Source organism: Heterodontus francisci, chromosome 34 (genome assembly GCF_036365525.1).
Source record: "Heterodontus francisci isolate sHetFra1 chromosome 34, sHetFra1.hap1, whole genome shotgun sequence".
Taxonomy (NCBI): domain Eukaryota; kingdom Metazoa; phylum Chordata; class Chondrichthyes; order Heterodontiformes; family Heterodontidae; genus Heterodontus; species Heterodontus francisci.
In genome coordinates, this window is record NC_090404.1 from 34,949,537 (window position 1) to 35,021,625 (window position 72,089).

General features: G+C 45.0%; 1 protein-coding gene and 1 long non-coding RNA gene across 4 annotated transcripts; both read left to right on the forward strand.

Annotated features, from left to right (window-relative positions):
* The first annotated feature begins 4,711 nt into the window (after positions 1–4,711).
* LOC137349367 (uncharacterized) lies at positions 4,712–26,400 on the forward strand. The gene is made up of 3 exons (XR_010969355.1): positions 4,712–4,942; positions 16,919–17,042; positions 25,002–26,400. It is a non-coding gene; the product is annotated as an uncharacterized lncRNA (long non-coding RNA).
* A 2,685-nt stretch (positions 26,401–29,085) lies between these two features.
* On the forward strand, positions 29,086–37,519 carry LOC137349354 (zinc finger protein 235-like). 3 transcript variants are annotated; one of them, XM_068014873.1, is made up of 3 exons: positions 29,086–29,253; positions 29,872–30,601; positions 35,842–37,519. In XM_068014873.1, exon 3 carries the CDS (start codon positions 35,944–35,946, stop codon positions 36,967–36,969), a length of 1,026 nt encoding a protein of 341 aa, XP_067870974.1. In that variant the 5' UTR covers positions 29,086–29,253; positions 29,872–30,601; positions 35,842–35,943; the 3' UTR covers positions 36,970–37,519. The 3 variants fall into 3 exon arrangements, with proteins under 3 accessions (XP_067870974.1, XP_067870975.1, XP_067870976.1); XM_068014874.1 differs by having other exon boundaries at positions 29,872–29,985; XM_068014875.1 differs by lacking the exon at positions 29,872–30,601.
* Positions 37,520–72,089: the final 34,570 nt, after the last annotated feature.

The window sequence follows — 72,089 nt, forward strand, 5'->3', positions numbered from 1 at the left end:
AGGTGTTCCACATAGCAGTCACGCAGTCTGTATTTAGCCTCCTCAGTGTAGAGGAGACCACAATTATCTACCACTGTGTGGTGTGAGGACACCTGGTGATAAAACTGTCTCTGCTCAAGAAATTTCTCAAAGAGAACATGCCCTCTTCTAATTTTTTCTGTGGTATTTTAAGATGAAACTATACCATATAACATTTTGATGTCTTAAAAATATACAATCACCCCCATCACAGAATATAACCCCAGTTTCTCACATGGTAGACAGGGGCACGCAACATGATACTAACAGGAACTAATAGGTTCACCACTTGTGCATTACCTACAGTAGCATCAGACCAGGAATCAGACACTGTTATCAGACCTGGACTCATCCAATTGCCCCAGGAGGAGGATTTTTATTCCAGTGTTTGATCTGGGTGAATGGCACAGCAGCTCGAAGGGCCAAATGGACTCCTCCAGCTCCTATTTCTTATGTTCATTAAACCTCAGTCTGGTTCCTCTCAAGCTGCTGAGTGAATGAATTAAATCTTTCTTGACAAATCACCAAGATACCAGACTACAATTCATGCCCGAAACATCATTTATTGGTTACAAATCACATTTCAGTTAAATCTGAGTAGACACATTGTGGGCATGCATTAAATGTACCATCTACAAGGTGCACTCCAGCAACGCACCAAGGCTCCTTAGACAGTACCTTCCAAACACACAACCCCTACCATCTAGAAGGACAAAGGCAGCAAATGCATGGGAACACCACCATCTGCAAGTTCCCCTCCAAGTCACACACCATCCTGACTTGGAACTATACCGCCATTCCTTCACTGTCGCTGGGTCAAAATACTGGAACTTCCTTCCTCACAGCACTGTGGGTGTACCTACCTCACATGGACTGCAGCGGTTCAAGAAGGCAGCTCACCACCACCTTCGTAAGGGCAATTAGGGATTGGCAGTAAATGCTGGCCTGGCCAGCGACGCCCACACTCCATGAATAAATGAAAAAAACACATATAAATGTAATCAGAGTTAACCAGCAGTTGAGCGAATATAGGGAGAGTATTTCACAAAAACAAGTAACAAATGCAAGGGTGAGTGGCCAAAGATCAAAAAGTCTGAAAATTAGTGGCTGAAGACAAAAAGTCAGAATTTTTTTCTGACAAGGAATCATGTAATTATAGCACTTTTAATGAAGCAAACTAGTTGTGTCATGGTAATTGTGTACAATTTTGCATATGTAATGAATAAAATTACACTGTACTCAGAATACAATTTCATGAGACTTACCTGACAGCTGATAATTGGTTTTACGTAGCTTCATGTTCTCAATGTCCGGCTTCTGTCTATTCATAGATTTTTCATGTAAAAGGTGTTCTGTGAAGATGTGTCAACTTCACTGGAAAGCAACATTTAGAAGCATACTAGACTGCACATTCTGGCACCTTGGTAAGTGATGTGTTAAAATCAGTAGGTATATAAATTAATAAAAACTAAACATTTAACAGACATTGACAATCCAGACACTTGACGATAAGTGGGGTCATTTTTCTTACTTTGTGCTGTGTTAATCACCTGAACGAAGCAGAAAGCAAAACCAGGTGCACGACAGCTTTTCCAGATAATCTTAAACAATGTCAAACCACACATTGAAAAAAGATGGCCAGAGTTATACTCCTTGCTTTGCATCACTAAGGTGCAAAAACCAGCTTCACAGTGACTCAAGGTTTACAGTGTGACTGGGACAGTAGACAGTGAAAGTGGAGATGAACAATGAATGGAATTCAGCCACACACCTGAGCAAACCGATAAGTGGAAATTCCAGATCACTTCAGTTGCTGCAATGCACAGGACATATGAAGTTTATACAACTCATGCTCACTGCAGGATATTCACATTCAGTAACCAGTTTGTACAGTGTTTTCAGAAATTACTTTGTATGGACACAGCAGTGTGTGTCTAAACATACAACTTAGGAGCAGGAGTCGGCCACTCAGCCCTTCAAGCCTGCTCTGTCATTCAATAAGTTCATGTCTGAACTGATTACTCTACATTTCCAACTACCCCCAATAACCTTCCACCTCCTAGCTTATCAAGAATCTATCTACCTCTGACTTAAAAATATTCAAATGTAAATGGAAGCAAGTTTCAAATTCCTATTGACAGACCAATGTTTTTGCTGCAGACCAGCGACTTGCCAGCTACTGATCCTGCACCATTAATTTTAAGCCATGTCAAATGAGCTGTGTCAGGTCTCAGGTGGTCTCTGCTAAGATATCCCATGAAGGCAAAAACAAACATTGGGAATTGGTCTGTGTATCAACACGCCTTCTTTTTGGAAATTTACAGAACACTAACACACAGATGTTGTGGAGGAGTATGCAGATCCACCCACTTACTATCCTGCTTCAAGTTCCTTTCCACCGACTATAAAAAATAAACACAACTTAAAAACAGGTAAAAAGACCACCGAGCAGTTTTGTATTTGGTCAACTATTAAAAAAGAACATCAGAACTGATTGCTTTAATTTTTGTCAAAGCCGGGCACGGCTGGAAAGGGAGAACCTATTGGTGGATTTCCAAAATCCCAATGTTGGAAATCTGCTGTTTCATGGACATTTCTCAGGCCTGAGTTACTTGTGAACTCGCTGGTGTGTCAGCAGGTTGGATGAAGTAGTAAATCCCTTCTCACACTCTGAGCAGGTGAATGGCCTCTCCAGAGTGTGGCTGCATGGATGGGTTTCCAGCTCAAATGGATAATTCAATCCTTTCCACAGTTCCCATATTTACATGGTTTGTTCCCAGTGTGACTGCACTTGTGTTTCAACAGGCCCGATGATCGGCTGAAACCTCTTCCACACACAGAACACGTGTACAGTTTCTCCCCACTGTGATCAGTGCTTTTTCCTTCCATGTTCAAAATCCAGTGATATTTGGGTTATGATAAATTGGGCAAGTCCTTCAGAACCCGATCAAATGTTTGCTTTGCATTTCACAACTGCAAATCCTCCTCTTCTAAAACCCTGTGAAATTGCTTGAAAATGGAAAAAATGTCTGTGAGAGAAGCCACAAAAACACAAAGGCAGGTCGTGAAATGGAGCTGAATGAATCTGGTAATTCATGGGACTGGCACTGGGAAAAAGTGACCATGAAAGCTGCTGGATTGATGTACAACCCCATTTGGTTCAATAATGTCCTTCAGGGAAGGGAACCTGCCAACTCGTCTGGTCCTACACAAGACTCTGCCCTCTATAGGAGGAAGGAGGGAGAGGAAAAAAAAGAGAGGAGGGTGATTTTTTGTATGTACAATTGGACCAGAACTTTGAACAGAACCTCCCAAACCCTCAACTTCCATCATCTAGAAGGACCAGGGTAGCAGGTGTATGTGAACACCATCACCTCAAAGTTCCCCTCCAAGTCACACACCATCCTGACTGTCTGACATCCAGTACTGGATGAACAGAAATTTCCTCCAATTAAGTATTGGGAAGTCTTCACTTCCTGCCACGAACTTCACTCCCTCGGCACCAACTTTATCCTTCTCCCTGGCAACTGTCTGAGGCTAAACCAGACCATTCATAACCTTAGTATCATATCTGATCCCAAGATGAGCTTCCAACTGCATATCAGCACCATTACTCAGACTGCCTAGTTCCACCTCAGTAACATTGCCAGACTTCACCACTGTCTCAGCTCATCTGCCTCTGAAACTTACATCCATGTATTTGTTACCTCTCAAATTGACTATTCTAACACATTCCTGGCCAGCATCCCACATTCTACCCTCCATAAACTTTAGATCATCCAAAACTCTGCTGCCTGTGTTCTTACTCGAACGAAGTCCTGTTCACCCATCACAACTGTGCTCACTGACTCCAAGTTAAATAGCACCTCAATTTTAAAATCCTCATCCTTGCTTTCAAATCTCTCCATACCCTCACGCCTCACTATCTCTATAATCTCCTCCAGCTCGAGCAGACAGAGTTTCGAAACACTCAGCAACACAACTCCAGTGAAACATCCTCGGAGGAAAAGGGGGTGTAGTGTGTGATGCAACTCACAAGGACCTTGTCCGCCGCCATCACTCACACTGCTTGGCATTGCGCTTCCGCGAAAAGCAGTTCGGCACTGCGCATGCCTGGACTCCAATGCCGTGAACCGTGAACATTTTTTTTTCGCGCCGATAATGTTGGGTTGAAGCCCGCCATTGAACTTCCCAAGATAAGCGCTGGAAGGGAGTGGGAGAGCGGAGAGTCATCGAAAATGACGAGACAAAGGGCATCGGAGGGAGCGGGGAAGATAAGCTGTGATTGAGCATGAAACTGAATGCGGTGATTGAAGCGGTGATCATGGGAGGGAGCAGGGACCTGAATACGACCATTGAGGCGGTTTGGATTTAATTCGTGTTTTGTGTCAAATTCAGCAGCGCCATCTTTACTCCTCGATGAGGCTGCATTTGCGCATGTACCAGTGATGCAGGACCTATTTGGTTACGTTGCCAGCAAACGCGTCGTTAATATATGTTCGCTGTTTTATACCATTTTATTTTTCTGAGTATAAATCATTAACTTTCCGTCCATTCTCCGACTGGTAAATGGCAGCCTATACTGGCCAGAATGCACCGCGCGCAGAAATACGGCCGATCTCCACCACAAGAACCGCAACACGCAGGCGTCAGAAAACTCCGCCCCACGGAGTCCGCTTGTCTGCGCCGAGCATGCGTGGTGCGGCTCCCGGAAGTTGAGCGCAGCCACTGTAACACCGAGTTTCAACGGCTCTCAGGCCCCGAATCACAGCCGCCGGGTTCGGTGGACGTGCGGCGAGAGCCCCGGGGAGGCCAGAGGGGCCACATTAAAGTGATGGTGCAGCGACTTCTCTCTCCGAGCCGCCACTTCCCAGTTTCTTCTCCCATTTCCACCGAGTCAGGAAGCCTGTGAGTTGATTGGCTGGTAAGTTTTGGAACTTTGTTTCCCTTTCTCCAAAGTTAGGAAGTTTGTCCAAGGAGCTGGAAATTAAACATTCCAGTTTTCATCAGAATAAGGGGCAGCTTCCTGAGATTTACCTGACACCAATAGAAGGGAAGTGAGTAGCCGGTGAGCCGTCTTTAATTTTTAAGTATTGAGGTTTATTATTTATTTATTTCGAGATACAGCACTGAAACAGGCCCTTCGGTCCACCGAGTCTGTGCTGACCATTAACCAGCCATTTATATTAATCCTACATTAATCCCATATTCCTATCACATCCCCTCAATTCCCCGACCACCTACCAACACTAGGGGCAATTTACAATCGCCAATTTACCTATCAACCTGCAAATCTTTGGCTGTGGGAGGAAACCGGAGCACCCAGCAGAAACCCACGCCGTCACAGGGAGAACTTGCAAACTCCATACAGGCAGTACCCAGAATCACTGGAGCTGTGAGGCTGTGCTGCTAACCACTTGGAGTAGCAAGTTTATTATCTAATAGCCAGAGGAATTGCAGGGCTGATCCAACCTCTGCAGTGCACATCCTCTGCGATAGTAAACAGAAAACATGGCAGGCTATAAGCTAGCCAGGAAGGATCTAAAGGGAGAGCGAAGAAGAGCAAGGAGAGGACACGAGAAGTCATTGGCGGATAGGATCAGGGAAAACCCTAAGGCTTTCTGTAGGTATATCAGGAATAAAAGAATGACCAGAGTTAGATTAGGGCCAATCAAGGATAGTAGTGGTAAGTTGTGTGTGGAACCAGAGGAGGTAGGGGAAGTGTTAAATGAATATTTTGCGTCAGTATTTACAGTGGAGAAAGAAAATGTTGTCGAGGAGAAGACTGAGATTCAGGCGACTAGGCTAAATGGGATTGAGGTTCACAAGGAGGAGGTGTTATCAATTTTGGAAAGTGTGAAAATAGATAAGTCCCCTGGGCCAGATGGGATTTATCCTAGGATTCTCTGGGAAGCTAGGGAGGAGATTGCAGAGCCTTTGTCCTTGATCTTTATGTCGTCATTGTCGACAGGAATAGTGCCGGAAGACTGGAGGATAGCAAATGTTGTCCCCTTGTTCAAGAAGGGGAGTAGAGACAGCCCTGGTAATTAGAGACCTGTGAGCCTTACTTCGGTTGTGGGTAAAATGTTGGAAAAGGTTATAAGAGACAGGATTTATAATCATCTTGAAAAGAATAAGTTCATTAGCGATAGTCAGCACGGTTTTGTGACGGGTAGGTCGTGCCTCACAAACCTTATTGAGTTTTTCGAGAAGGTGACCAGGTGGATGAGGGTAAAGCAGTGGATGTGGTGTATATGGATTTCAGTAAGGCGTTTGATAAGGTTCCCCATGGTAGGCTATTGCAGAAAATATGGAAGTATGGGGTTGAAGGTGATTTAGAGCTTTGGATCAGAAATTGGCGAGCTGAAAGAAGACAGAGGGTGATGGTTGATGGCAAATGTTCATTCTGGAGTTTCGTTACTTGTGGTGAACCGCAAGGATCTGTTTTGGGGCCACTGCTGTTTGTCATTTTTATAAATGACCTGGAAGAGGGTGTAGAAGGGTGGGTTAGTAAATTTGCGGATGACACTAAGGTCGGTGGAGTTGTGGATAGTGCCGAAGGATGTTGTAGGGTACAGAGGGACATAGATAGACTGCAGAGCTGGGCTGAGAGATGGCAAATGGAGTTTTATGTGGAAAAGTGCGAGGTGATTCACTTTGGAAGGAGTAACAGGAATGCAGAGTACTGGGCTAATGGGAAGATTCTTGGTAGTGTAGATGAACAGAGAGATCTTGGTGTCCAGGTGCATAAATCCCTGAAGGTTGCTGCCCAGGTTAATAGGGCGGTTAAGAAGGCATATGGTGTGTTAGCTTTTATTAGTAGGGGGATCGAGTTTCGGAGTCATGAGGTCATGCTGCAGCTGTACAAAACTCTGGTGAGACCGCACCTGGAGTATTGCGTGCAGTTCTGGTCACCGCATTATAGGAAGGATGTGGAAGCTTTGGAAAGGGTGCAGAGGAAATTTACTAGGATGTTGCCTGGTATGGAGGGAAGGTCTTACGAGGAAAGGCTGAGGGACTTGAGGTTGTTTTCGTTGGAGAGAAGGAGGAGGAGAGGTGACTTAATAGAGACATATAAGATAATCAGAAGGTTAGATAGGGTGGATAGTGAGAGTCTTTTTCCTCGGATGGTGATGGCAAACACGAGGGGACATAGCTTTAAGTTGAGGGGTGATAGATATAGGACAGATGTCAGTGGTAGTTTCTTTACTCAGAGAGTAGTAGGGGCGTGGAACGCCCTGCCTGCAACAGTAGTAGACTCGCCAACTTGAAGGGCATTTAAGTGGTCATTGGATAGACATATGGATGAAAATGGAATAGTGTAGGTCAGATGGTTTCACAGGTCTGCGCAACATCGAGGGCTGAAGAGCCTGTACTGCGCTGTAATGTTCTAATAAGTAAAGATCGGGGCTCGAGGCCCTTACTTACCTGGGAGCGGAGCGACGACTGGCGGACCTGTGAGGAAGCTGATCCAGAGCGGCGACAGGCTCCCTGTGTCTCTCGGCGTGCGCTGAGACTCGAAAGATGGAAAAAAAGGACTTAGAGTGATATCACGGGAAATTTTCAAGGTGACGGAAAGCGTCATAGACGGGAGTTTTAGAGAAGTGGTTACACCCAAAGTGCAGGCAGATAGATGGGTGACCGCTAGAAGGGGCAGGCAGTCAGTGCAGGAATCCACCGTGGCTATCCCCCTCTCTAACAAGTATACCGTATTGGATACTGTTGGGGGGGGTGGCCTATCAGGAGAAAACAGCAGCAGCCAGAGCAGTGGCACCATGGTTGGCACTGTTGTTCAGCAGGGAGGGACAAAGCGCAGAAGAGCAATAGTTATAGGGGACTCTATAGTCAGGGGCACAGCTAGGCGCTTCTGTGGAAGTGAAAGAGACTCCAGGATGTTATGTTGCCTCCCTGGTGCCAGGGTCAAGGATGTCTCTGAACGGACAGAGGGCATTCTGAAGGGGGAGGGTGAACAGCTAGAGGTTGTGGTACACATCGGTACCAATGACATCGGCAGGAAGAGTGATGCGGTCCTGCAGGGGGAGTTTAGGGAGTTCGGTAGTAAGTTTAAAAAAACAGGACCTCTCGGGTTGTAATCTCTGGATCACTCCCTGTGCCACGTGCCAGTGAGGCTAGAAATTGGAAGATAATGCAGCTAAACACGTTGCTGAGCAGCTGGTGTAGAAGGGAGGGTTTCAGATATCTGGACCATTGGGCTCTCTTCAGGGACAGATGGGACCTGTACAAGAAGGACGGGTTGCATCTAAACTGGAGGGGCACTAATATCCTGGCTGCAAAGTTTGCCAGTGTCATTCGGGAGGGTTTGAACTAGTGTGGCAGGGAGGTGGGAACCAGAGCAGTAGGACAGCTAGTGAAGTAAATGAGGAGGACATAGTAAATAAGGCCAGTAGGACTAAGAGGAAGAGCAGGCAGGGAGATGTTGCTGAGCACAGCGGGACTGGTGGTCTGCAGTGCATTTGTTTCAATGCGAGAAGTATAACGGGTAAGGCAGATGAACTTAGAGCTTGGATTAGTACTTGGAAATATGATGTTGCTATTACAGAGACTTGGTTGAGGGAAGGGCAGGATTGGCAGTTAAATGTTCCAGGCTTTCGAAGCTTCAGGTGGGATAGAGGGGGATGTAAAAGGGGTGGGGGAGTTGCATTACTGGTTAAGGAGAATATCACAGCTGTACTGCGGGAGGACACCTCAGAGGGGTCATGCAGCAAGGCAATATGGGTGGAGCTCAGGAATAGGAAGGGTGCAGTCATGATGTTGGGGGTTTACTACAGGCCTCCCAACAGCCAGCGGGAGGTAGAGGAGCAGATATGTAGACAGATTTTAGAAAGATGTAAAGGTAACAGGGTTGTAGTGGTGGGTGATTTTAACTTCCCCCATATTGACTGGGACTCACTTAATGCTAGGGGCTTGGATGGGGCAGAATTTGTGAGGAGCATCCCAGGAGGGCTTCTTGAAACAGTATGTAGATGGTCCAACTAGGGATGGGGCCATTCTGGACCTGGCATTGGGGAATGAGCCCGGCCAGGTGGTCGAAGTTTCAGTGGGGGAGCATTTCGGGAGCAGTGACCATAATTCCATAAGTTATCAGGTACTTGTGGATAAGGATAAGAGTAGTCCTCGGGTGAAGGTGCTAAATTGGGGGAAGGCTAATTATAACAATATTAGGCAGGAACTGACGAATTGAGATTGGGTCGGCTGTTTGAGGGTAAATCAACATCTGACATGTGGGAGTCTTTCAAACGTCAGCTGATTAGAATCCAGGACCAGCATGTTCCTGTGAGGAAGAAAGACAAGTTTGGCAAGTTTCGGGAAGGTTGGATAACACGGGATATTGTGAGCCAAATCAAAACGAAAAAAGAAGCATTTGTCAGGGCTGGAAGGCTCGAAACAGATGAAGCACTTGAGGAATATAAAGACAGTAGGAAGGAACTTGAGCAAGGAGTTAGGAGGGCTAAAAGGGGACATGAAAAGTCATTGGCAAACAGGATTAAGGAAAATCCCAAGGCTTTTTATACATATATAAAGAGCAAGAGGGTAACCAGGGAAAGGGTTGGCCCACTCAAGGACAGAGATGGGAATCGATGCGTGGAGCCAGAGGAAATGGGCGAGGTGCTAAATGAGTACTTTGCATCAGTATTCACCAAAGAGAAGGACTTGGTGGATGATGAGCCTAGGGAAGGGAGTGCCGATAGTCTCAGTCATCTCATTATCAAAAAGGAGGAGGTGTTGGGTGTCTTGCAAAACATTAAGGTAGATAAGTCCCCAGGGCCTGATGGGATATACCCTGGAATACTGAGGGAGGCAAGGGAAGAAATTGCTGGGGCCTTGACAGAAATCTTTGCATCCTCATTGGCTGCAGGTGAGGTCCCAGAGGACTGGAGAATAGCCAATGTTGTTCCTTTGTTTAAGAAGGGTGGCAAGGATAATCCAGGAAATTTTAGGCCGGTGAGCCTTACGTCAGTGGTAGGGAAGCTATTGGAGAGGATTCTTCGGGACAGGATTTACTCCCATTTGGAAACAAACACACTTATTAGCGAGAGTCAGCATGGTTTTGTGAAGGGGAGGTTGTGTCTTACTAATTTGATTGAGTTTTTTGAGGAAGTGACGAAGATGATTGATGAAGGAAGGGCGGTGGATGTTGTCTATATGGACTTTAGTAAAGCCTTTGACAAGGTCCCGCATGGCAGACTGGTGCAAAAGATGAAGTCACATGGGATCAGAGGTGAGCTGGCAAGATGGATACAGAACTGGCTCGGTCATAGAAGACAGAGGGTAACAGTGGATGGGTGTTTTTCTGAATGGAGGGATGTGACCAGTGGTGTTCCGCATGGATCAGTGCTGGGACCTTTGCTGTTTGTAGTATATATAAATGATTTGGAGGAAAATGTAGCTGGTCTGATCAGTAAGTTTGCGGACGACACAAAGGTTGGTGGAGTTGCGGATAATGATGAGGATTGTCAGAGGATACAGCAGGATATAGATCGGTTGGAGACTTGGGCGGAGAAATGGCAGATGGTGTTTAATCCGGACAAATGTGAGGTAATGCATTTTGGAAGATCTAATGCAGGTGGGAGGGATACAGTAAATGGCAGAACCCTTAGGAGTATTGACAGGCAGAGAGATCTGGGCGTACAGGTCCACAGGTCACTGAAAGTGGCAACGCAGGTGGATAAGGCAGTCAAGAAGGCATTCGGCACGCTTGCCTTCATTGGTCGGGGCATAGAGTGTAAAAATTGGCAAGTCATGCTGCAGCTGTACAGAACCTTAGTTAGGCCACACTTAGAATATTGCGTGCAATTCTGGTCACCACACTACCAGAAGGACGTGGAGGCTTTGGAGAGGGTACAGAGGAGGTTCACCAGGATGTTGCCTGGTCTGGAGGGTATTAGCTATGAGGAGAGGTTGGAAAAACTCGGATTGTTTTCACTGGAACGACGGAGGTGGAGGGGCGACATAATAGAGGTTTACAAAGTTATGAGTGGCATTGACAGAGTGGATAGTCAGAAGCTTTTTCTCAGGGTGGAAGAGTCAGTTACTAGGGGACATAGGTTTAAGGTGCAAGGGGCAAAGTTTAGAGGGGATGTGCGAGGCAAGTTTTTTACAGTGAGGGTGGTGAGTGCCTGGAACTTGCTGCCAGGGGAGGTGGTGGAAGCAGATACGATAGCGATGTCTGAGAGACATCTTGACAAATATATGAATAGGAAGGAAATAGAGGGATATGGGCCCCGGAAGTGCAGATGTTGTTAGTTTAGGCAGGCATCAAGATCGGCGCAGGCTTGGAGGGCCGAATGGCCTGTTCCTGTGCTGAACTGTTCTTTGTTCTCTTTGTGCTTTGTTCCAAACACGTGACCTGTTCCTCTTTGAAGGACAAAGACAACAGACACATTGGGACATCACCACCTGCAAGTTCCCCTCCAAGTCACTCACGATCCTGACTTGGAACGATATCACAATTCTTTGTTTGTGATTGGTTGGTTAAGTAACAACTGTTAGTCAATTTAATTAGCTTTAAAAAAATAAGGGGAAAGTTGTTTTTTGTTTGAAAAAAGACCTCGAGTGATAAAGTGAGTACTAAGAGTGTGTTTTTTTTCAATTCGAGTAATTTAGATTGTCGTGGGTAGTGTTTGGAGTAGAACAAGCCTCTCGTGTAATTAATATCTTTTAAAGGGAGTAACTAATTAATCTAAAGGTAAGTCATGGCAGGAGAGCTCAGCCCCGTGATATGCTCCTCCTGCGCGATGTGGGAAATCAGAGATGCTTCCAGTGTCCCTGACGACCATGTGTGCAGGAAGTGGATCCAGCTGCAGCTACTGACTACCCGCATTATGGAGCTGGAGCTGCAGGTGGATTCACTGTGGAGCATCCGCGATGCTGAGGACGTTGTGGATAGCACGTTTAGAGAGGTGGTCACACAGGTAATGGCTGCACAGGCAGAAATGAGATGGGTGACCACCAGATGGAGTAGTAGGCACAGGCAGGTAGTGCAGGAGTCCCCTGTGGCCATCCCCCTCTCAAACAGATATACCACTTTGGATACTGTTGGGGGGAATGACCTCCCAGCGGAAAGCAGCAACAGCCAAGTTTGTGTTACCACGCATGGCTCTGCTGCACAGCAGGGGAGGAAAAGGACTGGAAGAACTATACTGATAATGGATTCTGTCGTAAGGGAAACAGATAGGCATTTCTGTGGCGACAAACGTGACTTCAGGATGGTATGTTGCCTCCCTGGTGCTTGGGTCAAGTTAGTCACGGAGCGGCTGCAGGACATTCTGAAGGTGGGGGGGTGGGGGGTGGCGAATAGTCAGAGGTTGTGGAACACATTGGTACCAAAAACGGAGGTAAAAAGAGGATGAAGACCTGAAACAAGAATTTAGGGAGCTCGGTCGCAGATTAAAAAGCAGGACCTCAAAGGTTGTAATCTCTGGATTACTCCAGTGCCACATGCTAGTGAGTATAGGAATAGGAGGATAGAGCAGATGAATGCGTGGCTGAAGAGATGGTGCAGGAGGGAGGGCTTTAGCTTCCTGGATCACTGGGTCTGTAACTGGCAAAGGTGGGACCTGTACAAGTTGGATGAACATCCTTGCCGGGAGGTTTACGAGTGCTGTTGGGGGCAGTTTAAACACATTTGGCAGAGGAATGGGATACAGAGTGGAGGTATAGGAGCGGGTGGTGCTCAGTCAAATATAGAAGAGAAACTGAGTCAGTCTGTTAGGCAGAGCAAATATAGACCTGTTAAGGCACAAGTGACAAATGCAAGGCTGGATTGCATTTATTTTAATGCAAGACAGATGAATTGAGGGCTTTGATCAGCACATGGGATTATGATATTGTTGCTATCACAGAGACATGGTTGAGGGAAGGGCAGGACTGGCAGCTCAATATTCCAGGCTATCGAATCTTCAGGTATGACAGGAGAAGGGATAAAAGAGGAGGTCGCATTGCTCTGTTGATGAAGGAGTCAATTACTGCAGTAAGGAGGGATGATATCTGAGAAGGTTCTTCAAATGAGGCCAGATGAGTCAAACTTGAAAACAAAAAGGGGGCAATCACTTGGCTGGGTGTGTACTGCAGGCCTCCAAACAGTCAGGGAGAGATAGAGGAGCAGATATGTAGGCAAATCTCAGAGAGGTGTAAAAATAATGGAGTAATAATAGGAGAGGATTTCAACTTAGCTAATATCAGCTGGGATGGTCTCAGTGTAAAAGACTTAAAGAGGGCGGAATTCTTAAAATATATACAGGAGACTTTTTTGAGCCAGTACATAGAAAGTCCAACAAGAAAAGGCGCAGTACTGGACCTAATCCTAGGGAATGATGCTGGACAAGTTGTAGAAGTGTCAGTGGGGGTGCATTTCGGGGATAGTGACCATAACTCTGTAAGACAAAGGCGGGCTGGAAATAAAAGTACTGAATTGGGGGAAGGCCAATTTCAATATGATAAAACAGGATCTGGCCAAAGTGAACTGGGAGCAGCTACTTGTCGGAAAGTCTACATCAGACCAGTGGGAGTCAAAGAGGAAATAGTGAGGGTTCAGCGGCAACATGTACCCGTAAAGGTGAAGGGTAGGACCAACAAGTCCAGGGAACCCTGGATGTCAAGGGATATAGAGGATTGGATCAGGGAAAAAAAAAAGGAGGCTTCTGGCAGATTCAACGTGCTGAAAACAGCGGAGGTACTGGAGGAGGATAGAAAGTGTAGCGGGGGTACAAAGAAAAGTAATTAGGAGAGCAAAGAGGGGGCATGAAAAAACACTGGCGGGCAAGATCAAGGAAAATGCTGAGGCATTTTCTAAGTATATTAAGGGCAAGAGGATAACCAGTGAAAGAGTGGGGCCCATTCGGGACCAAAGTGCCAATCTGTGTGTGGAGCCAGAGGACATAGGTGAGGTTTTAAATGATTACTTTGCATCTGTTCACGATGGAGAAGGATGATGTAGGTGTAGAAATCAGGGAGGGGGATTGTGATACACTTGAACATATTAGCATTGAAAGTGAGGAAGTCTTAGCTGTTTTAACGGGCTTAAAAGTGGATAAATTCCCAGTCCCAGATGAGATGTATCCCAGGCTGTTATGTGAGGCAAGGGAGGAGAGAGCAAGTGCTCTGACATAAATTTTCAGATCCTCTCTGGTCACAGGAGAGGTACCAGAGGACTGGAGGACTACGAATGTGGTGCCATTATCAAGAAGGGTAGCAGGGATAAACCAGGTACTGACAGGCCAGTGAGTCTAACATCAGTGGTTGGGAAAATATTGGGAAAAATTCTGAGGGACAGGATTAATCTCCACATGGAGAGGCAGGGATTAATCAGGGATAGTCAACATGGCTTTGTCAGGGGGAGATCGTGTCTAACTAACTTTATTGAATTTTTCACGGCAGTGACGAGGTGTGTAGATGAGGGTAAAGCAGTTGATGTAGTCTGCATGGACTTCAGTAAGCTTTTGATAAGGTCCCACATGGGAGAGTGGTTAAGAAGGTCAGAGCCCATGGGATCCAGGGCAATTTGGCAAATTGGATCCAAATTGGCTTAGTGGCAGGAGGCAGAGGGTGATGCTCGAGGATTGTTTTTGCGAGTGGAAACCTGAGTCAGTGGTGTACCACAGGGATCGGTACTGGGACCCTTGCTGTTTGTAGTGTACAGTAATGATGTAGACGTGAATATAGGAGGCATGATAAGTAAATTCGCAGATGACACGAAAATTGGTGGTGTCGTAAATAGTGAGGAGGAAAGCCTTAGATTACAGGACAATATAGATGGGCTGGTAAGATGGGCAGAGCAGTGGCAAATGGAATTTAATCCTGAGAAGTGTGAGGTGATGCATTTTGGGAGGACTAACAAGGCAAGGGAATATGCAATGGATGGGAGGACCCCAGGAAGTACAGAGGGTCAGTGGGACCTTGGTGTACTTGTCCATAGATGACTGAAGGCAGCAGCACAGGTAGATAAGGTGGTTAGGAAGGCATATGGGATACTTGCCTTGATCAGCTGAGGCATAGAATGTAACAGCAGGAAGGTTATGATGGAGCTGTATAAAACACTAGTTCGGCCACAGCTGGAGTACTGTGTACAGTTCTGGGCACCACACTATCCGAAGGATGTGGTTGCACTGGAGAGGGTGCAGAGGAGGTTCACCAGGATGTTGCATCGGCTGGAGCATTTCAGCTATGAAGAGAGATTGAAAAGGCTGGGGTTGTTTTCATTTGAGCAGAGAAGGCTGAAGGGGGACATGATTGAGGTATTCAAATTGATGAGGGGCATTGATAGGTTAGATAGGAAGAAACTTTTTCCATTAGTGGAGGTGTCAATAACCAGGGGGCATAGATTTAAGGTAAGGGGCAGCAGGTTTAGAGAGGATTTGTGGAAAGAAAATTTCACCTAGAGGGTGGTTGGAATCTGAAAAGCACTGCCTGAAGAGGTGGTAGAGGCAGGAACCCTCACAACATTTAACAAGTATTTAGATGAGCACTTGAAACGCCATAGCAGACAAGACTATGGGCCAAGTGCTGGAAAATGGGATTCGAATAGTGAGGTGCTTGATGGCCGGCACAGACACGATGGGCCGAAGGGCCTGTTTCTGTGCTGTATAACTCTCTGACTATTTCCAGCACAGGAGGAGGCCATTCCGCCCATTGTATCTGTTCATCCCACTTTCCAGTTGTTAAGACCTCAGAGATTGTCAATATGAAAAATATGAGATATGAATCCCCAGACCACACTAATAAATTACACAAGATTTCACATTTTCAGTCTTTTGTTCTAATAACTAAACTAAAAGAAATCCCCAATTATCTGAATAGCACTTGGATTGTAAATTGTGGTGTCAGCTATTTACAAAGATATTTTCTTTACTTATTCAACACTTGACTATCTCACACCACACTGATACATTACAGTCCTTTTTGATGACAAAAGCCTTTGCAGTTACAAGTCCCAAATTCCTGCCAATGGTGGGGCTGCTCCGACCTCTGGAGTGTACATCCTGTGTAATGTGCCAACTCCAGATAACCATTTGTGTAGGAAGTATCATTGGGGGAGGTGGTGACATCGGGGTAATGTCACTGGAACATGGGTTCGAATCCCACCACGGCAGATGGTGACATTTAAATTCAATTAATAAATCTGCAATTAAAAAGCCATCTGGTTCATGAGATGGGAAATCTGCTGTCCTTACCTGGTCTGGCCGACATGTGACTCCAGATCCACAGCAATGTGGCTGACTCTGAAATGCCCTCTGAAATGGCCGAGCGAGCCTCTCAGTTGTCAAGGGCAGTTTGGGATGGACAATAAATACTGGCCGAGCCAGCAACACCCACATCACATGGATGAAGATAAAACAAGTTGCAGCAGCTCGAGCTCCGGTTTTCGGAGCATGAACTGCAGCTGGTGTCACTGCGGTGCATCCATGAGGTGAGAGATTTGTGGACAGCACGTTTATAGATATGGTCACCCTGCAGCTTAAGAGTATGCAGGGAGAGAGGCAATGGGTGGCCAACTGACAGTCAAGAAGAAACAGACAGGGAATGCAGGAGAACCCTGAGTGCATCTCACTCTCCAACCAGTATTCAGTTCTGAATACTGATGAAAGTGATGGTTCATCTAAGGAGTGCAGCCAGAGTCAAGGCCATGGCAGCACAGTTGGATCAGCTTCACAGAGGGTCACAAAGCTGACTGAATGAGCAATAGTGATAGGAGATTTGATCGGGGAACACACAGGCGTTTCTGCAGCCGCAGACGTGAATCCAGGCTGGTGTGTGGCCTCCCTCAGGACAATGTACAGCAGGGTGCGTGGACAGTCATCCTGGGCCAGGAAGCAGGAGGAGAGAATGTTGTGAATTTCTATCCTGGACTGACAGTGATGGTTTTTGTAAACTCCTTTTACAGGGGCTTAGAAGCAGGGGATGTGCAGATGGGGAATCTCGAGCCAAACATCACATCAAGATCTGACAGAGTCACTCGATACATCAGGACCTGAATATCATCGGCCTTTGAATGTGGAAGGAGAAAGGTTTGTCTGTTCTGTCTGTGGGAAAAGATTTCAGGTATCAGTGAGACTGGAAAAGCACTGAGATACACAAAGCCCTGGTTAGACCACACCTGGAGTATTGTGTTCAGTTCTGGGCACCACACCTTCGGAAGGATATAATGGCCTTGGAGGGAGTGCAGTGTAGATTTACCTGAATAATACCTGGACTCGAAGGGTTAAATTACGAGGAGACATTACACAAGTGAATCAGTCATTACAGCACAGAAGGAGGACATTGAGCTTTTTGATTCCATCCCAGCTCTCTGTAGAACAAACCGGTCAGTCCCATTCCCCCACTCTTTTTTTTTTAGAATTAGAATTAGCACATTACAGCGCAGTACAGGCCCTTCGGCCCTCGATGTTGCGCAGACCTGTGAAACCATCTGACCTACACTATTCCATTTTCATCCATATGTCTATCCAATGACCACTTAAATGCCCTTAAAGTTGGCGAGTCTACTACTGTTGCAGGCAGGGCGTTCCACGCCCCTACTCCTCTCTGAGGAAAGAAACTACCACTGACATCTGTCCTATATCTATCACCCCTCAACTTAAAGCTATGTCCCCTCGTGTTTGCCATCACCATCCGAGGAAAAAGACTCTCACTATCCACCCTATCTAACCTTCTGATTATCTTATATGTCTCTATTAAGTCACCTCTCCTCCTCCTTCTCTCCAACGAAAACAACCTCAAGTCCCTCAGCCTTTCCTCGTAAGACCTTCCCTCCATACCGGGCAACATCCTAGTAAATTTCCTCTGCACCCTTTCCAAAGCTTCCACATCCTTCCGATAATGCGGTGACCAGAACTGCACGCAATACTCCAGGTGCGGTCTCACCAGAGTTTTGTGCAGCTGCAGCATGACCTCGTGACTCCGAAACTCGATCCCCCTACTAATAAAAGCTAACACACCATATGCCTTCTTAACAGCCCTATTAACCTGGGTAGCAACCTTCAGGGATTTATGCACCTGGACACCAAGATCTCTCTGTTCATCTACACTACCAAGAATCTTCCCATTAGCCCAGTACTCTGCATTCCTGTTACTCATTCCAAAGTGAATCACCTCGCACTTTTCCGCATTAAACGCCATTTGCCATCTCTCAGCCCAGCTCTGCAGCCTATCTATGTCCCTCTGTACCCTAGCACATCCTTCAGCACTATCCACAACTCCACCGACCTTAGTGTCATCCGCAAATTTACTAACCCACCCTTCTACACCCTCTTCCAGGTCATTTATAAAAATGACAAACAGCAGTGGCCCCAAAACAGATCCTTGCGGTACACCACTAGTAACTAAACTCCAGGATGAACATTTGCCATCAACCACCACCCTCTGTCTTCTTTCAGCTAGCCAATTTCTGATCCAAAGCTCTCAATCACCTTCAACCCCATACTTCCGTATTTTCTGCAATAGCCTACCGTGGGGAACCTTATCAAACGCCTTACTGAAATCCATATACACCACATCCACTGCTTTACCCTCATCCACCTGTTTGGTCACCTTCTCGAAAAACTCAATAAGGTTTGTGAGGCACGACCTACCCTTCACAAAACCGTGCTGACTATCGCTAATGAACTTATTCTTTTCAAGATGATTATAAATCCTGTCTCTTATAACCTTTTCCAACATTTTACCCACAACCGAAGTAAGGCTCACAGGTCTATAATTACCAGGGCTGTCTCTACTCCCCTTCTTGAACAAGGGGACAACATTTGCTATCCTCCAGTCTTCCGGCACTATTCCTGTCGACAATGACGACATAAAGATCAAGGACAAAGGCTCTGCAATCTCCTCCCTAGCTTCCCAGAGAATCCTAGGATAAATCCCATCTGGCCCAGGGGACTTATCTATTTACACACTTTCCAAAATTGAAAACACCTCCTCCTTATGAACCTCAATCCCATCTAGCCTAGTAGCCTGAATCTCAGTATTCTCCTCGACAACATTTTCTTTCTCCACTGTAAATACTGACGCAAAATATTCATTTAACACTTCCCCTATCTCCTCTGATTCCACACACAACTTCCCACTACTATCCTTGATTGGCCCTAATCTAACTCTAGTCATTCTTTTATTCCTGATATACCTATAGAAAGCCTTAGGGTTTTCCCTGATCATATCCGCCAATGACTTCTCGTGTCCTCTCCTTGCTCTTCTTAGCTCTCCCTTTAGATCCTTCCTGGCTAGCTTGTACCTCTCAAGCGCCCTAACTGAGCCTTCACGTCTCATCCTAACATCAGCCGCCTTCTTCCTCTTGACAAGCGCTTCAACTTCTTTAGCAAACCACGGCTCCCTCGCTCGACAACTTCCTCCCTGCCTCACAGGTACATACTTATCAAGGACACGCAGTAGCTGCTCCTTGAATAAGCTCCACATTTCGATTGTTCCCATCCCCTGCAGTTTCCTTCCCCATCCTACGCATCCTAAATCTTGCCTAATCGCATCATAATTTCCTTTCCCCCAGCTATAATTTTTGCCCTGCGGTATATGCCTGTCCCACCCCATCGCTAAGGTAAACCTAACCGAATTGTGATCACTATCACCAAAGTGCTCACCTACATCTAAATCTAACACCTGGCCGGGTTCATTACCCAGTACCAAATCCAATGTGGCATCGCCCCTGGTTGGCCTGTCTACATACTGTGTCAGAAAATCCTCCTGCACACACTGGACAAAAACTGACCCATCTAAAGTACTCGAACTATAGTATTTCCAGTCTATATTTGGAAAGTTAAAGTCCCCCATAACAACAACCCTGTTACTCTCGCCCCTGTCGAGAATCATCTTCGCTATCCTTTCCTCTACATCTCTATTCCCGTAGTCCTGCAGGTTTATTTCCCTCAAGTGTCTATCCAATTTCCATTTGTAATCATTGATCGTCTCCACTTCCACCACCCTCGTAGGCAGTGAGTTCCAGGTCATTACCACTCACTGTGTAAAAAAAAACTGCTTCCTCACATCCCTCCTGTAGCTCAAAACCTGAATCTGTGTCCACTAATCCTTGTATCATCAGCTAATGGGAACAGCTTTTCTTGGTCTGCCTTATCTTAACCTGTCATCATTTTCAACACCTCTATCAGATCTCCCCTCAATCTCCTTTGCTCCAAGGAGAACAACACCAGCTCCTCCAACCTAACCTTGTAGTTAAATTCTCTCATCTCAGGAACCATTCTGATAAATCTCTGCACCCTCTCAAGGACCTTCACATCCTTCCGAAAGTGTGGTGACCAGAACTGGATGCAATACTCTAGTTGTGGCCTAACCAGAGCTTTATAAATGTTCAGCATCACTTCCTTCCTTTTGTGTTCAATACCTCTATTTATGAGGCCCAAGATCCCATTTGCTTTGCCAGCTGTTCCCTCAATACATCCTTCCACTTTCAGTGATCTCTGCACATGAACCCTCAGGTCTCTCTATCCCTGTAAACTCTTTAGAACTGGACCATTAAGTGTATGTTGCCTCTCCCTATTCCTTCTGCCAGAATGAATCACCTCACTGTGAGGGTTGTAGTCCCTGGAATTCAGAAGATTAAGGGGTGATTTGATTAAACTTTTCAAGATATTAATTGAAACTGATAGGGTAGAGAGAGAGAAACTCTTCTCCATCACCTGCAGTACTCGGCAGCATCGTCTAAAACATAGAGCCAGAATTTTCATTAATCCACCCCTGGGCCCAGTGAACCTGAGCATTAATCCACCCAGGCTGAATGTACACAGAATTACAGCCCAAAAACAGGCCGTTCAGCCCCACTAGTCTGTGCTGCTGTTTATAATCCACATGAGCCTCCTCCCAATCTGATTACCTTGTCCCACTCTGTCCCCATATCCCTCTATTCCCTTCTCCCTCATAAATGTATTGAGCCTCCCCTTAAACACATCATTGTTATCACCTTCAACCACTCCACATGGCAGTGAGTTCCACATTCTCACCACTCTCTGAGTAGAGAAATTCCTCCAAAGTTCTCTATTTGACCTGTTAATGTCTGTATTATATTGCTGCCCCCTTGTTCTGACTGACTGATAATTTTAAAGACCTCTATCAGATCTCCTCCTAGTCTTCTCTTTTCCAGAGAAAGGATCCCCAGCCTGCTCAATCTTGCTGGATAGTAACATCCTCTCTGGTGACATCTTTGTAAATCTATTCTGCACTTTCTTCAATATCCTTTTTTAATCTGGAGACCAGAACTGCTCACAGTCCTTCTAAGTCAGGTTCTCTATAAATTTAACATTCCCTCCCTGCTGTTACATTGTATTCCTCTAGAAAAGAACGTCAGTTCTTTCTTTGCTCTCTTATCTACTTGTGTTGCTCCTTTTGGTGATTTATGTGACTCTGTTCCCAGATCTCTTTGCTCCTCTGCTCCATTTAAGTTCTTACATTCTAACCAATAACTGGCCTCCTTATTCCTCCTCCCACAATGAACCAGTTCACATTTCACTATGTTGAATTTCATTTCCCATTTATCTGTCCAGTCTGCCAGCCTGTTTCTGTCTTCCTGGATTTCAATGCACTCCTCCTCATTATTAGTTCTATCATCCAGTTTGGTGTCAACTACAAGTTATGAAAACATCCCTCTAATTCCTGAGTCCAAATGTGGGTGAAGAACAGAATTCCCAGTGTACTTCACACTATAGTTGATGTCCCGGGCACTCGGGTTTCTGTATAATTTATTTAATAATTTTCTCCATTGTCTCTCTGACCCTGATCTCAATGGGATGACACAAAATCATCCATTCAATATTTGGAGCTTTCAGTGCAGGATTCATTACCCAGGACTCCCGTGATCAGGGTCAGTCCCTTATCAATGACCACAGGGGCTGAGTGCATTGGCGTGGGATCGAACTGTGCACTGAGCATGTCCAGCGTAGGTAATGGAGATGGACTGAGATGGACCAGGTGGATTGGGAGGCGAGAGGAGATTGTGGGTACAGGGGAGGAATTGGAGCCATGGGTGGGCTGGGAGGCTTCATATACACCTGGGGTAGGCCAAGAGGCCCCGTGTTTACCTCGCGGCGACAGGTCCGGGGGAGAGGGGTCACTGGCCGCCATCGTGGACAGGGCGGGATCAGGGTGCAAGCACAGCCATCTTGGTGAGGGCACAGTGAGCGAACAGGACCTCACAAACTCTGTTTCCTACTGGGTCCGAGTGCCCAGGAGATGGGGCATCCTGGACAATAGGGTTTTAAGCAGCTTCACCCACTCTCAGGCTGCATGTGATGTTTGCAGCCTTTAAGAGTCCATGGGCCATGTATATATTCAGTGTAAGAGGTTACAGCCCCTGTATCGTTACCTGAAGGGGCTGTTACTCAAATTAGAATCCTGGAAATTTACAGTACGGAAGGAGGCCATTTGGCCCATCGTGTCCTCGTTGGCTGACAAGGAGCCATCCAGCCTAATCCCACTTTCCAGCTCTTGGTCCATAGTGTTATGATCCTCTATTTTTTTTTTCCAAGAAGAATGCAGTGTGCCTTTAAGGCTGGAAAAGGAGCAGTGCTGCTTTAAGGCAACAAGCTCCAGAGACTGAGTCAAAGAATGTATTCTCGTTGCCCCGGGATACAGCCACTCAGACTGAAGATCGAGAGATACATTGTTTCCAATTGACATTTGAAACTAGTTGAAAAACTGGCTTTTGAGACACCGTTAACAGAGACAGACACAGATTATCATCCAGCATATACTGAAGGAAAAGAGAGCTCTCTCTTGGTTTATTTAAACCCGAATTCTGATATCAAGCCAGATTACTTTCTTAAAAGAAAATAACCAATTCCTTTCACGACTGAACTGAAATTGTTGAAATTTGTCGCTGGAAAAGAGCAGCATCAATTCAACTGCTGAACTAGACTGGACTGTTCTACTGTTGAAGAACCTTTTATTTTCTCCCCCCGCACCCCCCCCCCCCCGTTCAGATGGCTGTGAAGACTTCCAAGCAACCTTGGACTATTCCACATAGGAAGGTTTCACTTCAGCAGGAGCATAAATATGCAAAGACACTATTTTTTCTGTTTTAAATGTTTATATGTTCCTAGTGTTTAAGAATTTAGTTTTTCTAATTAAACAGTTAATTTGTTGATCTAAAGACACCTGGTTTGGTTAGCCTTATTCGGGGGTTAATAGATGGTACAATTTGGCTGGATCTTCCTTTAATTTGGAATGTTTAAAATGTCAGGCGATCTGTGAGGGACGGGACTGAATCAACAGTGTGTTTCTCCCACCACTATCAAAACTGTATATTTTGATTGTGGGGCTTTGACTTGAGCACTCGGTCGTAACAATACCCTTGTAGGTTAGGGCACTTCACGTGCATATCCAAGTACTTTTTAATTGTTTTGAAGCTTTCTGCCTCTACCACCTTCCCAGGCAGTGAGTTGCAGATCCCCACCGCCCTCTGGCTGAAAACATTTCCCCTCAAATCCCTTTTAAATTTCCTACCTCTTAACCAAAAACTGTGCCCCTGGTTATGGACCCCTCAGCCAAGGGGAATAGGTCCTTCCTATCCACTCTATCTAGACCCCTCATCATTTTCTGCACTTCAATTCGGTCTCCTTTCAGCCTCCTCTATTCCAAAGAAAACAACCCTCACCTATCCAATATTTCCTCAGAACTAAAATTCTCCAATCCAGACAACATCCTTGTAAATCTCCTCTGTACCGTCTCTAATACAACCACATCTTTCCTGCAGTGCGGTGACCAGAACTGTACACAGTCCTCCAACTGTGTCCTAACCAGTGTTTTATACATTTTCAGCAGAACCTTCATGCTCTTATATTTTCTGCTTTGGCTAATAAAGGCAAGTATCCCTTAAGCCTTATCTACCTGCCCAGCCATATTCAAGGTTCTGTGAACGTGCACTCCAAGGTCCCTCTGTTCCTTTATACTTCTCAATATCCTACCATTTATTGTGTATTCCCTTGCCTTGTTAGCTGTCTCCAAATGCATTACCTCACACTTCTCCGGATTGAATTCCATTTGTCACTATTCTGCCCACCTAACCAGTCCATTGATATCTTCCTGCAGTTTACAGCTTTCTTCTTCATTATCAACCACATGGTCAATTTTTGTATCATCTGCAAACTGTTTAATCAAACCCCTACATTCAAGTACAAACCATGGATATATAGAACAAAAAGCAAAGGACCGAGTACTGATCCCTGTAGAACCTCACTGAAAACAGCCTTCCAGTCACACAAACACTCATCAACCATTACTCTTTCCTTCCTGCCTCTGAGTCAATTTTGACTCCAACTTGCTGTTTTGCTTTTATTTTCATGACCAGTCTGCCTTGTGGGACCTTATCAATGGCCTTGGTTACAGTTTAACCCCATTCTCCTAATCTCTGGCCACTCGGTGTGGAGGTGGGGTGGGGAGTTTGGAGGATCTTTTCCGGGACCTGCTCTTGGGCCTGGTTAAAACACTACCCACACCCACAGCCCTTTCGATGACCTGCCCTTCCAAAACCCCCCAGTCCCCCCAATGCCCTCCTCTCCCTCACCTCATCCACCCCAAACCCACCCAGGTTTGTATCTATCTTGTATATTTAAACACTCAGTTCTCACCTTCTCCATCTCTCTCTCCCTCTCGCTCAGGCTGAGAAGCAATGTGTAGGTCCAGGATGTACAGGGACCATGCTCGAAGTGGGTGTGTCACTTTAGCTGCTGCCCTGTCTTCCCTGGTCCTGTCCTTGCCGGGGTGGCCTTCTGCAACCGGTGGACACCTCAGGATACAGAGTGTCTCGTGGACACTGGGAGCAATGTTCTGGTTTAGTTGGGAAGGTTCCCTTTGCTTCTGTTACAATTTGTTGCTTAATTTGGCTTCTTTTAGTTTGAATGGATCACATGTTTGGGGGAAACGAGAGGAAAGAATGTTCCATAGAAACTAGAACTGTCTGTTCTGAATTTCTATCCTGGACTGACAGTGCTGACTTTTGTAAACTCCTTTTACAGGGTATTAGAAGGGGAGGATTTACTGACGGGAAATTCAAACCAAACATCGCATCAAGATCTGACAGTCACTCGATTCATCAGGACCTGAATATCATCGGCCTTTGAATGTGGAAGGAGAAATGTTTCTGTTCTGCCTGGGAAAAGATTTCAAACATCAGTGTGACTGAAGAAGCACCGAGACACACACACACACCCGAGTGAGGGTGTTCCAGTGACTGACTGTGGAAAGAGTTTTAACCAGTTACACAGCCTGAGAAAACATCACCATTCACAGCGGGGAGAAACTGTACACATGTTCTGTGTGTGGACAAGGCTTCAACTGATCATCCAACCTGGAGAGACACAAGGACACCCTCACCACGGAGAAACCATGGAAATGTGGGGACTGTGGGAAGGGATTCGGTTCTCCATCAAAGCTGGATATTCATTAACTCAGTCACACTGGGGAGGGGCCGTTCACCTGCTCTGTGTGGGAAGGGATTCACTCAGTTATCCCACCTGCTGACACAGCAGAGAGTTCACAAGGGGAGGTTGGAGAAGTTGGGGTTGTTCTCCTTGGAGCAAAGGAGATTGAGGGAAAATTTCATCGAAATGTACCAGATTCTGACAGACTTTGATAAATTAGACAAAGAAAAACTGTTCCCATGAACTAATGGTACAAGAACTAGGGAACACAGATTGAAGGTTTTGAGGAAGAGTTGCAGCAGGAATATGAGGAAGAACTTCTTCTGCAGCAAGTGGTTCTGACCTGGAACTCGCTGCCAATGTGTGTGGTGGAAGTGGAAATAATCAATGATTTTCAAAGGAAACTGGATGGTCACTTGAAGGAAATAAACTTGCAGGGCTATGGGCTCATGTGGGGCAGTGGGACTGAGCGGATTGCTCCCTGGAGAGCTGACATGGAATTGATGGGCCAAATGGCCTTGTTCTGTGCTGTAAATGATGCTGTGTCTCTGTGACTGTGTTTTGAGACAGGATATCGCAGCTCTCCACCCTGGGATTCTCAGTGTGAACAGGAGTCGGAGTGGGGAGGACCCACTGTCGATGGTTTACTAGAAATGTTAAAGGTCATATCAAAATTAAAGGAAAAGCATATAATTGCACAAAGGTGGGTGGCAGATCAGAATTAGAATTTTTTTTTTTAGAATTAGAACATTACAGCGCAGTGCAGGCCCTTCGGCCCTCGATGTTGCGCCGACCATCTGACCTACACTATTCCATTTTCATCCATATGTCTATCCAATGACCAATGAATGTTGGACAGAATGTAGAAAAACAGCAAAGAATGACTAAAAGATTGATAAGGAGTGCAGATTGTAAACAGAGTCTGGAGGTATGTGTTTGCTGAGTGGTGAGTTCAGTGAAGGGGAGAGGAGGTGCTCCTTTTTTCTACTTTTTCTGTCCTCCAGTATTTGGTTCTTGTTTCTGTGCAGTGAAAGGAGCTGTTTGGTTGAGTAACTGGTCAGATCTTCTCCTTCTAAATAGTCGGTTAAGTTAAGGTCTGGCACGGCAGCTTGGCTGAGTGCAATGCACAGCTTGTGACATGTGGGATGTCGAGGATGCACCGTGTGTCCTGGACAAACACATCTGCAGGAAGTGTCACCGGCTGCACAAGCTTGAGCTCTAGGGTTTGGATCTCGAGCAGTGGCTGGAGTCACTGTGGTGCATCCACAATGCAGAGAACTACATGGCTAGCAGGTTTAGGGAGGTGATCACACCACAGGTTAGGAGCATGCAGGAGGATAAGGAATGGGTAACCCACAGACAGTCTAAGAGAACCAGACAGGTAGTGCAGGGGTCCCCTGATATGATCTCACTTGCTAATCAGCTTTCCATTTTCGATACTGGTGAGCGTGATGGTTCCTCAGAGGAGTGCAGACAGAGCCACGTTTGTCAGGTGGCTCAGCTGCACAGGAGGGGTGGAGGAAGAGTGGAAGAGCAGTCGTGATGGGGCATTCATTAGGCAGGGGAACACAGAAGTCTTTCTGCAGCTGTAGATCGAACTCCAGGATGGTGTGTTGCCTCCCTGGTGCCAGGATCAAGGATGTCACGGAACGGCTACAGGACATTTATCTGGGGGAAGGTGAACAGCCAGAGGTCGTGGTCCACGTTGGCACCATTAACATAGATGGAAAGGGTAAATGAGGTCCTGACAACAAATTTTAGGAAACGAGGAAGGAGATTAAAAAAGCAGGGCCTCAAAAGCAGTTATCTCAGGATTACTCCCACTCCCATGTGCAAGTGAGCATAGGAATAGGAGAATTGACTGATTAAACAGGTGATTGGAGAACTGGTGTGGGAGGGAGGGCATCAGATTTCTGAGGCACTGGGACAGGTGGGACCCATACAAGATGGACGGGTTGCATCGAAGCAGCATTGGGACTAACATCCTCACAGGGAGATTACTAGTGCTGTTGGGGAGGGTTTAAACTAGATTGGTAAGGGGATGGAAACCTGAGAGGGAGTTCCGATTGGAGGGAAGCAAAACTGGTAACTTGTCAGGGGTATGGGAACCAGGGAAAAATATCAGACCGGAACACCAAGGTGCACAGAATACTGGGAGAGATAGTTAGCACTGGAGTAGGGAATAGCAAGTTATAAGGTGGGGTCAGAGTCAGGGATAAAGTAATAAAGTCTAAATCAGGGTTAATGTGCATGTATGTGAATGCACAGAGTGTGGTTAATCAGATTGGTGAGGTACACGTGCAGATTGCCATGTGGAAATATGATGTTGTGGCAAGAACAGAGACCTGGCTCAAAGAAGGGCAGGACTGGGTGTTAAATATTCCTGGATACAAGGTGTTCAGGAAAGAAAGGGAAAGGGGCGGTGGAGTATTGATAAATGAGAACATTGCCGTGTTGGAGAAAAAGGATGTCCCATTGGTGTCGATAAAAGAATCAATTTGGCTGGAACGAAGGAACAAAAAAGATGCATTTACATTGCTCAGTGTTGTCCACAGGCCACCAGTGAGTGGGAAGAACGTGGAGGAGAAAAAATGCAAGGGAATTACAGAGAGGTGCAAAAATTATCGGTAGTTCCAATGGGGGACTTTAATTATTCAAACATATAGTGGGATAGTAGTAGTGTAAAGGGCAGTGAGGGGCCAGTGTTCCGAGAGTTGTTCAGGAAAATTATCCACAACAGTATGTTGCTAGTCCAATGAGAAAGGAGGCACTTCTGGACCTGGTTCTTGAGAATGAGGTGGGCCAGGTCGATCAATTATCAGGAGGGGAGCATGTCGGGGAGATTGATCATTGTATCATAAGATTTAGACTGACCATAGAAAAGGATAAAGAACAATCCAGAGTAAGAGTAATTAACTGGGGAAAGACAACTTCAATGGGGTAAGAATGGAGCTGGCTGAATAAATGAGATTCAAAAGTTGCCAGGAAACCTGACAGCTGAACAATGGGTTACCTTCAAAAAAGAGAGAGTTCGGGCACAGTCAACATATGTTCCCTCGAAGTGGAAACGGAGGGCAGGTAAATCCAGAGCTCCCTGGATTATAAAAGAGGTAGAGATTACGATAAAGAAAAAGGGTGCTGTTTTCCTTGAAAAGGCTGAGAGGTGATGTGATCGAGGTATTCAAAATCACGAGAGGTCTGGACAGAGAATCATACCTTAGAGACAATGTCCCAGACACTGCCATCACCATCCCCAGGTGTCCCACGAGCAGGACAGACCCAGCAGAGGTGACGGCACAGTGTATACAGTCAGGAGGGAGTTGCCCGAGACGTCCTCAGCATGGGCTCCGGACCCCATGATGTCTCATGGCATCAGGTCAAAGAGAGTAGATGGAAAGAAACTGTTCCCACTGGTGAAAGGATGGAGGACGAGAGGGAACAGATTTAAAGTAATTGGGAAGAGAAACAAAAATAACATGAGGAAAAACTTTTCCACCCAGCGAGTGGTTAATGTGTGGAATGCACTGTCTGAGAGTGTGGTGGAGGCAGGTTTAATTGAAACATTTCAAAGGGAATGAGACAGTTTTATGAAAAGGAACTAATGGAGCTGCGGGCTGACAGGTCCCGGATGCTGATGGATTCATCCTCGGGCTTTCAAAGAGAAGCAAATGAGGGAGGAACTGCGCAGAATCTGTCCTCCTGTCCCGCCCCTTTTCCTATTGGTCCGGAGTTGCAGTCAATCAACTGGATATTGTGAGCTCAGAGGTTAAGTCCCGGGTGCGCAGGCGCATTGCGGATCACTGTTCGAAGGCGGCGGAGAGACGCTTGTGAGTCGCTTCTGCAGCCGGTAAGTGGCGGCTGGTGGGCGGGGAGGCTTCAGAAACACCCGGTGTAGGCCTCAACACCCCCGATAACAAACTCCCGGTCCTGTGTTTGCACCGAGCGGGCGGCAGCTGCGGGAAACTGAGCTCAGTTATAAAGGGGCCTGGGGGAGGGAGGAACCATTTGGGACACAGCACAGGGCAGGAGGTCCCCCCTCCCCCACTCCCTGGTTCCACAAAGACTCCCCTTGGACTGGGCCACACCTGGGCAGGGCTGGCTCAAGGTGCAGGAAGCTGCTAGGCTGAGCTGTGGACTGGGAGGAGTGGGGGGTTTGACTGACAGGCCTGGGGAGGGGGATATCAGGGCAGGTACACACACTGCTCCCCCTTTTCCTCCTGGGATCTTTTACTGGAGTCGTGTTGCTGAATGTTTCTAAACTCTGTCTCCCTATCCCGGTAATGTCGGTGGATTGTAGGTTGCTGTGAGTGTTGGACTATATTGTCTCTCCTCATTCTTCCTCCCTCTCCCACTCCGAGTTCCAGGCTGCAGGCACCGGCTGTTTGATGTGCCTGAAACATTAAATATGTTTCTCTCTTCACTGAGACCTGCTGAGTATTTCCAGCATTTTCTCCTTTTATTTCAGATTTCCAGCATCTGCAGGACTTTGCTTTGGTTTCATTGCACGAGTTGCTCACAAAATCAAAGGCAGTGAAGGTGCTCGAGCTGGACGGAAGCAGTCGTGTCAGATCCTCAGTGGGTGAGCAATCGCTGAGTGCAGGGGAGGAATGAAGCTGGTGGATGTGCAGGGAGGCTTCAGAAACAGCCGGTGTCGGCCTCAACACCCCCAATAAGAAGCTCCCAGTCCCGCGTTCCAAGGAGAACAATCCCAGCTTCTCCAACCTAACCTTGTAGCTAAATTCCCTCATCCCTGGAAACATTCTGGTAAATCTCCTCTACACCCTCTCAAGGACCTTCCCATCCTTCCTAAAGTGTGGTGATCAGAACTGGATGTAATACTCTAGTTGTGGCTGAACCAGAGTTTTATAAAAGTTTCCCTTAACTTCCCTGCTTTTGCACTCAATACCTCTATTTATCAAGCCCAAGATCCCATATTCTTTGCTAACTGTTCTCAATATGTCCTGCCACCTTCAATGATCTATACATATGAACCCCCAGGTCTCTCTGTCCCTGCACACTCTGGATCTGTGCCATTAAGCATATATTGCCTCTCTCTTTCCCCTCTGACAACCTGGAAATTTTCAGGATGTTAGAACTGATAGTATAGATCAGGAGTGTCCAGTCTTTTTGCATGAGGGGCTACATTCAAAATGTTGTCCTGCATAGGGGGCCAGAGGTGAGCAACGTTCAGAAAGGTAAAGGTGTTAGAAATTTATTTGACTGTTCATCAAAATAACAAAAATGTGCATTTTTGTGAATAAGCTTTAAATGAGGAAACTAATGTATTAACTTACTTTCCCAACGTTACGTTGAACACTGATTTAGTGAGTAACCTGGCATGGTTTTTGCTTGCAGTCGTAGACATTGTCTACCTGCACACTTGATGTAGCGATGCAGAGAATTCCATATAGATTCCATTTGTGAGGAGAGATGTTGATCTCACACTCTCCCTGTCTCCTGCTCTCTCTATTTATTTTATTTAGAGATACAGCACTGAAACAGGCCCTTTGGCCCACCGAGTCTGTGCCGACCAACAACCACCCATTTATACTAACCCTGTAGTAACCCCATATTCCCTACCACCTACCTACACGAGGGGCAATTTACAATGGCCAACTTACCTATCAACCTGCAAATCTTTGGCTGTGGGAGGAAACCGGAGCACCCAGCGAAACGCCACGCGGTCACAGGGAGAACTTGCAAACTGCGCACAGGCAGTACCCAGAATCGCTCTCTCCCCCGCTCTCTCGCTCTCTCCCCCGCTCTCTCGCTCTCTCCCCCGCTCTCTCCCCCGCTCTCTCGCTCTCTCCCCCGCTCTCTCGCTCTCTCCCCCGCTCTCTCGCTCTCTCCCCCGCTCTCTCGCTCTCTCCCCCGCTCTCTCCCCCGCTCTCTCCCCCGCTCTCTCCCCCGCTCTCTCGCACTCCCCCCCCCCCCCCCCCTGCTCTCTCGCACTCCCCCCCCCTGCTCTCTCGCACTCCCCCCCCCTGCTCTCTCGCCCTCTCCCCCGCCCTCTCTGTCTCTCTGCCTGCCTCTGTCGGCCTCTGTCTCTCTGCTCCGCTCCCAGGGCCCGGTCATCCCGGCAGCCTGCTCCCGGGGCCCGGTCACCACGGCAGCCTGCTCCCGGGGCCCGGTCACCATGGCAGCCTGCTCCCGGGGCACGGTTACCACTGCATCTTGCTGCTGGGCCTGCACCTCATCAGACGGTGATGAAGAGCCTGAGGCCCAGGCCGAGTCTGTACGCAGGCAGAGCCAGTGCTTGGCCTGGGTCCTGAGCTCACGGCCGGGAAGGCTGCACTGGATATGGAGTTTGGGCGGGAAGCGCCGGCAGAGAAGCAGCTCAGCCCGGGCACCGCCATCTTAGTAAAGGAGCCAAAATATCAGGTACTGAAGCTTGTCTGTCATCTTGGTAAAGGAGGACATGTGCAGTGAGGCGTCTCCGCCATGTTGGTAAAGGAGCTGTAATCATTGTCAGTCACTGAATGTTTTGGCAGGTCCGATGGATACTATTGGCAGGCTGGATTCTGGCCCATGGGCTGGATGTTCTGGAGTGTCGAACTCGGAGATGTAGAGTAAAGGTTAGAGCCAGACCTTTCAGGAGTGAAGTTAGGAAACATTTCTACACACAAAAGGTGGTACAAATTTGAAACTCTCTTCCACAAACAGCAGTTGATGCGAGATCAATGTTCATGTTAAATCTGACATTGATAGATCTTTGTTAACCAAAGGTATTAATGGAAATGGGACAAAGTCGGGTATATAGAGTTAGATCACAGATCAGCCATGATCTCATTGCCTGGTGGAACAGGCTCGAGGGTCTAAATGGCCAACTCCTAGAATCATAGAAACTTACAGCACAGAAGGAGGCCATTTAACCCTTTGTGCTTGTGCTGGTCCTTTGAAAGAGCAGTTGTGTTTAGTCCCACACACCCACTTGGTGTTTGTAAGCCTGTAAGTCCCTCATTCTCAAATACCTGTCAACTCCCTTTTAAAATGACTGATAGAATCAGGTTCAACCACCTTTTTCAGGTGGGGCGTTCCAGATCCCGACAACTCTCTGTTACAGAAACTGCGGAACTCAATGTTGAGTCCGGAAGGTTGTCAAGTCCTGTTCCTCGAGCTCCCATTGGAACAGGGCAGGAGGCCGAGGACAGAGAGATCAGAGTGGGAGTGGGACGGAGAATTAAAATGGGAAGTGACTGGAAACTCAGGAACATGCTTGCAGACTGAATGGAGATGGTTCTCAAAGTGATCACCCTATCTGTGTTTGCTCTTCCCAATGTAGAACAGATCTCATTGTGAGCAGTGAATATAATATACAAAATTGCCAAAAGTACAAGTAAATCACTGTTTGGTTTCATCCCACAAAACCCTGCGAATAGCCCAAAGGGATTTGAAGAGTAAAAGTTACAAAGTTACAAAGACGAGAGTGGTCCTAAAGGAAGAGTGCTAAATTGGGGGAAGGCCAACTATACCAAAATTCGACAGGAGCTGGGGAATGTAGATTGGGAGCAACTGTTTGAAGGTAAATCCACTTTTGATATGTGGGAGGCTTTTAAAGAGAGGTTGATTAGCGTGCAGGAGAGACATGTTCCTGTGAAAATGAGGGGTCGAAATGGCAAGATTAGGGAACCATGGATGATAGGCGAAATTGTGAGACTAGCTAAGAGGAAAAAGGAAGCACACATAAGGTCTAGGCAGCTGAAGAAAGACGAAGCTTTGAAAGAATATCGGGATTGTAGGCGCAATCTGAAATGAGGAATTGAGAGGGCTAAAAGGGGTCATGAAATATCTTTAGCAAACAGGGTAAAGGAAAATCCCAAAGCCTTTTATTCATATACAAGGAGCAAGAGGGTAACTAGAGAAAGGATTGGCCCACTCAAGGACAAAGGAGGAAAGTTATGCGTGGAGTCAGAGAAAATGGGTGAGATTCTAAACGAGTACTTTGCATCGGTATTCACCGAGGAGAGGGACATGACGGATGTTGAGGTTAGGGACAGATGTTTGATTACTCTAGGTCAAGTCGGCATAAGGAGGGAGGAAGTGTTGGGTATTCTAAAAGGCATTAAGGTGTCCAAGTCCCCAGGTCCGGATGGGATCTATCCCAGGTTACTGTGGGAAGCGAGAGAGGAAATAGTTGGGGCCTTAACAGATATATTTGCAACATCCTTAAACACGGGTGAGGTCCCGGAGGACTGGAGAATTGCTAATGTTGTCCCCTTGTTTAAGAAGGGTAGCAGGGAAAATCCAGGTAATTATAGACCGGTGAGCTTGACGTCAGTGGTAGGGAAGCTGCTGGAGAAGATACTGAGGGATTTGTGGTTTTGTGCAGGGAAGGTCATGTCTTACCAACTTAATAGAATTCTTTGAGGAAGTGACAAAGTTGATTGATGAGGGAAGGGCTGTAGATGTCAGATACATGGACTTCAGTAAGGCGTTTGATAAGGTTCCCCATGGTAGGCTGATGGAGAAAGTGAAGGCGCATGGGGTCCAAGGTGTACTAGCTAGATGGATAAAGAACTGGCTGGGCAACAGGAGACAGAGAGTAGCAGTGGAAGGGAGTTTCTCAAAATGGAGACGTGTGACCAGTGGTGTTCCACAGGGATCCGTGCTGGGACCACTGTTGTTTGTGATATACATAAATTATTTGGAGGAAAGTATAGGTGGTCTGATTAGCAGGTTTGCAGACGACACTAAGATTGGTGGAGCAGCAGATAGTGAAGGGGACTGTCAGAGAATACAGCAGAATATAGATAGACTGGAGAGTTGGGCAGAGAAATGGCAGATGGAGTTCAATCAGGGCAAATGCGAGGTGTTGCATTTTGGAAGATCCAATTCAAGAGTGAACTATACAGTGAATGGAAAAGTCCTGGGGAAAATTGATGTACAGAGAGATTTGGGTGTTCAGGTCCATTGTTCCCTGAAGGTGGCAACGCAGGTCAATAGAGTGGTCAAGAAGGCAGACGGCATGCTTTCCTTCATCGGACGGGGTATTGGGTACAAGAGTTGGCAGGTCATGTTACAGTTGTATAGGACTTTGGTTCGGCCACATTTGGAATACTGCGTGCAGTTCTGGTCGCCACATTACCAAAAGGATGTGGATGCTTTGGAGAGGGTGCAGAGGAGGTTCACCAGGATGTTGCCTGGCATGGAGGGCGCTAGCTATGAAGAGAGGTTGAGTAGATTAGGATTATTTTCATTAGAAAGACGGAGGTTGAGGGGGGACCTGATTGAGGTGTACAAAATCATGAGAGGTATAGACAGGGTGGAGAGCAAGAAGCTTTTTCCCCAGAGTGGGGGATTCTATTACAAGGGGACACGAGTTCAAAGTGAAAGGGGAAAAGTTTAGGGGGGATATGCGTGGAAAGTTCTTTACGCAGAGGGTGGTGGGTGCCTGGAACGCATTACCAGCGGAGGTGGTAGATGCGGGCACGATAGCGTCTTTTAAGATGTATCTGGACAGATACATGAATGGGCTGGAAGTCAAGAGATACAGACCCTTAGAAAATAGGCGACAGGTTTAGATAGAGGATTTGGATCGGCGTAGGCTTGGAGGGCCGAAGGGCCTGTCCCTATGCTGTAATTTTCTTTGTTCTTTGTTCAAACCAATTGCTGGAATATTAAACTCCACCCCAGCTATAAAGAATATTAACACAGCAGATATAAACCCCACTGTCAGAATGAATATGGTTCAGTCCTGGATGTGATTAACAGCAGCAATAATTACAGAATGCAACAGCTACAGTCACTTGTGAACTCACTGGTGTCTCAGCATTTTGGATATCGATTAAATTCCTTCCAACAGATGGAGCAGGTGAACGGCCTCTCATTATAATATTATAATATAATACCATCTTTAATATCATCTAATAAGATATTCTTTCTTACAGTTCAGTGGGATGTAAACAGTGACCCCAGCACCTTCAGGAGAGATGGTGCGAAAGCCCCTGTGTGCAGAGTGAGCATCAAATCAATGTGTGTAAATCCTCTCCTAATCCCCTGTAAAAGGAGGTAATAAAAGTCATCACTGTCAGTACAGGATAGAAATTCAGAACAGACAATTCGAGATCCGATGGAACATTTTATTCCTCTCTTGTTTCCCCAAAGCTGTAAATCGCAGTCCCACACACTCTCCCTCCTCCCTGTGCTGAAATCCAAACCCATGACACCATCTGCACCATTTCTTTCCTCCTCTGCCAGTTTTCTCCCTCCCTCTACTGTGCCTGGGTTCAGTTCTCCAGCCCCTGTGTGCAGAGTGAGAATAAAATTAATGAGTCAATGATTTTCTGTCCTGGTCACTGGGACCTTGAAGCCCCGCCCACTCTCTGTTCTGGTCCCACAAATTACCAGATTCATTCAGCTCAATTTCACAACTTGTCTTTGTGTTTTTGTGGGTTCTCTCTCACTCCCTTTTTCCTGTTGAAACTTCATGTTACAGGGTATTAGAAAGGGAGGATTTGCGGACAGGAAAATCAAACATCACCTCAAGATGTGACAGTCACTCGATTCATCAGGATCTGAATATCATCGGCCTTTGATCATGGAAGCAAAAAGTGTGGAGAAACCGTACACGTGTTCTGTGTGTGGACGGGGCTTCAGCCGATCAGCTGGCCTGTCGGTACACAAGTGTAGTAACGCTGGGGAAAAGCTGTGGAAATGTGGGGACCGTGAGAAAGAATTAAATTACACGTCTGAGCTGGAAACTCATCGACACAGTCAAACTGAGGAGAGGCCGTTCATCTGCACTGAGTGTGGGAAGGGATTTACTCAGTCATCCTCCCTACTCGCACACCAACGAGTTCACACTGGGGAGAGGCCATTCACCTGCACTGAGTGTGGGAAGGGATTCACTCATTCATCCTCCCTACTCGTACACCAACGAGTTCACACTGGGGAGAGGCCATTCACCTGCACTGAGTGTGGGAAGGGATTCACTCAGTCATCCTCCCTACTTGCACACCAGCGAATTCACACTGGGGAGAGGCCATTCACCTGCACTGAGTGTGGGAAGGGATACATTAATTTATGCGCCCTGCGAACACACCAACGAGTTCACACTGGGGAGGGGCCATTCACCTGCACTGAGTGTGGGAAGGGATTCACTCAGTTATCCTCCCTACACGCACACCAACGAGTTCACACTGGGGAGAGGCCGTTCACCTGCTCTGAGTGTGGGAAGAGATTCTCTCAGTCATGGAACCTGTTGACACACCAGCGAATTCACACTGGGGAGAGGCCATTCACCTGCTCTCATTGTGGGAAGGGATTCACTACTACATCCAAGCTGGTGAAACACAAGCGAGTACACACTGGTGAGAGGCCATTCACCTGCTCTGAGTGTGGGAAGGGATTTGCTGATTCAACTACTCGGCTGATACACCAGCGAGTTCACACTGGGGAGCGGCCATTCACCTGCTCCATATGTGGGAAGAGATTTACTCAGTCATCCCACCTGGTGTCGCACCAGTTCATTCACATTGGGGAGAGGTCATACATCTGCTCCGTGTGCAGGAAGGGATTCACTCGGCCATCCTATCTACTGAGACACCAGCGAGTTCACAGATAATTACAGGGGTTGGATTCTGCTGTTGCTGCTGTTAATCATATCCAGACTGAACCATGTTCATTCTGACAGTTGGGGTTTATTTCTGATGTCAGTTGCTCTTCTTGGACTGAGCGTCTGGCCCACAGCGTCTCTCATTCATGTGTGAATAGACCATTATGTCTTCAAACCTCATTTTCAATTTAAATCCACTCATTAAATGTACTGAACAAAAGATGAACAATAAACAGATCACAGGCCAATCCTGTAACTCTATATTGACAGGAGAAAGTCTGTTCTTTAGCTCAAGAATGAGGCTGTTTAAGCTCTGTGTGTTTCTAAGCACTCGTAGACTGGAGCTGTTGGACAGACAGACTGTTCACAACTGTTAACATGTCAGATAGTGAAGATAGTGATAGTGAAGTAAACTCACCAATTTATAAGCTCAGACTCCGGTCCCTGCTGTAATTAATACTCAGCATCCATTAGTGTTGATTTACAGTCAATCACTGAATCGTCTGGTTAATCTTTGTTACTTGTTTTGTGAAATACTCTCCCTATTAGTGCTGAACTGCTGGATAACTCTGATTACATTTAAATGTGTTTATACATGTTTATAAAGTGTCTGTGTGTCCAGATTTAACTAAGTTGTGATTTGTAACCAATAAATGATGTTTCGGGTATGACTTGTCATCTGGTATCTTGGTGATTTGTCGAGAAAGATTTAATTCACTCACTCAGCAGCTCGAGAGGAACCAGACTGAGGTTTAATGAACATAAGAAATAGCAGCTGGAGGAGGCCATTCGGCCCTTCGAACCTGCTCTGCCATTCACCCAGATCATGGCTGATCTTCTCAACTCCACCTTCCCGCACTATCCCCATATCCCTTAATTCCCTCAGTAACCAAAAATCTATCAATCTCTGTCTTAAATATACTCAATGACTGAGCATCCACTGCTCCCTGGGGAAGACAATTCCAAAGATTCACAACCCTTTCAGTGAAGAAATTTCTCTTCATTTTAGTCCTAAATGTCTTATCCCTTATCCTGAGACAGTGACCTGGTGTTCTCGATTGCGCAGACAGGGGAAATATTTTCTCAGCATCGACCCTGCCAAATCCCTTAAGGATTGATGTTTCAGTCAGATCACATCTCCTTCTAAACCCCAGGGAATATAGGTCGAATCTACTCAATCTCTCCTCACAGGAGGAGATGGAGCAGAGTGGTTCTGTTACTGAACTAGTAATCCAGAGGCCTGGACTAATGATGCTGAGACATGAATTCAAATCCCACCACTGCAATTAAAAAGCGAGGATCAATATTGGTGACCATGAAACTACGGATTGTCCTAAAAATCCACCTAAAAATCCAAAATTCAGGGAAGGAAATCTGCTGTCCTTACCCGATCTGGTCTGACTCCAGACCCACAGAAATGTGGTTGACTCTGAACTACACGATGAAATGGCTGAGCGAGACACTCAGTTATATTCAAGGAAGTATCTCACCACCACCTTCTCAGGGGCAATTAGGGATAGGCAATAAATGCTGGCCATTTCAGTAACACCCACAGACCATGAATAAATACAACAATCCCAGGAACCAGACTAGTGAACCTTCATTGCATTCCCTCAATGGTGGTATGTCATTCCTTAGCAAGGAGACCAAAATTGCACACACTGCTCCAGGTGGGGCCTCACCAATGTCCTGTATAATTGTAGTAAGACTTCTTTACTCTTCTACCCCAATCCCTTTGTAACGAAAGCTAACATACTATTTGCTTTCCTAATTGCTCGCTTTCCCTCGATGTTAGCTTCCTGTGATTCATATACAAGGACACTGTTACATGTGCTTTGCTTTTAACAAAGGAAAAAACTTGGAGTTCTGTGTTTTGCAAGACTGAGAAAATTGAATGCTGAACTGAGTGGGGCACAGTCTGCAAGGCAACTTGTTTCCAAGCAACAACAGCAAGGAAAATGATAGGTCACGTGACATTGTTAAGAGTTCAATTTCACTTTGCTTTGTGAAAGATCAGTGCTGGGCAGGCAGGAGGCAGAACAAACTGGCTGGGACTTGTGTTTTTTGGCAGACTCGAAAAAGACCTCTCCCTGAAAAGAAGGCATCTCTTGGAGAACAAAATTCCACATTTGAGTTGTGTCTGTGTTCTGCCTGGAGAGGAAAAGACCCAGAGAAAGCGGAGTTGCTGCTGTCTGTGGAGAAAGGCTCCTTTGCTGAGAGGAAGCCCTGCATTGTTAAAGGTAGCAAATTCCTATTGCTTCTGAAAAATCTCTGCCTCAAGAGTGATTCCTGTTACTCGTGCTTTTTGGGAGATCCTGAAATCTCAAGAAAGCTACTATTGCTGGACTGCTACTTTAAAATTTAAGCAGACCTGTTGCTGCACCTTTTGCTGAAAGATCTGTGTGACGCCTACTGGAGACGAATTGCCTTGACCGTCTCCTCATCACAGACTGCTCAACAAACTTGCCTGGAGAGACTTTGAGTGGCTTCTGACTTTTCAACTCTGGGCCACCTCACCAATTTCGAAATATCCTACCAGACCACCAACAATTTTATTATTCCGAAGAAACAGTTGAACACCAAAAACTATTTCTCCCCAGTTAACTGATTTTTGAATATATGTGTGTGTGCATGAGGCTTGGGAAGAATAAGAAGTTTTTTATATATATATATGCATTGATTCATCCCATTATTGTTTAAGATTTAGTTTATTAATAAATAGTTAATTTTGTTGTTTGAAGAAATCTGGTTTTGTGTGCTTTATTCTGGGGGATAAATAAAGTGTTTAATTTGGCTAATTTCTAGTAGATGGGAAACTTTACTAATACGCTGTGACCTGTGAAGCAGTGAGACTGAATTAACAGTGCATTACTCCCACCTTGGTCGTAACAACACCCAGGTCCCTCTGAATGCAAACATTTCTCAGTTTCTCAACATACATTTTAAAAATTGTTTTTTTAACATTTTTCTTATCAAAGTGGATAACTTCACATTTCACCGTATTGTAAGCCATCTGCCATGTTCTTACCCACTCACCCACCCAACCTGTCTGTATCTCTCTGAAGCCTCTTTCTGTCTTCCTCATTTCTTGCTTTCCCACCTAACTTTGTATCATCAGCAAACCTGCATACATGACACTCAATCCCTTCATCTGAGCCATTTCTATAGATTGTAAATAGCTGAAGCCCAAGCTACTTTCCCCGACGAGTTACAGCTTGCCAACTTGAAAATGACCAATTTATTCCTGCTGTCTGCTTTCTGTCCATTAACCAATCTCAATCCATGCTAATATATTAACTCAATCCCATGAGTCCTAACTGTGTAATAACCTCTGGTGTGGCACCTTATCAAATGCTTCTTGCTTCTTCAAAATCCAAATAAACTACTGCTTCCACCTTATTCACCTTACTAGTTACATCCTCAAGAAACTACAAGATTTGTTAAACGTGATTTCTCTTTCACAAGTCCATGTTGTCTCTGCTTAATCATATTATGATTTTCTCAGTGTCCTGTTACCTTTTTCCTTTCCTTTCCTTTTGGGCCTCCTTATCTCGAGAGACAATGGATACGCGCCTGGAGGTGGTCAGTGGTTTGTGAAGCAGCGCCTGGAGTGGCTATAAAGGCCAATTCTGGAGTGACAGGCTCTTCCACAGGTGCTGCAGAGAAATTTGTTTGTTGGGGCTGTTGCACAGTTGGCTCTCCCCTTGCGCCTCTGTCTTTTTTCCTGCCAACTACTAAGTCTCTTCGACTCGCCACAATTTAGCCCTGTCTTTATGGCTGCCCGCCAGCTCTGGCGAATGCTGGCAACTGACTCCCACGACTTGTGATCAATGTCACACGATTTCATGTCGCGTTTGCAGACGTCTTTATAACGGAGACATGGACGGCCGGTGGGTCTGATACCAGTGGCGAGCTCGCTGTACAATGTGTCTTTGGGGATCCTGCCATCTTCCATGCGGCTCACATGGCCAAGCCATCTCAAGCGCCGCTGACTCAGTAGTGTGTATAAGCTGGGGGTGTTGGCCGCTTCAAGGACTTCTGTGTTGGAGATATAGTCCTGCCACCTGATGCCAAGTATTCTCCGAAGGCAGCGAAGATGGAATGAATTGTCCTGTTACCATTTCCCCGAATAATACATTCTAACATTTTGCCGACAACTGATGTGAGGCTAATTGGTTGATAGTTCCCCATTTTCTCTCTTTCTGCTTTCTTGAATAGCAAGGTTATGTTTGCTACCTTTCAATCCTTGGGAACTGCAATAGAATCTATGGAATTCTGGAAGATCAAAACCAATGCATCCACTATTTCTGCAGCTACCTCTTTTAAAACCTGATGATGAAGGTTGTCAGATCCGGGGGATTTGTTGCCACTTAGTCCCTTTAATTTTTCCATTCCTATTTCTTGACTTATACTGATTTCTCTCAGTTCCTCATTCTCGAGACACTTGGTTTCCTATTTCTGGAATGTTTTTGTGTTTTCCACCATGAAGACAGATACAAATCATTTGTTTAATGTCTCTGCCGTTTCCCTATTCCCCATTTTAATTTCAACTGTCTCTCTCCAAAGGGCCCACATTTCCTTTCTCTAATCTCTTCCTATTTCTATAGGTATAGAAACATTTACAATCTGTTTTTATGTCTCTTGTTAATCTGCACTCAGATTTTTTTTTCCTTATTAATTTCTTGATCCTGCTTTGCTGAATTCTAAAATCCATCCAATCCTCAGGCATACCACTTTTTTGGGGATCATTATAAGTCTCTTCCTTCAATCTAATATTACCTCTAACTCCTCTTGTTCGCCATGGTTGGACCACTTTTTCTATGGGATTTCTGTGACTTAAAGGATTGTACATTTGTTACAAATTATGTATTAATTCTTAAAATGCAAGCCATTGCTTATCAACCATCATATCTTTTGATGTAGTGTCCCAATCTACTTTAGCCAACTCGCCCCTCATCCTGCGAAGTTTGCTTTGTTTAGACGTAAGACCCCAGTATTGTCCCAAACTAAATTACTTTAAAACTCAATATAAAATTCGACCATATAATGGTTACACTTCCCTCGAGGCCTCTTTACTACAAGGTTATTAATGAACCCTTTCTCAACTCATTATTTCATGAAAGTGATGTATTTGAGTCTGAATTCAGCCTTCTGTCATCTCCCAGTGGACTTATACTGTCCTGTTAGTGCTGGGTCAGGCCTTGTCCAGCTCAAACAGCCCAGATAACAGGAGATAACGAGCCTTATTTCACTCCTCAGGGTAGTTTGTTTCTTGAGGTTCAGATTATGATTAAAATAACAACACACACTGTGTCCACCCATCGTTCTCCCAGACGCACCGTCACCTCACAGTCAGGATCATGTGTCTATGAAGGGGAGGTGTTGTCCTGTCCAGACCACCTTGAAAACCCTTGCTCCATAATGGTCAGGAGTAGACGGTCTCGGTATTATGAGAGGAGCCTCAGGGAATCAGTCCCAGTGATCTTGTAAAACAGAGGAACACATGAGTGGGAGGAGGCCATTCAGCCCCTCGAGCCTGTTCCTCTATTCAGTTATATCATGACTGATCCATATCACAACTACCTTTACCCGTGTTGATTACATATCCCTGTAACCTTACCCAATAAAAATATGTCACTCTCAAGTTTTGACATTTTCCTTTTCTCCCCATCCATAGCAGCTTTTTGGGGGGACAGTGTTCCAGATTTCACTATCCTTTGTGTGAAGAAGTGCTCCCTGACAGCACCCCTGAATGGCCCAGCTCTAATTTTAATGTTGTGCCATCTTATTCTGCATTCCACCAACAGAGGAAATCATTTTTCTTTATCGACCCTCTTAAAACCTATAATCTTCTTTATTACATGAATTACATCACCCCTTAATCTTCATACACAATGAAATACAAGCCCAGTCTATATGACCTGTCTTCACAATTTAACCCTTTTAGTCCTGATATCATTCTGGTGAATGTTCAGTGTACCTCCTGCACAGCTGATATATCCTTCCTGAGATGTGCTGCCCAGAACTGAACACCTCACACGTTTTGTCTTTCATCACACCATTAACATACCGTTTGCCTTTGTTCCATGACCTTCTGGTCAGTTATTCTCTGTGACCTTGTCCAGAAAAACACATCTTTTGTTATCTCTTGCCTCATCCCCCGTTTTACTAGCTTAAAACCTTTTACATTTCTAACATTTGTCAGTTCTGATGAAAGGTCAGTGACCTGAAACATTAACTCTGCTTCACTCTCCACAGAAGCTGCCAGACCTGCTGAGTCTTTCCAGCATTTCTTGTTTTTATTTCAGATTTCCAGCATCTGCAGTATTTTGCTTTTATTTACCTCACTTCAGATGATGTGTAACCAGAGTTGCATATAACTGCAGCATTACTTTCACCCTTCAGATAAAGGCGGACAATCCATTCGACATTTTAATTCCCTTTTCTCTCATTCCAGTAGTTTTTAGTGATTTCTGTGCATGAAACCCAAAATCTCTCTGTCCCTTCACAGTTCCTAACTTTTAATCATTTAGAAAATATTCTGATTCATCTTCCTTAGATCTAAGTTACCAGAATGGTTCCAGGGAGGGAGATTTTAGTTACAAGGTGAGGTTGTAAAAGCTGGGGTTGTTCTTTTTCACACAAAGGAGATTGAGGGGAGATTTAATCGAAGTGTAAAAGATTATGACAGGCATGGATAAGTTAGACAAGGAAAACTGTTCCCATTAACTAATGGTACAAGGATTAGTGGACACAGATTGAAAGTTTTGGGCCAGAGATGCAGAGGGAATATAAGGAAGCACTTTTTTACACAGTGGGTAGTAAATGATCTGGAACTCGCTGCCCATGAGGGTGGTGGAAGCAGAGACAATCACTGATTTCAAGAGTCAATTGGATGGTCACTTGAAGGAAATAAACTTGCAGGGCGACAGGGGTCAAGCAGGGGAGTAGGACTGAGTGGATTACTGTGTGGAGAACTGTCTGGGACTTGATGGGCTGAATGGTCTCCTCCATTCCATACATGACTCTAATGTTAATGACCTCACACTTCCCCACATTGACCTCCTGCTGTCACAGTTTTCTCCACTCACTAAATCTATCAATGTCTCTTTGTAATGTTTTGTTCCCTTCCAGAATACTCAATATGTCACCTAACTCAGTCTGTGGGTTGATTAAGGAAAGCCAGCACGGATTTGTTAAGGGAAAATCATGTTCAGCTAACTTGCTGGAGTTTTTGAAGACATCACAGAGAGGGTTGATGAGGACAATAATAATAATAATTTCAAAGAAGGGTCACTGACCCGAAATGTTAACCCTGCTTCTCTTTCCACAGATGCTGCCAGACCTGCTGAGTATTTCCAGCATTTCTTGTTTTTATTTCAGATTTCCAGCATTTGCAGTATTTTGCTTTTATTATATTGATGAGGACAATGCTGTTGATGTGGGGTACATGGATTTTCAAAAGGCATTTGATACAGTGCTGCAGAATTTATATGTATTTATGTATGTGTATTTCCATCACTTTCTGTTTTTATTTCACCTTCCAGAAGATCTGATTTGCAAAAAAGTAAATCCTGGGACAGTGAGTTTAAAAGGTCTCCCGAAGGAATCATCAGCTTCTTCGCACTGTGACATTGAATGTACAGAACACGAATCCTGGGCTGAGTGGGTACGGGGACAGTGAACAGAAGAGGGATGGGGAATCACCAATGTTTGTGTTTTTACAATGAGGCATAAACAGATGGTGAGACAGAGAGAAATGGAGAGTGAGAAAGAGATTGAAATGACAGGTTAAACACAGAGGGAGAGAGACAGGCTCTGGGGCTCTCCAGTGTTTAGTGACTGCCCAGCTGTATAGAAAACCATCCTCCCACCCCCTTCTCACACACTTCCCAAAGGCCTGATGTGTAAAGATAAATCCTGGGACAATGATAAGGAATTAGCACCTTAATGGCAGTTTTAAAGAGAGTTTAGCTGCTTCTGGACAGACTGGGGCCTGGTCATGTCACTGTCCCTCTGTTGATTAGCTGAAAGATGCAGTGAATGTTCTCAACAATAACCTTGTAGGAATAAGTTCACAGATCATCAAAAAGCAGCTCCCTGGAATGTCTCTGTTCAAAACAGCCCTGGTACCTAAATTAATATGACAATGGGCAAGATCTCAGCACCTAATAGTCCCTCTCACATTTTACATCTGTTCCCACTTTACAGTCTCTGGGTTTATTGTGGGGGATGTGTAAATGATGCAGAGATTGTCAATGTTAGTGAGTGACAGAGAAAAGGAGCCCTGGGCTATTGATGTGTCTTTTATTTTAAAAAGTCTTTGCTTTGTTCTCAACAATATTTCATTTCTCTCTCCAGGAGACGTTAGCAGCTGTAACATGTCAATGCAGAGAGTGTGTGTGTTTTGACACGAGGAATCCTTGGACAAGAGCTTCCTCCAGAGTGGAATAATAATAATAAATAAATAAGATTCTCTTTGTTGCTCATTCTTACCTAAAGAAAAAAGTCTTGTGTTTTTAGGGGGTTTGAGATATTTTTACAACAAGGTGGAGAGGGAGGGGGCCTCAGAAACACAAAGGTTGAGAACCGCTATTCCAGAGCACCCGATGTAACCTGTATATTGACACCCTCTCTATCTCTTCCTGCAACTTTATCACTGCACCTCCCTGGCTCTCAGCCTCTCCACATCTTTCAAGGCTGGAAACAAAGACAAAAACACCTCACGTCCCGCTCAGAGAACTCCTCTATGCTGATGATGCTATACTAGTCGCTCACACAGAACCTGAGCTACAAAGCCTCATGGACTGTCTTTCCCATGCCTGTAATTTGTTCTCCTTGACTAGAAGCATGAAGAAAACCATGGTCATGATACAAGCTGTTGAAACTCCAGCCTTGATCACACAAATAACACCTAACTGGAAGTGATGAGCAAATTCTGCTACCTTGGTTCCACAGTGAGAAATAAATTGTCTCGTGATTGCAGAGCTCGACACACACAGAGGGAAAGAAACTACCACTTTTGGCCAACTTGTGAAAGGTGCATGGTATAACATCATGCTGACCATTAGGACCAAGCTAATAGTTTATAAGGTCTGTGATCTCAACACCTTGCTGTATGGCTATGAAACATGTGTGATTGACAGCTCCCAGGAAAAGTAGCTCAATAATTTCCATCTTTGCTGTCTGTGGCCCATTATGGGTATATCCTGGCAGCACAAAATCACAAATGTGGCAGTCCTCTCAAAGGCAGAGCTCCCAAGTGTGTTGGCACTAATCAAACAGAGGTGGCTTTGGTGGATCAGACAAGTCCACAAGATAGAGGATGGTTGCAAACCCAAGGACCAAGGTAGCCGGGGCCAGACAACCAGTGGGCACCCAAGGCTCCGCTTCAAGGTTGCTTGCAAGCTTGACCTGAAGGCCCGAAATGTCGACTATCGCACTTGGGAGTCACTAGCTGATGAAGGAGGGAAATAGCAACAACTCACAGCATCACTTGACAGCTTCATGTGCAGCACTTGTGGCAGAGCCCGCGTCTCAACGATTGGCTTTTACAGCCATCAGCAAAGGTGAACCAAGAGAAGATCCCCCCTCCCCCACCCCCCCCCCCCAAATGGCTTGTTTGCTGCATGTCGATCATCTTTCGTAGATGAAAGGATGACAACCCACTGTTTCCCTCGCTGTCTCCTTTCTGTCTCTCCCACTTCTCTCATTTAGAGAGAAAGAAAGGGAGAAAGAGAGAGACACACAGAGAGAAATCCACAACCAGAAACTCAACGAATGACCTCCTTCTATGCTGTAAATGACTCTATGACTCTAAAATGAGTTAAAATGGCTGTTTCACATTGCATTTAAACATCAAAATACATCTCACTGCCTAAAACACAAGCATTATTCAAGAATTATAACAAACATTGTGAAAGCAGTCCTGATGCTGTGAAATTAATCCATTAATTACTGTGTAAAGTGTGGCCATTGTTGAAAAGTCCAAAACGCTCAAGGCATTGTGTGCACAGCAAGATCCCACAAGCAGAAATGTGATGATAGTTAGATAATTGGGAGCCACTCCTTCCCCATTCTCTTCCACTTATAATAACAACAAATCACATCGCTGTCTGTCGCATTTTTATTGTTTATCAAAAGTTTAAACAGAAAAAAGGAGAGAAGGCTGGGGAGAAATAGAGAGAGTGGGCTGGAGAGAGACAGAAATAGGTCTGTGCACCATTGCAATGCAGAAAACACTGCAAAATTTGTGCACAGCAAGATCCCACAAACAGCAATGCGATCATAGCCAGATAAATCTGTTTTAGGTGGGAGTTTATTAATATACAAGGCAAGAACATTGTTAGACAGGAGTCCAGGGTTCCCTCTCTCAGTTTCACAGACAATCTCTCAGCAACATCCAAATCACGATGATAAATCAGATGCTTAAAAGATTGATACAGTCACTCCTTCTGACCTTTTGTGTCCATCTCTCTCTCTGTCTCTTTATCTCTGTGTCTCTTACCTTTTTCTGTTCCTGTCTCTCCCTAACTCTGTTCTCCTAAATTACTATCCAGGTTACATCCTTGTCTCTCCTTTTCATGCTCTATCACACTCTCTCTTTCCATAGCTCTGCCTCCTTCTCTCTATCCGACATACGAAGGATCAGCAAATCCTTTTATGCTGGGCTGTATGACGCGAAGCCCACAGACAGCAGAGCCTCCCAGTCCTTCCTGTCATCTATCACAGAGGTCTTAGATGACAGCAGGAGGGAGAGACTGGACAAGCCGCTAATTCTGGACGAGCTGACAAAGGCCGTCGTGTCTATCGAGACGAGTAAAACTCCCGGGAGCGACGGCTTACTGGTCGAGTTGTACTCGGCCCTGTGGGACTGGGTCGGCCCGGACCAGCTGGAAGTATACGAGAGTATGCTCCTGGCCGGCAGCATGTCAGAATCCATGAGAAAAGGCATCATCACCCTCATTTACAAGCAGAAGGGGGAGAGGGCAGAAATCAGAAATTGGCGGCCCATCTCACTACTTAATGTTGATTACAAGATTCTGTCCAAAGTCATAGCCAGTCGAGTCAAGTCTGCTCTGGAGTTGGTGATTCACCCCGATCAGACCTGTACTGTACTCGGCAGGAAGATCTCTGATAGTCTCGCGCTACTCAGGGATACGATCGCCTACGTACGGGACAGGAGGGTGGACACCTGCCTCATCAGCCTGGACCAGGAGAAGGCTTTTGACAGGATATCGCACACCTACATGATGGACGTGCTTTCCAAAATGGGGTTTGGGGAGGGAATCTGCAATTGGATCCAACTGCTCTACACAAACATCAGTAGCGCAGTCTCAATCAACGGGTGGGAATCTGAAAGTTTCCCGATCAAATCTGGAGTCAGACAGGGCTGTCCTCTGTCCCCGGTCTTGTTTGTTTGCTGTATTGAACCCTTTGCTGAGTCTATTAGGAAGGATGCGAGCATAAGAGGGGTGACAATCCCAGGGAGTGGAGGCACTCAGGTCAAAACCTCCCTGTACATGGATGACGTCGCCGTTTTCTGCTCGGATCCGCTGTCCGTGCACAGACTGATGAGCATCTGCGACCAGTTCGAACTGGCCTCGGGAGCCAAAGTTAGCCACGGCAAGAGCGAGGCCATGTTCTTTGGGAACTGGGCTGACCGATCCTTTGTCCCCTTCACCGTCAGGTCAGATTACCTGAAGGTGCTGGGGATATGGTTCGGAAGGGCCGGGGCGTGCACCAAAACATGGGAGGAGCGAGTAGCCAAGGTACGACAAAAGTTGGGCATGTGGGGGCAGCGATCTCTCTCCATTGTGGGTAAGAACCTGGTCATCAGGTGCGAGGCGCTCACGTTGTTGCTCTACGTGGCGCAGGTCTGGCCCATACCCCACCCCAGTCACCCGAGCCATTTTCCGCTTTGTCTGGGGATCTAAAATGGACCGGGTCCGGAGGGACACGATGTTCCAATCTCTGGACAAGGGCGGGAAAAATGTACCCAACGTGGCCCTCATCCTGATGACCACCTTCGTGTGCGGCTGCATCAAGCTGTGTGTAGATCCCCAATACGCAAACTCCAAGTGTCACTACGTGCTGAGGTTCTATCTGTCCCCGGTGTTGCGAAGGATGGGCCTGGTCACATTGCCGCGGAACGCTCCGTGCAGTTGGGCGGTGCCGTACCACCTATCCTTCGTGGAGCAGTTTCTGCGGGAAAACACCTTTGACCACCGGTCCATCAGGCAGTGGTCTGCACGGAATGTCCTCAAGGCCCTACGGGAAAAGGAAACGGTGGATCCTGTCGGATGGTTCCCCGAGCAGACCGTCAAAGTCATTTGGCGGAATGCCTCATCACCAGAACTTTCAAACAAGCACCAAGACGTAGCTTGGCTGGTGGTGAGAAGGGCCCTCCCCGTCAGATCCTTCATGCACACCCGAAGTCTCGCCCCCTCCGCACAGTGCCCCCGCGTTGGCTGTGGTGGGGACGAGACGGTCACCCACCTTCTCCTGGAATGTGCCTTTGCAAAGCAGGTGTGGAAAGAGATGCAGTGGTTTTTGTCAAGGTTCATCCCAAGCAGCTCTGGAACACAGGAGTCTGTGCTCTACGGGCTGTTCCCAGGGACGCACACCGAGACAAACATCAACTGCTGCTGGAGGGCTATCAATTCGGTGAAAGACGCCCTTTGGTCTGCCCGAAACTTGCTGGTCTTCCAGCGCAAAGAGTTGTCCACCGCCGAATGTTGCAGACTGGCACATTCCAAGGTCCAGGACTACGTGCTGAGGCATGCATTAAAGCTTGGGGCAGCCGCAGCAAAGGCTCAATGGGGAAAGACCATAGTGTAAGGACCCCCACCAAGCTGAACTGAGGGGCTGGATCCATGGGAAACCCCTCGAACTGTATCGTTGATATTTTCATTCGCTGTAAATGTAAAACTGTAATTGGCATGGCAATAGTGAAAGGGAAGGGTTGTGAAGAAATTCATGATAGTATAGAAGGAAACTGATCTCCCTTGCAATGTTTGTATTTTTTGGTGCTGTTTGAAATTGCTTGGCAATGTAATTTTTGCAGATTTTTATGAATAAAGTATATTTTGGAAATAAAAAAAAAAGATTGCAGCAGTATACAAATATTGCTGGAGAGCTCTTACTAGTGTGTCTTGCTTGGTCAATAAAACACATTCCAACTATTGTGTCACGTGTCAGACAACATCCTACCCTCCCTGATGATGTATACAAATTATGGACAAACCCACTCAAAGACATACGACAACAGCCACCATCAGTGATCTGTAGACATGTACTCCAAGGTCCCTCTGTTTCTCTATATGTCTTCCATTTATTTGTATTCTCTTGCCTTGTTAGCCTTTGCCAAATACATCACCTCACACCTATCCGGTTTGAATTCCAATTGCCACTATTCTGCACATGTCACTCGCCCATTGATATCTTTTTGCAGTCTACAGCTTTCTCTTCATTATCACCCATAAAGCCAAGCCTCCTTCGACAGCACCTTTCAAACCCGTGACCTCTACCATCTTGAAGGACAAGGGCAACAGATGCATGGGAAGACCACCACCTACAAGTTCCCCTCCAAACCACACCCCATCCTGACATGGAACAATATCACCGTTCTTTCACTGTCACTATATCACAATCCTAGAACTCCCTCCCTAACAACACTGTGGGTGTACCTACACCACATGGACTGCAGAGTTCAAGAAGGTGTCTCACCACCAACTTCTCAAGTGCAATTATTGATGGGCCAGTGATGCTAACATCCAGGAACCAACAGAAAGGGAACATCTAAGAACGTCAATTGTCCTGGGTGACAATCAGTTATTTGGTCCTTTGAGCAAAGGTAAGGCAGCAAAAACATCCAAAGCAATTTCCAAATGAAGCTTGCATTTATTGTCCATCCCTAATTGCCCTTGAAAAGTCAATGGTTTGCTCGGTCATTTCAGAGGACAGTTAAAAGTGAACCACCTTGCTGTGGGTCTGGAGTCACATAGAGGCCAGAGCGGCAGATTTCCTTCTTGAAATAGTATCAGTGAACCAGAGAGGTTGTTTCAGCAATGGATGACAGTTTTGAGCCGCCTTCACTGAGCAGAGTTGAAAAGGGCCAGATTTGCATGAGTTCATGATAACTGGAACGTATCCACTGCTGCTGCAGTTGGATTTGAGCTCATAGGCCATGGGTGTGAGCTATGGGCTGTGGATTATCAGTGCCATAACAACACCATGTACCCAAAGGAAGCACATAAATCACTGCTGGTCGAAGGATTGGTCTGTATAGGGATTGAATCCATGACCTTCACAGTATTAGCAGCACACGCTCGCCAAGTGAACTAACCGCCCCCCATGCAAGGCCTGGATGTTAATATTAATGTTTCTGGTCTGTCACCTTTCATCAGAACTCTGTTCCTCTCTCAGCAGATGCTGAGTATTTCCAGCAGTTACTGTTTTGATTTCAGATTTCCAACATGCACAGAATTTTACTCTTATTTCTATTTTCAAATGTTTTTGGCAAAGTCGATCTATCCAGAAACCCTGGATTACCAATTCAACAATGCAACCACTCAACGTGCAATTTGAATGAATTGTGTTTGGAAATTCGTCTCATTTCCATCTTCCAAAACAAAGACCTCGATTCACAGGATAGTCCTGCAGAAAATAAAGGTCAAATAAATCAGCTTTTGTTTAAACACATTGTTGGAGATTTGTTGTCTTTCCCACCTGAGTGTTTAGCATCACCTGGCTGGAGTTCAGAAAGGACAATCTGGGGGAGGATCGTACAGCAGGAACAGAACTTCAGCCTGAACACAGTCCTTCAGGATCATGGCACTTTGGTCTTTCTCATGTCTCTTCACTGACAGCAAAGTCCCCATGTGGGTTAATCCTGAGCCTGTAAGAAATGTGTCCCAGCCGCTCTCTTCCATGTTCAGAACTCCTGGGCACGGAACAGAAGGCTCCTTTACAACTGTGTTTAGAGTCAGGAAGAACAACAGTGAATGCTGGAAACGTGCTGTCAAATCAGAGATTGGTGTAAAACTGTGACCTGTTCCTGACTGAAAGTGAAACGGCAGGTATAAGTTTCCAGTCTGAAAATTAATATTGCATTACTCTGTGTAGATTTAATGTGTTTCTGTGACAAGTCCTGAGTCTCCAATTTTTACACAGGTGTTAACTCATTTAAAATAAACCTTTTGAAATGAAATAAATCTCAGTCTGCATTAAAATAGCAGAAGCAGGAAGTCACTTCTGGTACAATTATACAACAGATATTTAATCTCCAGATAAAGAAGGACCTGCAGTGTGTTTCCAGGAACTACATGTTTTATTGGTGTGTGAGTGTTAGACACCAGGATAACTAAAAATACACAGAACATCCACAGGAGTGCTATCACGTCAGTTACTCTGGGATCACTCCCACTGTGAAACTCCACCACTGACCCTGCTGAAGGTTGTAGGCTGAGGGAGTGGAGCCTCCAGGAGTGGACTGTGGTGTGAGAAAGCTGGGTTTCAGTATCCTGACAGATACGTGGTGAGAAACCAGAGGAATCCTTACTAAGGAACCGTCTGGGGTTTTATCTGCCAATGTTGGTCTATGGGTAAATGATGCCTGACTCCCTCAACTGTCTTAAATTTAACGCAGTTTGGAACAAGTTGAATTCAATTTCCAGAAGAATACGGACAAATATCACCTACAGTGAGATCACGGCACAGTGGTACAGTAGTTAGCACTGCAGCCTCACAGCTCCAGGGACCTGGGTTCGATTCTGACTACAGCCCGTGACCATGTGGGTTTTCTCTGGGTGCTCTGGTTTCCTCCCACTGCCAGAAACGTGCAGGTGATCGGTAGGTTGTCTGTTGTAAATTTCCCCTAGTGTAGGTAGGTGGTAGGGAATATGGGATTACTGTAGGGTTAGTATAAATGGGTGGTTGTTGCTAGGCACAGACTCGGTGGGCCGAAGGGCCTGTTTCAGTGCTGTTTTTCTAAATCATAATAAAATGAAATTGAGCGAGATGGAATCAGCCATTCGAGAAACTGAGAGATCTTTGGAAAAGAATATGGTGCACAATGATGGTAATGGTGGCAAAAGCTTTTCCAGCTACATCAGGAGTGAGAAGATGGATACAGATGGTTTCGAGACACTGAGAGACAGTTCAGGACAGATTGAAACAGATTACCAGGCTATGACAGAACTGTTAAATGACTATTTCACATCAGTCTGCACTCCTGTGGATGATGCTCAGATTCCAGCTGTGGGATGTGCTGCCGACAATAACATCATAAATATTAAATTAGAAAGGGATTGTCATCCTGGATAAAATAGGAAATCTCAAACCTGATGGTGTTCCAGGTCCAGATGATATCTACCCAAGGGTGTTTAAAGAGATGGGACGGGTGATCTGTGAGCCCCTTGTCTGTATCTTCAACAGCTCAGTAGAGTCAGGGATTGTTCCCTGAGATTGGAAGGTTGCTCACGTAGTTCCCATTTTCCAAATCAGAGCCAGGGAACTACAGACCCATCAGTGTGAGCTCGATCACAGGGAAGATGTTTGCAGGGATCCTAAGAGATGCTGTTTCTGATCACTGGGGAAGAGAAGGAGTCATTAGAGATACTCAACACGGCTTCAGAAAAGATGATCATGTCTTATAAACTTGTTTGTGTTTTGTTTAGAAGTTGCTGTGTTGGTGGGTGAGGGGAATCCGTTTACATTGTCTATCTCAGGGTGTAATCCAACAACATAGAGGTTGTGGGGCTGAAGGAGGTGAGCTGTGGTCTAACTAGTGTTTTGTTCCAACATAACCACTCTCCCATTTTCCATTAACTTCAATGTAATGAAAACTGGCAGTTTGAACCTGTCAGCATTTGAACGATATTTTCAAATGACTCGAGGGTTTCTTACAGTTGGGATCATCCTTTATTCAGTCCCCTCGAGGTGTTAGAGAACAGACATTCTCCTGCATATAGCAATCTAGCATACTGGGGCAATGGTGACATAGTGGTAATGTCATTGGATGCTGTCCTGTTGGTATGGGTACAAACCACACCATGGCAACTGGTGGAATTTAATTTCAATGAATTTTTTAAAATTCTGCACTTGAAAGCTTGTCTTAGTAATGATGTTATAAAACTATCAGTGATTGTTGTAAAAATCCATCTGATTCACCAATATTCCTTATGGAATGAAATAATGCTGTCCTTATTTAATGTGGTGTATATGTGATTCCAGACTCACAGCAATATTGTAACAGAGTTCACTGTTTGGTGCAGTGTCTTGCAAAGTTTAAGCTTAATTAGAAGTGATTATAAGTAATAATGCTTTCAAATATTGTTACAGTGTCAAAATGACGTAGGGCATCAGAAGAGTCATGGATGTAGGTGGGAAGAGACTCGACCAGCGGAGAAAAGATAGAGTCTAGATAGGAAGAAATGAGTTCAGTGGGGCAGGAGCTGTACAAATTCATACTGTCCCAGGAGATAACAACCATAATGAATAGAACTCTTCATAGGTTTTTATCTCAATTACTGGCAAAATGCTTTATCAATTAAGCCTCAATTAGAGTAGGGTAGGAACTGACATTGCAGGACCTGGACTAACCATCGGGCAAACGAGAAAGGTGGTCTGATGGCCAAAAAGGGGATAAAAGAACAGCTATTGAACATGAGAAGCAACATGTAAAAACTCCAGAGGAAGAAAGAAGAAAACCTTCAGTCAACATAACACAGCAAGAGAAAGAAAGACTGTGCCACAGTCACTCGGAGGGCAAACGCCAAGGATCTGAGGTTCAGAGTGTGACTATTGTCGTTGTTAAGTATTACTTCATTACACTAAATATAAATTACTTAATAAATCGTCTACACTTCATAACAACATATACCTGCACCCATAGAGGGTGGTTGTGGTCAGGGACAAGTCACCCTTGTTGGATTAAATGGAATCCTGAAAGGAGCAGGAAAGCTGCACTTTTTTGACAAATCACCAAGATAGCAGACTACAAGTCATGGCCAAAACATCATTCATTAGTTACAAATCACAACTTAGTTAAATCTGGGCACACAGACACTTTATTGACATGTATAAATACATATAAATGTAATCAGTTATCCAGCAGTTGAGCTGGATAGGAATCGTATTTCACAAAACAAGTAACAAATACTTGTGAGAGTGGCAAAAGATCAAAAGGTCTGAAAATTAGTGGCCGAAGACTAAAAAATACTGATTTTTTTGACAATGAGTCATGTAATTTTAACACTGTTATTAAAGCAAACTAGTTGAGTCATGGTAATTTTGTACAATTTCGCATATGTAATGAATAAACTTGCAGTGTACTCAGAATACAATTTCATGAGACTTACCTGACAGCTGATAATTGGTTTAACAGAGCTTCATGTTCTCATCAGGTGGCAAGACCGTATCTTCAATACAGAAGTCCTCGAGGCGGCCAACATCCCCAGCTTATACACACTACTGAGTCAGCGGCGCTTGAGATGGCTTGGCCATGTGAGCCGCATGGAAGATGGCAGGATCCCCAAAGACACATTGTACAGCGAGTTCACCACTGGTATCAGACCCACCGGCCGTCCATGTCTCCATTTTAAAGACGTCCGCAAATGCGACAAGAAGTCCTGTGACATTGATCACAAGTCGTGGGAGTCAGTTGCCAGCATTCGCCAGAGCTGGTGGGCAGCCATAAAGGCGGGGCTAAAGTGTGGTGAGTCGAAGAGACTTAGCAGTTGGCAGGAAAAAAGACAGAAGCGCAAGGGGAGAGCCAACTGTGTAACAGCCCCGACAAACAAATTTCTCTGCAGCACCTGTGGAAGAGCCTGTCACTCTAGAATTGGCCTTTATAGCCACTCCAGGCGCTGCTCCACACACCACTGACCACCTCCAGGCGCGTATCCATTGTCTCTCGAGATAAGGAGGCCAAAGAAGAAGAATGTTCTCAATGTCCTGCTTCTGCCTATTTATAGCTTTCTCACGTAAAAGGTGTTCTGTGAAAATGTGTCAGCTTTAATGGAAAGCAATATATATAAGCATACCAGATGGCACGTTCTGGTACCTTGGTAAGTGATGTGGACAAATCAGTAGGTATATAAATTAATAAAAAAGCAAACATTTATGAGACATTTACAATCCAGAAACATGAACATAAGCAGGGTAATTTTGTTATTTTGTACTGTGACATAATCACCTGAACGATGCAGAAAGTCAAACCAGGTAGGGAGGATTGTATACCAGTTATACAGCCTGTCCAATTTACTGTCCATTAACTTAAATGGACAGGAATATCACATACATTCTGTTAGGAGCATGTGATACTCCTGATCCAATTTTCTTTACGACAATTATTTACCTCCCAGCACAAAAGAGGAAAATAAGCTTATTAACTTTTGCAAATGCAATGCCTCTATAGATAGAATTGCGTGTTTTTAAATATCATCACTTATGGTAGATTTTATCATTTAAAATAATTAGTCATATTATAATGATTGTAAATTAAAATAATCTTGTTTGCAGTGCAGATCTCATTATAATCTTAATGAAAACTAATGAAAAATGTGGTTTTCCTCTTCAAAGGGTCCAAATATTATGCAACATAAAAATTTTCCCAGCTCTTGCGAGTGACAGTGGAAAAGTAATGAGACTAGTGTTGTACCTCTAGGAAGCAAATCCTGCACTCCGGGTCCCAGTACTTTGTGGGACGTCCTGCCCCATGTGTCTAAAGATCTGCAGGTCGAGAATCAGCCTGTTCAGTGACCTGAAGACCCATGGAAGAAACTCACGACCTTGAGTAGACGTCATCCTCGAATCGAGGGACAGCCGACGACAACCTCTGCAGTAACAAGTTTGAGGTTCTGTTGCATCATCCCCAAATCAGGCTCAAAAGTTTGGTAAAGGCCCTGTGACAATGCAGCAGGTCCAATGGACAGCTGTATATCCCAACAGTGATGAACACTTCTGGCTCCTGTTTTACTGCACCAATTGTTCTGGTGACAGCTGCATTTAACAGCAAGGTGAGCTGAAAATCATAACTATTGTGTTGGCTTGGAGAAAGGCAGCATTCTGTATATACTGAAGATTTACTACATTGGTCTCTGGGATGAGGGGGTTGTCCTATGATGAGGGGCTGAGCAAATTGGGCCTGGAGTTTAGAAGAATGAGAGACGATCTAATTGAGACACACTGGATTCTGAAAGGGCTTGATAAGGTAGAAGCTGAGAGATTGTTTCCACTGGTCAGGGAATCGAGAACACGGGGGCACAATCTCAAGATAAGGGGCCAATCATTAAGGACTCAGATGAGGAGAAATTACTGCAGTCAAAGCATCGTGAATCTTTGGAATTCTCTACCCAAGACGGTTGTGGATGCTCCATTGTTGAATATATTTAAGGCTGGGATTGATAGATTTTTGGTCTCTCAGAGAATCAAGTGATATGGGCAGCGGGCAGGAAAGTGGAATTGAAACCCAAGATCAGCCATGATCATATTGAATGGTGGAGCAGGCTCAATGGGCCATATGGTCTACTTCTGCTCCTATTACTTGTGTTCTTGTATATACATGTTCATACATGTACAAAGTATTGTGCCATCAGCCTGAGAAACCCAGTGACCATTTATAGGACTGCAGAGAGCTCACAGGATAGTTGCACTGTAACCAATACACAGCACTTGTGGTGCAGGACAGTCTTTTCCAGATAATCTTCAGCAATGCCAAACCACACATTGAAGAAAGATGGCCAGAGTTATACTCCTTGCCCTGCATCACTGTGGTGTAAAAGACAGCTTCACACTGACTCCAGGTTTACAGTGTGACTGGGGCAGTAGACAGTGAAAATGGAGATGAACAATGAATGGAATTCAGCCAAACACCTGAGCAAACCGATAAGTGGAAATTCCAGATCACTTCAGTTGCTGCAAAGCACAGGACATATTAAGTTTATACAGTTCATGTTCACTGTAGGATATTCACATTCAGTAACCAGTATGTGCAGAGTTTTCAGAAATTACTACAGACACACACTGCTGTGTTAATGGAAGCAAGTTTCAAATTCCTATTGACAGACCAATCTTTTTGCTGCAGACCAGCGACTTGCCAGCTACTGATCCTGCACCATTAATTTTAAGACATGTCAAATGAGCTGTGTCAGTTCTCAGGTGGTCTCTGCTAAGATATCCCATGAAGGCAAAAATAAACATTGGGAATTGGTCTGTGTATACACACATCTCCTTTTTGTCTATTTACAGAAGACAGATACACTGAAGTTGTGAAGGAGAGTGCAGTTCCACCCACTTGCTTTCCTGTTTGAAATTCATTTCCACCAAGGTGGAGGACTATAAAAAATAAAGATAACTTAAAAAAGGTAAAACAGATCGCCGAGCAGCTTTGTGGTTGGCCGACTTTAAAAAAATCATAACTGACAGTTGCAATTTCTTTCAAAGCCGGTCTTGTGGTTAAGGTGGGAATGGGAGAAGCCAATGGTGGATTTCCGAAACCCCAATGTCGGAAATCTGCCATTTGGTGGAAATTTCTCATCCCTGAGTTACTTGTGAACTCGCTGGTGTGTCAGCACATGGGATGAAGCAGGATGTTCCTTCCCCTGGTCAGAGCAAGTGAATGGCCTCTTCCTTGTGTGAACTTGCTGGTGTTTCAGCAGGTGGGGTGAAGTAGTGAATTCCTTCCCACACTCGAAGCAGGTGACTGGCCTCTCTCCAGTGTGAACTCGCTGGTGTGTCAGCAGGACGGATAAATGATTGAATCCCTTCTCACATTCTGTGCAGGTGAATGGCCTCTCCCCAGTGTGAGTGTGCTGGTGTGTCAGCAGGGCGGATAACTGAGTGAATCCCTTCCCATATTCGTTGCAGGTGAATGGCCTCTCCCCAGTGTGAATGTGCTGGTGTGTCAGCAGGACGGATAAATGATTGAATCCCTTCCCATATTCATTGCAGATGAATGGCCTCTCCCCAGTGTGAATGTGCTGTTGTGTAGTGAGGTTGCCTAATCGCTGAACCCAGTCCCGTAGTGAGAGCACCTGAACAATCTCTTGTCAGTGTGAATACTTTGATGGGACATCACTTCAGCAGAACGTTTATAGCAATTCCCACAGAATGGACATTTAAAAGGTCTCTCCCCAGTGTGAACTCACTGATGTGTCAGCAGGTAGCATGATTTAGTGAATCCCTTCCCACATTCACAGCAGGTGAACGGCCTCTCCAGGGTGTGACTGCATGGATGAGTTTCCAGCTCAACTGGATAATTCAATCACTTTCCACAGTCCCCATATTTACATGGTTTCTTCCCAATGTGACTGCAGTTGTGTTTCGACAGGGCAGATGATTGGTTGAAACCTCATCCACACACAGAACATGTGTACAGTTTCTCCACACTGTGATCGGTACTTTTTCCTTCCACGTTCAAAATCCAGTGTTATTCGGGTTACAACAGGTTGGGCGACTCCTTCAGATCCTGATCTGACATTTGCTTTGCATTTCACAGCTGCAATTCCTCCCCTTCTAAAACCCTGTGAAATTGATTTAAAACTGAAAAAAAGAGTGTGTGAGAGAACCCACAAAAACACAAAGGCAGGTTGTGAAACGGAGCTGAATGAATCTGGTAACTTATGGGGCCATCACTAGGAAAAAGTGACCATGAAAGCTGCTGGATTAATGTACAACCCCAACTGGTTCACTAATGTCCTTCAGTGAAGGGAACCTGCCACCCAGTCTGGACCTACACAAGACTCTGCCCTCTATGGGAGGAAAAAGAGAGAGAGAGAGGGAGAGGGGCAGGGAGAGGAGAGGGAGCTTATATATCGACAACTCGACCAGAACTTTGACAGAACCTCCAAAAACCTCAACTTCCATCATCTAGAAGGACCAGGGTAGCCCGTGTATATGAACACCATCATCTCTAAGTTCCCCTCCAAGTCACACACCATCCTGACTTGTCTGACTGACATCCAGTACTCGATGAACAGAAATTTCATCCACTTAAATATTGGGAAGTCTGAAGCCATTGTCTTCAGTCCCTGCTACAATCTCCACTCCCTAGCCACCAGCTCAATCCCTCTCCCTGGCAATTGTCTGAGGCTAAACCAGACCATTCATAACCTGGATGTCATATTTGACCCTGAGATGATCTTCCGATTGCATATCAACACCATCACTCAGACCACCTATTTCCACCTCAGTAACATCGCCAGACTTCACCACTGTCTCAGCTCATCTGCCTCTGAAACTTACATCCATGTATTTGTTACCTCTCAACTTGACTATCCTGGATGGCCTCCCACATTCCACCCTCTGTAAACTTGAGATCATCCAAAACTCTGCTGCCTGCGTCCTTATTCGAACCAAGTCCTGTTCACCCATCACCACTGAGCTCACTGGCCTACACAGACTCCCAGTTAAGCATCACCTCAATTTTAAAATCCTCATCCTTGCTTTCAAATCTCTCCATACCCTCACGCCTCACTATCTCTATAATCTTCTCCATCCCTACAACACTCTGAGAGATCAGAGCTCATCTAATTCCGGAATCTTGAGCATCCCCGATTTTCATTACTCCATCACTGGTCGCCGTGCCTTCAGCTGCCAAGGCGTTAAGCTTTGGAAATCCCTCCCTAATCCTCTCCGCCTCGCAACATTGCCTTCCGTGCTTCAGACACTTCTTAAAACCCATCTTTTTAATCCAGCTTTTGGTCACCTGCCCTAATATCTCCTTATGTGGCTCAGTGTCAAATGTTGCTTTATAACACTCCTGTGAAATGCCTTGGAACATTTTATTACATTAAAGATGCTGTATAAATACAAGTTGATGTTAAGTTGGACATTTATCACCGTTCCTTCATCATCACTGGGTGAAAATCCTGTAACTCCTTCCCTAACACCATTGTGGGAGCACCTTCAACACAAGGACTGCAGTGGTTCAAGATGAAGGCCCACCATCACCTTCTCAATGGGCAACTGCGAATTGGCAATATACGCTGGTCTGGCTAGTGACGCCCATATCACAGGAATGAAGTAATAACGTGTGTATATGTAAACTGGATTGAAAGCCTCTACAGAAATACTTGTTACTGAAATAATACTCTTTTACATCAAGTGGTTGGTGTCTGTTTAGCAACCTCATCTCCCCTGAATTCTACCTCCCTTGACAGCCCCACTATGAAAATTGTTGCACCCGACTGGGCTCAAAAGTACTCGGAATTAAAGCCAGCAGTTGCTCCCCCATCCCCACTCCAGCTCAAACTGATGGAACAAAAAAGACCAACACAGGACATCAGGGACTGACTTCCACATCCAACACCCACCCTGATTCAAACTGGCTCTTAATTCGTCCGTCTGTGTTTCTCGACTCAGTTCTGTGAGAAATGCCTGCAATAAAACAAAAGCAATATACTGCAGATGCTGGAAATCTGAAATAAAAGGAGAAAATACTAGAAATATTCAGCAGGTCGGGCTGCATCTGTGCAGAGAGAAACAGAGTTAACGCTTCAGGCACATCAAACCACTGCCGGTGCCTGCAGCCCGGAACTCGGAATGGGAGAAGGAGGAAAAATGAGGAGAGGCAATATATTCCAACACTCAGCAACCGACAGTCCACCTCCATCACCGGGATAGGGAGACAAAGTTTAGAAATGGTCAGCAACACAACTCCAGTAAAACATCCCAGGAGCAAAAGGGAGAGCAGTGTGTGTACCTGCCCTGATATCCCCCTCCCCAGGCCTGTCAGTCTAACCCCCCCCCCCCACTCCCCCACTCCACTGCTCAGCCTAGCAGCTTCCTGCACCTTGAACTAGCCGTGTCCAGGTGTGGCCCAGTCCAAGGGGAGTCTTTGTGGAAGCAGGGAGGGGGGACCTCCTCCCCTGTGCTGTGTCCCAAATGTGTCCCTGTGTTGTGTCCCCCAGGCCCCTTTCTAACCGAGATAAGTTTCCTTCAAAGTTTTGCCCTGTGATGTTAAAGTTTAGTAATCTTTAGTTCCTGCAAAAGAGCAGGAAATCTGGCGGCCATTACCGTCACCAAGAGAAGCCCGGCAGCTGCCCCGCGCCGCCGGTCGTGTGCAAACGCGGGACCGGGAGCTTCTTTTTGGGGGTATTGAGGCTGCAACGGCTGTCTCTGAAACCATCACTGGGACTGCGCCTGCTCAAACACTGTTCGGCATTGCGCATCCTCACGCACTGTTCGGTACCGCGTTTGCGCGAAACGCTGTATTGCGCCTGCGTACTGCTCTCCTGCGTTCTCAATAGGGAATATTCTTAACCGCGGAGAATCTTGGGTAGAAACCGCGCCATTGAACGATCCAATTCGAGCGGCGGAGCAAACCGGAAGGGAGAAGCGAGGAATCGACGCGGCGATCGCGGGATGGAGGGAGGAGGGACCTGAATGCGGCGACTGATGCGGCGATTGCGCTATTGTGGAGGTGATGTTGGGTTTAATTTGCTTTTCGTGTCCAGTTCAGCAGCGCCATCTTTTTGCAGCTGCCTGTGACGTCGCAGACAACAGCGTTTTGGACGATGATGGTGCATTTGCGCATCTGCAGCAAACGAGTCCGAAAATTAAAATCGTTCCCAAAAGAAGCTTTTTAAAAACATTGATTCATCGGATGTGGGCGTCGCTGGGCAGGCCAGCATTTATTGCCCATTGCTAATTGCCCTTGAGAAGGTGGTGGGGAGCTGCCTTCTTGAACCGCTGCAGTCCATGTGGGCTAGGTACACCAACAGTGCTGTTAGGAAGGGAGTTCCAGGATTTTGACCCAGAAGTAGAAGAATATTGAGGGAAATTTCTCCAGACTGAGGGTTGTTAAGATCTAGAATGTACCGTCTGAATGGATGTTGCAATCAGATTGCACAGCAACATTCTTCAAGAGGACAAATTTCCAGGGTGATGGGGAAAAGATGGATTATGGTATTAAACTGACTGTTCTTCCCACTTGTTAGGGCCCCTGCTGAGGGATACGAGCTAACAACCCCACTGCCTTGTGGTTGTCTCAGGAGAGACTCAGGCCGGGGGAGTAAACCCTCACAGAAAATCATGAGAGGAAACCCTAATGCGGTCATGTGTCACCTTTGTCATGTTTCCAGCAGTTCCTGCAGCCAAACTGGTGCCAAACGTTGAGCTCTGCCCTCCTTTGGACCCCACTAGGAAGGCTGAGAGAGGTGTTTTGATGCTTGAGCAACTCACAACCTCCATACATTCTGTCCAGGAATGCGCCATGGGCAGGTCACTCCATAGTCACCTCACAGCGACCAAAACAACACGGAAGGCAGCAGTTATGGGGTCGTCGCTTCTCTTTCAGAGAGCCTGCACAGGCTCGGTGGGTCGACAGGCTTCCTTCTGTGCTCTAAAATTCACTGACTCCATCATGTTCATTATCACATCAACTGGGAGATACAACACAACTGAAGGCTCAAAGACAATGATGCCCAGAATATGTTCAGGGATGGGCAATAAATGCTGGCCTTGCCAGCGACGCCACATCTCATGAAAGAACATACAAAAAAGGGCAGTTCTCTAATGCTTTGTATGGATAATTTAATTACAGAGCAGACAGTTTTTTAAGCTATGATGGCCGAGTGGTTAAGGCATTGGATTTGAAATTTAATGGGGCTTTCCCTGTGAAGGTTCAAGGCCTATTCAAAGCAAACTTTACATCTGTTCTCTTGAGTTACCTGCCTGGTGAGATCACAGACTTGTTTACCAATCAAATCTGCATCTGCTATAATCTATCAAACCAATTGATGCAAAGCTCATTTTTCCAATTTTAAACATTGAAATGTATTAACTACATATTGTAGTTTTGTTAGATGACAAATGTAAAATTGGGTGAGAAATAAACACTGAAAACAACCAGAAAAAAGTGTTTTCCGAAACATCCTTGCAAAATTTAGAGGAAAAATAGCACCTTCAGCGAATGAGTGGGAATACTGTTTGGTTTCAATAAGTTGAACCAGATTTCTTTGTGTAAAATGACAGTGGCAGAACTCAAATCTTCTTCAAATCATAGAAGTTTCCTGCTGACAGTGAAATAGGAAAAGCAGCTAACCTGAGGAGCATTGCAGAGCTTCCCTGGTCGTCTAGTGGTTTAGATTCAATCCTCTTAATACCATCCTCTGGTTTCCATTCTTGATTAGGTAAATCAGAACTTCTTGTTGCTGTGGCAACTTTCAATTACTTGTTGCATGAAAACAGAAAATGCGGAGTGAAGAACGCTCTTAAAGCTCTCGGTTGGTGATTTTTGATCAGAGCTGGAGAATCAGTGATGTAACTTGACATGAACAATTACAGATACAGTTGGTGAGTGAAAGAAAGCAAGTTAAGGGCTGTGGAAAAGTTGCAACATGGAGTGATATACTGACTCAAGGGATGATAGTGCAAGGCAAAATGTTGCTGGTAATGGGGTAGCTTTTTCTGCTTGCTATACAAACTGGCACAAATATCACTCCTGAGCAACCAAACACAACTGCTCTGTCAAAAAGCAGGCTGGGCTGAATGGCCTCCTTCTGTGTTGTACCTTTCTATAATTGTATGTTTCTCAACACCACTAATGCTGCCTTCATTCTGCCATCTCACAACCCATTATAGCCAAATATACTTTCTTGCCTTGTGCCCTTTCCTTTTGATCTCATGACAATGAGGAAATTCAGTGAGAAGTTTTCTTGTCATTTCAATCACCAGATCTGGAACCTGCTGAATGACATTTTAAATGGTGCCAACCCTTTACTGCAGCTCAACTCATCAAACATTCACTGTTATCATTGGCCTATTCGGTATCTTCTTGCACTACATCTGCTGAACAACATTACTTTCTTGTAGCTCCACTTTCTTCACATTGAACGCCTGTCAGAAATATGCAGTTTCAAAGCTAAGCAACTTGTAAAAGATTGGAAGAGGGTGACAGTGTCTAATTGCGAATGGGAACAACTCTTGTATATTCATGCGTTCAGTATCTGGAAGAAGCAGGAAGATGAGATCCTGGTGCTTATTTATCCTGTTATCTGTGAAACCCATCGTTTCTCAATGTCCTGCATCTTTCATTCCCACTCCCTGCTTTCCAGGTCAGGCTGGCTTTCACGAATTTGGTCTGTTTGCATCAAGCAGCTCATTCACCTGGGAGCTGGAAGAGCAGAGGGAGCTGGAGGAAAAGCAGTGATAGAAGCAGAAGGAGATGCCACATGAAACTAACAGGATTTGATGTGTGTCAGTTGTTTCTGCTGATATATGACAGCCCATGTGTTTCCTTGCACATTTCACAGGAGCCGCATTGATTCTGTTGTTGCGTTTTGGAAATTGAAACTTGTACATCCGCAGCTTGTGGTTCTGTTTCATGTTACTGTCCATTTAATGCTTATGCCTTCATCACTCAGTGCTGTCATTACCTGGATAAATCATTTCTGTTCAAACTAAATAGGCCATTTTGTATGAGAAACATCTCTGTGGTGAAAGTAGACTGAAGTGAAGGAACAGGAATAGCAGCGCATGTCAGTTAACTTGCCGGGCAGTGCAGTCAATTCCCTGGTGGTCTTGCTGTGTTTATTGCTTTTATATAGCAATAAGGAACCAAACAATCTTCAGTTGAGTTGTCATAAACTGTGAGTTCTTTATTGGTACAGTAACACATTTACAGGAGAGCTTGTCTCACTCATGTGACCAGGTGTCACGTTCAACTCCAGTGAACTGATCACGTGTTGTTGTGACATCACTTCCTCTGATGGTGTATAGCATTTAAACTGTAAAAACCATATCACAACATCCCCTTTCCTAAAATGGACACACATAAAAGACAACTATGTAAATGATGGAGTGAAATGACTTTTAAAAATATTTACACACACATTGACGATGATGTTCTTCAGTCTCTGAATCATACAGGCGGTCTGCTGACTCAAACTGATCTTGTGAAAATGTAGTTTCATGGAGAACTGGACTTCTCAGCCTTCTTGACTTGACTTTCATGTGTGGTGGGGCAGGCCACCTCGACAAAACCTGCCTCAGTTAGGCTCAGGCGGCAAGGCCCAAGGAAAGGCTTTCCATTAAAATTGACACATCTTCACAGAACACCTTTTACATGAACAAGCTATAAATAGGCAGAAGCAGGACATTGAGAACATGAAGCTCTGTAAAACCAATTATCAGCTGTCAGGGAAGTCTCATGAAATTGTATTCTGAGTACAGTGCAATTTTATTCATTACATATGCAAAATTGTACAAAATTACCATTACACAACTAGTTTGCTTGAATAACAGTGTTATAATTACATGATTCATTGTAAAAAAAAATCAGTCATTTTTAGTCTTCAGCCACTAATTTTCAGACCTTTTGATCTTTTGCCACTCTCACCCCGGTATTTGTTACTTATTTTTGTGAAATACTCTCCCTATTAGTGCTCAACTGCTGATTACATTTATATGTATTTATACATGTCTATAAAGTGTCTGTGTGCCCAGATTTAACTAAGTTGTGATTTGTAACCAATAAATGATGTTTTGGCCATGACTTGTAGTCTGGTATCTTGGTGATTTGTCAAGAAGGTGTACTTTCCTGCTTCTTTCAGGATTCCATTTAATCCAACAAGGGTGACTTGTCCCTGACCACAACAAACTACTATGGGTGCTGGTATATGTTGGGTTTAAGTGCAGCAGATTTATTAAGTAATTTATATTCAGTGTAAAGAAGTAATACTTAACAACGACAATAGTGGCTTTCTGTTCCTCAGATCCTCGGTGGTTGCCCTCTGAGTGACTGTGACGCAGTCTCTCTCTTGCTGTGTTCTGTTGACTGAAGATACTCTTCTTCCTTGCCCTGGACTTTCTGTATTGCTTCTCATGTTCAATAGCTGTTCTTTTATACCCTTTTTGGCCATCAGACCACTTTTCTCGTTTGCCCGATGGTTGGTCCAGGTCCTGCGAAGTCAGTGACTACCCTACTCTAATTGAGGCTTAATCGATAAAACATGTTGACAATAATTGCGATAAAAACCTATGAAGAGTTCTATTCATTACGGTTGTTATCTCCTTGGATGGTATGAATTTGTACAGAAATTGATTCTTTTTTAGCAAAGTTAATGAATGTTATTGGGTCACAAAACTTTTTCTGCTGACTGTGTTACAGTGAGTTACAAAGTCCTACTGATACTGAATTTCTTACAAGCTTCAGACTTAGTTTTTAAACTTAATACTTTTAAATTAAAGCCCATTCTTTCTAACATGATTCTTAATTCATTAATTATAACTCAGTCAAGGTCCATTGCTTTGTAATCATTGTTTCTTGATGGGTTGCTGCTTAATATATACATGTAGTTGCTGATACAAGACACAAAATTAACTTCTTTGTTCATATGTTAGTATTAAGATGATTTCCTTGATATTGTTAGTTATTACAGAGGATACAGTGTGAAAATAGTCAAGTTAAGCTAAAAATCTAGCTACCCAACCTACTTACAACTCCCCAGTTTGAGGGTGAAATATATGACAATATATTGACCCCTCACTACTTTTCATTGACTGTTACTTTCTTTTAGACATAAGAGCTGGGTTCCAGCTCAATTCAGTGTTCTTCAGCTGTCTTGAGGTAAGATTTCTCAAGTAACAGAGGACGGCTATTATTACAATTGTGACCATCGTTTGTATCAAAGTGAACAGAATAGAAATAGTTCTGAGCCAGGGATGTTGACTTGTATTCACAACTGTTTCCCACCTATATCTATTTCCCAAATTTCCAATTCCTCTCTCTCAATGTTCATGTTCTTGTCACATCTTAAACCAGTGCTTTTGGGATGTTGCAATATTTTAATTATGGATTATAAATCTAAGGATAGAGGGGGTATGGGGTATCTCCACTGAATTATTGTCTTTAATGCTTCCTCCTGCATTCCAAAGTCGACTCTGATTTCAGTGATGTTTTAAGTAGGTACAGGGAACATGATATCATTCCCTATCTGGGTGATCTTAGTGGGTTAGAAACAATACACCAAGCAGTGAATTATCTTACAATATCCCCACCTCGAGGGCAAGGCATTTATGCCGACCCCTCAAATTAAATTCTTGTATACTCTGAACTAACATATTTGTTCTGTGATCATGTTTAATTGTGATCTTGTTTGGCACACCAGGTGCTTCAAGTAGCAAGTGTGGAGCAGTAAGCATATAAGGACCAATAACTGGGTTATATTCCAGGGGCGGCACAATGGTGCAGTGGTTAGCACCGCAGCCTCAGCTCCAGTGACCAGGGTTCAATTCTGAGTACTGCCTGTGTGGAGTTTGCATGTTCTCCCTGTGTCTGCGTGGGTTTCCTCCGGGTGCTCTGGTTTCCTTCCACAGCCAAAAAGACTTGCAGGTTGATAGGTAAATTGGCCATTATAAATTGCCCCTAGTGTAGGTAGGGGAATATAGGGACAGGTGAGGATGTGGTAGGAATATGGGATTAGTGTAGGATTAGTATAAATGGGTGGTTAATGGTCAGCACAGACTTGGTGGGCTGAAGGGCCTGTTTCAGTGCTGTATATCTAAATCAAAAAATCTAAATCTAATCAATTCATGTGAAATTATTCTAATCCAGAGGGGAATTTCCATGTTTAACCCTGTTTCCCACCAATGTGATGAATCCCCTACCCCTGGAATTTCTTTAGCTATAGTTTTATTTCCTTGCTGCACTGTGTAATAACGGCATTGGGAGGTGTTCACTTGACTTATTAATGTTGTTGAGGTTATTGGTAGTTCAGGGATGTGGTACCCAAATTTCGTGACATAAACCCCTGGGTTTATGTTCAAGCCATCTTTTACTTGTGAGACCTGTTGGTCAGGCATCTCAATGGTGAGGAAGGTTTTCCCCCTCGGACTGTGGTCTTGATCGGTGTAATACAGTCGGTCCCAATTTGAACATTTAAGTTCCTGTGATGGTAATAGTCTTCTAAGGTGATAAAACGAGACTTCCCTTCTCGGACATAGGCCGTTCTAGTTCTCACATCTGATGAACCTGTAACTTCCACAGTGCAGTTCATCCCCTTCCCATTCCAATTAAAAACACATGTGTCTCTTTAATGATCATATAAATCATATGGGCAAATGAGGATATCCATGCTTGTTCTGTATCCCTGTAGGTTTCATTCTATCCAAGTTAGTTCTTCTAACCTGATCAACTATTGGAGTGATGTCAGGAATCGATTAATGACACTTTCCCTCATAACCCCTATGTTTTCTGTTCTAAACAGAGGATTAGGCATGGTTCCATTCATAAGACTGGGCATGTGTACTACTAGTCCCAATAGCTTCTGGTTCCCCACCTTGTAACATTTGTGCTTGACCGGGCGAACCTCAATCAGACTCCTAATTTTACAGAATTCTGCATCGTCCTGATAACAGGATCATCCTGATAAATGTCTATTTGTTACCCAAGTGGGAAGATGTCCTTCATTGATAACTTCTCGGTTGTCTCTGAACCGTTCTACCAACCAATTCCCATATATGACACATACATCATTATGAGTTGCTTGGTCAGCGGCCTTTCTGTCCTCTCGGGTAAGGTTATTAATCTTTCTCACATGATTTTCTGTCTCGTGTATAATGTCTCGTAAGTGCACGCCCATTGTCTGATCCTCTCCCAGCTCTTCATGTTCTATGCTATTTTCTTCACTGAGTATATTTATCAATTTCTCCTGTACCGTCCATAACTGTATCTGTGAAACTGCCAAATCCAGAGAGTTAATCATTGAGGTGACTGTATTAAACCAGTAAATCCAGCATTTATCAAGCCTCTCTTTCGCCTACTTCTTGTTTGATTCATTTCATTTCTAGTATTGTTCTCATGGAGGAATGCATTCTGTACATCCTCTACACTTGGGACAAGGTAGTCTTTTCCCAATCCCCGTCAAAAACCGCTGTCTCATCCCTTGAGTTAACTGTATTGTTTTATTGGGACACCATTTGGGCAATACTAAATCAGTTAAGTTTAAAATGACAGGGACCACTTCTGGTATTACCTAGTGATATACTGCTTTGTGGGTGGGGATAACTACAAGTCCATTTCCAGGTCCTGCTTCTAATTGAGGATATTTCCTCTCTTGGCCCTGACCCCAAACATCTGAACTATCCTCCTTCTCATACAGTGTGAGCATTACACTGTAGAGCTACCCGTTGGTCTTGTGCATGCAGTTATTGTATCCTTGAATCTTATCCTGACTCTAGCTATTCCACCTCCCCTACCCCCGCCCCCCCCCCCCCCCCCCATCAATGTTAGGGTAGTTATATTCTCCCCATTGCTTCAAAGTTACTAAAAAGGTTTGTTGTCCAATTTCTGTTATTGGACCATACATTAGACCCAATACAAGAGCACTGCCCTTTGTGTCTCTTCCACCATCATGGCCAACACATTGGATGTATCCTTCACTCTCTGAAACCACTGGGCCTTGGTTTGATTCTTTTATCTGCTCCCAAGTCCCTTTATTCTTTCCCAGAAATTTCCACACGCTCGGGCCTCCTTTACCTTGCACCAAAAACCCACTCCATATCCCTCTTTTATTTCTCACATGGAAACTCTTCCTGGGAGAAGACCACAAACTATTATGTGGTTACACTATCTCTTTTACTATTTCTTGTCCAAACCGGGAGATCCCCCTCATATGTTTTATATGAGTCATTGTCGTTCATTGATCTTTTGTGTCCACCAAGAATCTGAGGTTCTGATCCATAAATTGCAAATGCGATGCATTCAGCTTCTTTGTCCAAAGATCCCCTTCAGGCATCTTGGTGTACTGAACAGATCGTGTCTCGCTGTTTTAAAAAAATGTGAAGATGAAAACCCTGGTGTCTGCTGCCTTATACTCAACAAAAACTGGTTTCAGTTGTCAGTCAGAGTCCCATTTCTGGGGTGCCAATTGTGGCTTTCCTGCTACTTTCAGGATTCAATTTAAGCCAACAAGGGCGACTTGTTCGTGACTACAACAAATCACTATGGGTACAGATATATAATGGTTATCAGTGTTGTAGATTTATTCAGCAGTTTACAGTCAGTGCAGAGAAGTAACACTTAACAAAGACAATAATCACAGGCTGATACTCAGAACCTCGGCGGTAGCCCTCCAAGTAACTGTGGTCTGGTCTCTCTTTCTCTTGCTGGGTTCTGTTCTCTGAAGATTCTCTTCTTTCTTCCTCTGGGTTTCTCGTTCTGCTTCTCATATTCAATAGCTGTTCTTTTATACCCTTTTTTGCCTTTGAGCCTCTGTGGCAGCTGACCAGATCCTGGACTATCTCATTCATTCTGTTTAATCATCATTTTTAAAAAACTTTAAGATTACATTTATGCTTAATTTTCTGGTATCTCTTGGTTCCATTTTCTTGCACCTTTGTTATTCCTTATCTCGAAATTCATACAGTTGTTACATGAGGTCCAGCAATGTCTTTTAATCGAGTGATAACAGATCTTAGAAGCTTTAATCTTCTGTTTTTATTGTAATTTAATGAATATTCTGTCTTTCACTATCTGTTAGTTTCAAACATACCAGGACATTCTTTTCACATTTAACTCAAGGTTTCTTTCTTGCTGTCCTGCCAGTTTTTAACACAGCCGTGGCTCAGCATCAGGCTTTGCTTCTCAGCCTCAGACCATGTTTATCTCAGCTTGCACATAGTATAGTTACTTTAATGATATCTGGAAAGAATTATTACAAATAATCACTGCTTATTAAGCTTAAACTCTTCAAGACGCGACACCAAGCAGTGCTGTGAGTCTGGAGTCACATGTAGACCAGGTCAAGTAAGGACAGCATTATTTCATTCCTAAGGAACATTGGTGAAGCAGATGGGTTTTTATAATAATCAATGACAGTTTTATAACATCATAACTAAGAGTTGCTTTTGATTCCAGATTTTTCAGTTAATTGAAGTTTTAATTAATTCAAATTAAATTCCACCAGCTGCCATGGTTTAAACCCATGCCCCCAGACTGAAATCCCATTACATTACCACTATTCCACCATCACCATAACACTGCAGCTCCTTGTGTCCAGGAGAATGTCTGTTCTCTAACACCTCGAGGGGACAGAATAAAGAAAGATCCCAACTGCGAGAGATCCCCATATCATTTGCAAATATCGTTCAAATGCTGACAGGTTCAAACTGCCAGTTTCCAT

Coding starts and splice junctions, on each gene's coding strand:
- LOC137349354 (XM_068014873.1), top strand. CDS start 35,944: ATGGAAGCAAAAAGTGTGGAGAAACCGTACACGTGTTCTGTGTGTGGA.